The sequence below is a fragment of the Thalia democratica genome, chromosome 4 (genome assembly GCF_965202585.1).
Source record: "Thalia democratica chromosome 4, ktThaDemo2.hap1.1, whole genome shotgun sequence".
NCBI classification, from domain to species: domain Eukaryota; kingdom Metazoa; phylum Chordata; class Thaliacea; order Salpida; family Salpidae; genus Thalia; species Thalia democratica.
The window spans coordinates 59,220,263-59,292,351 of record NC_139168.1 but is presented as its reverse complement, the minus strand read 5'-3'; the positions used below and the strand labels follow the sequence as shown (position 1 = coordinate 59,292,351).

Genomic DNA, 72,089 nt, shown 5'->3' with positions numbered 1-72,089 from the left:
CTGTATATATTAGTTTATTGTTTTAAAGTAATGGTTTACTTATTTAAAAATAATTAATCTTTTATTGAAATTTAGTTTACTTTGTCTAAAACAAAAACTTAATGTTTAGATATTTTTACTTTAAATATTTGGTTAATATACTTTAAATATTAAAAATTTTTGTATCTCAATATTACATGTGTAAAGGTTTACTTTTAAAAATTTACTTTTGTTAAAATTATTCTAGCTACGTAAGTTACAAGAAGATTTAACTTAAATTTAGTTATAACTGCTTATTTTAAGAATCCTACTAAAAATAGTTTAAAATATTGTCAAATGTTATAGAAAATTGTATATAATTAAAGAGTAATGTGTATAAAGTAGATTAAAAAAACAGAAAAAATATTAAATAATGATTAATTAAAATTATGTTAAGTTAACGCTAAATTATATTTAACGTAACACAATAAAATACTTATTAAAAAAAAATATTAAAAATACTTTATTATATTAACAACTTTGCAAAAATAGTTTGTTTTCAAATTAAATCGCGAAATAAAAATTAACATATTTTTACTGATTGGGTTAGAAACGATCGGGTTAAAAATGATCAGGGTAGAAATGATCGAGTTAAACATGATCGGGTTAGAAATGATTAGGTTAGATATGATCGGTTAGATGTGATCGAATTAGAAATGATCGGGTTAGAAGTGATTGGGTTAGAAATGATAGGCTCCCACTTTTATATGCTTTTACAAACTACACTTTCTAATTTATTATCTAACAGGCCTTAAATACTTATGGCGTTAATCGATTAGAACAGGGATCGGAAAACTGCAGGTCAAGTAAGGCCCTCTAAGCAAAACTATGTGACCCTCTAGGTATAGAGTGGCCACTTAACCTAAAATGTGACAATTTAGGCTAAAGAAAACCTGGAAAGTTAGAAAAAACCTGAAATTTTGAACAAAAATCACTAAAAACTTTGAATTTTAAACAATTTTTAATGTTTAGTAGTAAAATTTTGGTTTGACACAAAAAGTGTATCATATGATTTTTTTTTTGTGATCACCAAAACTTTTCTTTAGAACAACACATTAAAAGTAGCTGTACAGTATCTTTTCAATCTTGTTATACTGTTTGACACAGTTTTAAACTTAACTTTTAATTAAAAATAGGCCCAAAAACGTGTACTTTCATAAACCTGGAAGAAGTTTCTCAAAAACCAGTGGCCACCCTGTAGGTACTTTTCAGCTAAAAACTTACTTTTTTAAAACAATAAAAAGAAACTTTTTTATGATAAAAACTTCAAGTTAAGCTCTTAATACAATAATAGATTTTACTAATGCTCTTTTATAGGGCTGGCCAATATTTTTAGTTGGCGAGTAAGATGTGGAGAAACTTATTCTTTGGCGGGCCGAAGAATTTGAATTTTATCTACTACACGAAAAATACTCAATTAACAAGTTTATATCGACAAAATACTGATCCTAAAACATTTATTGAAATATTTTTAAAGTTACTGAGTTTCGCCGCGAACAGATTTTCAAACAGATTTTTATAATACACGAATCACCAACCTGAATTGATTCTTTTGTTGTACCACCTATTTAAAATACAGATTTTATGTGACCTTTTTTCACAACTTATAAGTGTAAGATTAAAATCATCGGTCAATTATATCAAAGACCTTTTTTTTACTGTTTATTACAGACTCCAGAACACTTAGGTTTTGTAAACACTAGTAGGCCTGTCCGCGTGCCATACGTTGCCCTCAACTATTCTTAATGTAGGGAAGCATTTTCATGTTGATTTATCAATTATTTTACGATAAAGTCAGCCTGCAAACAATTTTTTTAAAAATTAGTCCGAAAATTATAAAAGGCTGCGGACCCCTGGGTATATATATATATATATAGTTTATTGAACGACAAAAAAGACGCTCAAAATATTTGGTCTTAAGACCTTTTGCACGAAAAAATCTTTCGGTTATCGAGTCGCACACCACGGGTACCTTTTAACGTCTTGTCTAGAATAGAAACTTTGTATTCACAATAATTGAAAAAAAAAATTATATTTTATTTGTATGTTATGGGATACGCTTAGCTACAACTCGTGCACAGTTCCCATTCAATCAATTTCAACCTGATAAATATCTATATTCTCACGTATATAAAAATATCAATCCCTAATAAAGTACACTGTGAACTAAACTTGTTCACTTAACCAAGAAAAATAATTATCATCTTTAAAAAATGCTAAAAAAATTTAATTAGTTTTTCATTAATGTTTCAAGCTCGTATAAAACATATTTTTTCTTTACACACCTTTACCTAATAACATGAGTTAGTATGAACGGTGTTTAGAAAATAAGCTTTATCTAACTTAACAGAAAATTCACGTTTTCTATACATAAATGTTGCTAATTATAAAAGTAAATTTATTTTAAAGTCTTAAGAAAAATAACTTAGAAGTCAAATCAAAATATAATATACTGCTCATTAATTTCAAGTAATAGTTTTGAAATTAAACCTGTCGAATTTGATGAAAAATATATTAAACTTTAAGTACAGTTATAATTTTCAAATTCAACATTTCTTATCTATATATTACAAAAAATAAATAAACGATAGTTTAAAAATCTAATAGTTTATTGCAACATTTTGTTCAAATTAGTTTCGGACAACCGTCCTTCATCAGTGAACTTTAAAACTCTGGACCGATTTTCGAATTATTTATAAATCTTATATATATATTATTATGTTTTTAAGAAAGTCTGCTAGAAGTTTCTATTAACATTAAATGTAGTAATTTAAAACATTTAAAATTTACTTGTGCTAACTATATTTAAAACCTATGTTGGATAAATAGTAAAAACAAGTTTATAATTTTTTGTCTACGAAATTGAAGCTTTAACAACTTTATAGCTTCGAAAAATATTTATTTAAAAGTTTATACAGTTACTAAGTTTAACTGCAAACGGATTTTCAATAGAAATGACAAACCATGCAAAAATTGCAGTTAAATTAATAAAAAAACATGTATATATAAATTTTATAGAAAATGTCTTGTACGAGTTTTAAACATGGATCACATCACAAGCAGAATCACAGCTCGAAAATTATTTTTCAGTGAAATTCAGCAACTGAATAAAATAATCAAAAATTTTTTTATACATGAATCTTGTTTTGTATTGATTTGTTCAATCTGTTTCACATAGTAAAGTTTTATAGCTTTCAAGTTTTGTATTTTACATAATTTAGCTTTGTGTCAGAAATTATTTTATGTTAGTGCAGAAAATAGTTTTTGCTTTGAAGTTTACTAGTATCAAATAAGAATGACCAAAAAGTTAATAGCTATGTTTTTTTATATACGATCTAATGCATTAGTTTTTTATAGTTCTGTAGCTTTTCGTTGATATAATCTTTGTGCTAACAGTATTAGCGATTTAGTAAGACTACTAAGATTTGATAACTTGATACAAATTTAAGATTTTTTTTTGTTTTTGTTAAGTTGACAAAGAGCTCGTTATACGAAATAGAACACATGTTTCACATTATTTATTTTCATTCACTTTACAAAAGATACTTAGCATCAATATATTGTTGAAGAGAGTTTTAAAGTTTTCTTTTTATAAACGCAGCAAAACTTTTTACAATGTGTTTATGTTCGGAAGTTGAAAGTTTTGAGCAAATGCTGCTGATTCATGGAATCCGCTACTAGGCACCAGTACTTTATTATGACCACGAGCTGCGTCAGACAGTCTGTATTTTCTATCTAGGTTAGGCAAAGACTCGAGATTTTTATCAGCTCCTGTTTGTTTTTCAGTCTTAAATTTAGTAGGCTTGACATTCTGCACGCCAGTAAGTAAACGACTGTGGCGGTGCACAAGGTCTTTTGGAATGCGCTGAAGGTTTCTTGCTAGTTTTTGGTATTTGCAGCATTGGCCTTTGTTCTTCATGTTTCTAGACAACGTTTACATGTAAGTAGAAAATAAAAACCTCTTGCATATGCAGCTTATAATTTTGCAGTCGTTAGACTTTACTTTTCTCAAAGTTAACTTTAAAATGCAGGTTTAAAATTAGTAGATCAAACTCACAAATCACGTGCACATCTATTTATATTGTCATTAAACTTCAAATCAACATCTTTAAAATAGACATTTTTATTGCAAGGTTGGTTATTTTTGTTTGAAGTTGTCTTTTCATCGTTTATGATTCTAGGAAGCTTAAGTTTTTTTAAAATTAAAGTTAGAAATGCTGTTTAGTTTTCAATAAAACAGTTCGAAATTATGAAATTAAGACTATATAGCGTTTAAACTTTAAAATTGACATAAGTACTAACAAAATTATGAGCTTTAAAACTTGTTATAACATACTTAGATTTTGATATACCGTTTTATTAACTGTGATATGTTTGACGTTAGTTTTAGATCAAGACTTAAGAGTCATGGTATTAATTAAATTTATAAATCTAACAAAGAAAATTTTTTAATTATCAATATGGGCGACACATTAAGTAGAGTTTTTAAGACAAGGTATTATTAATTTTTTTAGAAATTAGAGGTTTGGTTATGTAGTTTTAGGAGAAATATTCTAACTCAACCTGAAATTTCAAAGACAACAGTTTAAAATATTATTAAAGTAAACTTACGGAAGAGTTTGAGCCACTTGCTTTGTTGCTGTAATACTCTTTCGGATTGTTTAAGGATGGAAATTCCATTCCAAAATTTAAAGGTTGCCCAGAACTATATCCTTCATGGTGGATTATGACGTTGTAATCAGTATTGTTATCCATCGATATCTCGTCTTGACTGGCGTTGGGGTTTTTATAGGAGGCAATGGTTGCAACGTCTAAAAATAATAAAACTGTGTGTGAATGTTTTATGACATTCGAAAAAAAAACTCGGACAAGTTTCATTAGGAAAAATAAGGTTTGCTAACTATCAAAGTAAAAATAAAATAGCTTGAGGTACCTGAAGTGATACTATTTGAGCGAAGGGTGCTTATTGGCTTGGCCTTGCTGGTAGAACTTCTTACTTTTGTAGCTTTATTTAAAACAGTTCTATGCAAAGACTGTTTTGTTGGTATTGAAAGTGCTTCTGCATCATTTTAAGTTTAAAATTTATTTAGAACTCTTGAATATAAATAAAAACTGTGTATGATAAACAAAAGTCAAAAAAGTCTATACAAACCTCATAACAACAATTTTGTTTGTTTATTGCTATTTTTAAAATTCTTAGTTTGGTTTTTGTAGAGTATTTCTTAAACATAGTAATGGTTTTGATAAAAACTGTTTTTCAAACTACGTGGCCACATATGTATGATAAAAAAATTAGAAATTTTGCTTATTAGTATTAACCAAAGATTATTTACAAAATATAAGAAAAAAAAATTTAATTAGAATTATTACATACACTACACACTTATATAAAAATTTTGTTATTCACAACTTTTCCATTTAACTTTAGACAAGTTACCCAAAGTTTTCTTAATTCACACATTTTAGAAACTATTATCAGTTCTAACATAACAAGCAATATAAAGATTTACAGCAGATTATAAAGTATGCATTTTAAAAACTACTGCTGAATAAACTGTTTCAGTAAAATGCTTCAACCTGTAGCTGAAGCAAATCCAGTAATAAAACAACTCACTTAACACGTGCTGACTGTATTCTTTCATTGCATTCTTTTTGTATCCAGCGCTCACATCGATGGTTGGAGGTTTGCTGTAAATGCATCCAATACTGTTCTTGCGCTTTGGAAGGCCGTACAAGCTTCTTCTACAGAAAAAATACAAGTACTTTAAACAGATTGAAACTATTGTACAAATATACACTTAAAAGTCTGTAATCATTAAATTTTTCTTTAACAAATAATCTTCACTAGTAGCTAGACTAAAATGCTACAAAAATATTTCACAATAAAGTATAAAATTATTTATCTACATCTTTTATTACAAAAAGGTGTAATACACTGTAATATATAAAGTAACTAAAATTTCATCTTTACAAACAAAATACTGACTTGCAATTGGAAAAATTGTAGAGATTATTAGGGGACTATAGACTAAAGTTTAAATCGTTAAAACAATCAAGTATGATACATGACTATTTTTACTCTTTTAGTTACAGAAAGTGATAAAAGAAACATTCAAAAATATGTCTAAGAATTGCATATGTTTATTTTGTAAAACTAACGGTTTAGGAAGACTTTTTTGAGCAAAATCATCTTTGCTTGGCACGTGAGTGTGCCACTTTTTAATTTCATCTAAAAGTTCATTAAACTGTCCGGTTGAACACAGAGATAAATAAATTCTGGGATTGTGAACTGCAAATATTGCTTCTTCAAAATCAATCCGACGTCCTTTTTTCCACTCCTGGCAAATGTGGACCGCATTGTCAAAAGTAAAGGAGCCTTCACTTATCCCGCTTTCCTAAAACGTCAAGTGTTTTAATCTTATCTAACTAAATCTATTTTTTATCAATTTGGCTATTAATTATATAAACAAAACTCACCTTTACATATTTGAACAGCTCATCCGGATTAACTCTTCTTTTTCCAACGTCCAACTTCATCAGAATCGGCCACAATGCCTTGAGCTGGTTAACTCCAACAATTTCTTTGAAGTCTCTGCGACCATCTAATGCAGAAGCCTTACGAAAACAAGAAAAAAGCTTAAGCTTGTTCAAATATATTTCAATAACAACAAAATAAACAAAAGAAAAAAAATAACTAACATAGTGTAAACTTTTGTGTAAGCCTTGTTCATACGGAGTGCTTGCTAAAATGTAAGGAGCCTGAAAGTGTTATTCACAAATTGATTTAAATTTAATCTGTTTTTGTTATCTTAAACATCAAGGTTTTTTTTTTTATGGAAAGGCAGCAGCTAACTTGTTGATACGTACTTAAGTAGTTCAAGCCAGGGGCGTCGCGTGGGGTGTTGCACTGCCGCAACTGCACCACCTTAAAATTTTGTAAGAAAAAATTAAGTATCTATAACGTTTTCGTTATTTTTTAGAACAAAATCGCTCATAAAACTCCAATTTAGAAAACGACCATTTTGCTCACTTCACTGCCGCAAACTCTTAGCTGACTGCCGCAAATGAACTCATAAGTGCAAAATTTCTTCAAGAATTATCGCAAAATCAATATCTTGCGGTAAATATGCCAAGTTGAAAATTCCCTGTAACAGTACAGGCTTAAGTATCATTCCGCAAGCGGTTGTAAACAAAAAATGAAAACAAAGCTAAGCAGAGCACAGACAATTCAAGCAGAGGCATTTCGAGCAAAAGCATTTCAAGTAGAGGCAACTCGAGAAGAAGCAACTCGAAAAGAAGCAACTCGAAAAGAAGCAACTTGAAAAGAGGCAACTCGAAAAGAGGCAACTCGAGAAGAAGCAACTCGAGAAGAAGCAACTCGAAAAGAAGCAACTTGAAAAGAGGCAACTCGAGAAGAAGCAACTCGAAAAGAGGCAACTCGAGAAGAGTCAACTCGAGAAGAAGCAACTCGAGAAGAAGCCACTCGAGAAGAGGCAACTCGAGAAGAGTCAACTCGAGAAGAAGCAACTCGAGAATAGGCAACTCGAGAAGAAGAAACTCGAGAAGAGGCAACTCGAGAAGAAGCAAGTAGAAAAGAAGCAACTCGAGCAGGGGCAAATCGATCACCTTCAACTCAATTTTTTTTTTTCTGCACCACCTAAGAAAAATACCACGCGACGCCACTGGTACAAGCTATGAAAATTTGTGATAAAATATCAGCTTTTTTGATATATATACAAATACACTACAAAACAATATTGAAAAAGAGCATGAGTTACGAATATAAAAGCAGTTTACTAAACATAAACTTTACTAGCTTTATTTATAACTTAAAAAAATAAGCAAATATGGTAATTTTTTTTTTTGTAATGCCTCGTGATAGTTAAAATTTCCTTACTTTAGTAGTACTTTAAAGCTTAAAATAAATTTTAGTCTGTTATAATAATATTCAAAAAACAAATATGTTATATTCTGTTTTGTTAAGGTGTTTAATAACTAAGGAAAACAAAAAAAAATTAAACGCTTTTTTAAATATAAAGAGATAAAAGTTTAAACTAACTTTTATACGTTTTTGTGGCTTATTAAGCAAAATGTTTGCTGTTTTAACAACTTTATCCATTTCCAATTGTTTTTTCTTATCGGCTATTTTCAATCCAAATGTATGTAATGGGTGCATGTTCTTGCCCATTTCAAATGGATTGGGACCCTTTAACAGTTGCATGTGCGTTTAAGTATCTTTTACTACACAAAATTCAAGTTACAGTAAATTAGTCACATTAGTATAAAAAATAAAACAATTGAAGTTAAGATAAAAATAACAATGAACTGTTATTTTTCAAATTAATGCTATCAACATCATACCCGTAAAGACAAATTAGTGTCAGTCTATAATTTACATTATAAGATAAAAAACTAAGCTATGATTATTTTACGTAAAGCAACTAAATAAAAGGCAAACTCTGTTCAATTTTTCAGTTAGATCCTTTAATAAATTTAGACGAAACTCTCTCAGACTTTTTTTGGACGGGCCTGGTAACCTGTGTAGTATTTAAGTATGACATCATTTATTACAACTTTTTATGGCAAGTAAACCGAAATTAAATTTAAGTTACCAAACAAAATAAAAACAAATAACTTCATAGTTGGGCTGTTTTTCAAGTAAGAATACTTTTATTACCCAACACACTCATAAAAATTATTAGACTCAAAAAATAATTAACAACCATACAATGCGCAGTGCAACTAATCTACCTCTTTTAACTTTGGGTAGGTGTCAGAATGACACGATGCGTCACTTCGACACGGAGGGTCACTTTGGCACTATGCGTCACTTCGACACGGAGGGTCACTTTGGCACGGCGACAAAATGACACGGTGCGTCACTCTGGCACGCTGGGTCACTTTGGCACAGCGACAAAATGACACGGTGCGTCACTTTGGCACGGAGGGTCACTTTGGCACGGAGACTAAATGACACGGTGCGTCAGAATGGCACAGCGACAAAATGACAAGGTGCGTCACTTTGGCACAGCGACAAAACGACACGGTGCGTCACTTTGGCACAGCGACAAAATGACATGGTTCGTCACTTAGGCACGGTGCGTCATTTTGACACAGCGACAAAACGACACGGTGCGTCACTTTGGCACAGCGACAAAACGACACAGTGCGTCACTTTGGCACAGAGGGTCACTTTGGCACGGCGACAAAATGACACGGTGCGTCACTTTGGCACAGCGACTAAATGACACGGTGCGTCACTATAGCATAGATTAACAAACTTATAAGCAAAACTAAACTTCTTCAGTAATATAACTTTTAATTGTAAAATTTTGATAGTAATTAGTTAAACAAAAGATTTATTATATTTTTCCAAACTATAGTAGCTTGATACATTTGAAACTATATATGATACATTGCTTTTAAATCTAAGTCATAGTATAAAAACAAAAATATTCTTAAGTTTTATTTTTTACGTTTCACGATTTTTCATATTTATGTAATGAATAAAATTTGGTATTTTTTGTTAAAAGTTTAATTAATTATTACCATGAATTGTTATAAAAATTAACTAAGATTTAATTTAATACAGAGTTATTTCGTAGTAAGAATAAGTCATGCGTGTTTTAACTCTAGTTTTTAAAAATACAGATTTAAGCTGCTTTTGTAGTAACTAGCTATTTATATTAAACATGTATATATATTTATATTCAACAAAAGTTAAAAAGTTAGGATGTTCACTTAAAACGCTGTATTGAAAATATATAATAAACTTGTCTAAAAGCAAATAATTAAAATAAACGGACTTGGAGCCTAAATTTATGAAAAAGTTAAAAATAGTATTATGAACAGTTGAGAGAAAATTAAGAGTCTGATGCAACCATTCATGCGCGTTTATATATTTATCACTTTAAAAAAAAAATCACTAGAAGAGGTTCTACTTACAACATTGCTGCTGCAGCCTTCTAATTAAATCTGCAGCCATTCTATTAAAGTTAATACTTTAAGTCTTTTTTATTTTTACAAAATTTTTTAGTCTAAAATATAAAAAATTAAACTTAGAGTATGACAGATATTATAGTATTTTATTGCATATAAGGATTTAATTGCATTTATATTTAATACAAAATCAGTAAATAAATTTCATAATAATACAGTAAAAGCAGATTTTAATTTGCTTGTAAAACATTTATCTACTTTATATTCTTGAGTTTTATAAAAAAGTTTTAAAAAACTCGGTTTTGTCTTAACTCTGTTATGAAAATAATATTTAATTTTCTGTTTTTAATCTTGCGAATAAAAAAAGGAGTTCTTTGTAAAAATAAATACATTTTCTAGGATTTCTAAAAACTTTTTTCTAAAATTTTAAAACAATATTGTTTATTAATTAGGAGTTAATTTTTTCTGATGAAAAAGTCAAAAAATAAATTTATTGTTATATTTTCGTCAGGGAATGCAGTATTTTAGCTCAAAATTGCAACCTATTAAGTCGCCAAAAGAGCGCAAGTATTAATTTTTTTAAGCATAAAAACGTAATTAAGAACCGCATTAGAATTTAGAATTACAACAGCAGAAAAGTTGCTTTTGATAACATCTGAGTTTTAGTTTATGAAACAAATTTTCCTCTGTATTTACATCTACTAGTTTATTGTTTTGATGTACTGAATGATTGATCTAAAATGAAGATTGTATTTTTTAAATCAGAATGTTGCTGAAGTTTAAAAAATATGTTTATATGAGTTTTTATCTTTTTAGTCGTAATTAGGCAAGTCATTTTCTAATTTTTATTACTCGTTTCAAGTTCTAGTACTAAACTGTGTTTAAGTTTTTCCATTCGAAAGAAATCTAAAATAAATTCCCTTTAAATTTGGCAGTCGTATTTTGTTAAAAAAGTTGCTGCTTTTGCATCTTTGTGAACGTTGCTTGATACAAACAACTAGTTTTTGTTTATTAAGCACATCAAACACCTTGCTACTGCTAAAAAATGAGCATTGTGTTTATAAAAACGACGATGAGAATAGAAGGTATAAACATTACGTGTTTCACTTTATTTTATGAAGTCACGATCAAAAATTTCTGCGGTCTTTGTTTTTAAAGTAAATCAATGTGATTGTTGCTGATTCTACAAAACCGGTTAGAAGACAGGAAACCGAAAAGTTTCCTAGAAAAATAAGATCGTTGTCCATACCAATGAAGATTGAAGTTTCACAACAAATCGTTCCCTCCCTTATAAGACACCGTGTCATTTTGTCGCTGTGCTAAAGACTCTCCGTGTCATTTTGTCGCTGCGCCAAAGTGACCCTCCGTGCCAAAAAGACGCACCGTGTCGTTTTGTCGCTGTGCCAAAGTGACGCACCGTGTCGTTTTTTCGCTGTGCCAAAGTGACGCACCGTGTCATTTTGTCGCCGTGCCAATGTGACCCTCTGTGCCAAAGTGACGCAACGTGTCATTTTGTCGCCGTGCCAAAGTGACCCTCCGTGCCAAAGTGACGCACCGTGTCATTTTGTCGCTGTGCCAAAGTGACGCACCGTGTCTATTTGACGACCGTGTCATTTTGTCGCTGTGTCATTCTGACCCGCTCCCTTTAACTTTAGTGTGTATTTTATTTAAATTTAAATTCTAAACTATTTTTTTTAGTGATAAGACTTAAAAATGAGTTATAATAACAGTGTTTATTTTCAAAAAAAAACAAAGAATTAAACCATGTTATTAAATAGAAAGTTGAAAATGAAAATAAAAAGTTATTAAAGTTTAAAAGCAGTTGTTTCTAGCATGCATGAGTAAACAATATAACTTACAAATATCGCAAGTTTAAAGAGATTATTTAAGTTTAATGATTATATATTTATGTATAGAAATTTAAGTTTTATTACTATAAATATAAAGAGGTTTACTTTTACTTGCTTAAAGTTGTTTTAGAATGTTATAAAATTATGTATGGCTACTATTAGCAAAAAAAAAAACTACTCTAAACAGTCCGGAAAACAACGATGGTCTGGCTTGTTTTTCTTTAACTTTTTTGGTTTTTTACTCTTCTTTAAAGGTCTTATTTCTGATTAGAAAATATAATTAAGTTATAGAGAAAATAGTACATAAAATTAATTAAAATGATTAAAAATTAATAACTCTTAAGCATAAATTCGAACTATAAGAGTTAAAAAAAAAAACTATTATTTGTTTTTATTTCAGAAATCCAAATGCCATAATCAGGGAAAAAGATAAAATTAAAGCTCGTGAAATATGTTTTTGAAATTATAACAAGTGAAATGTTGCTGTCTCAAAATCAGATAGCATTAAGAAACCTAAAACTGGTGTTTGATAAATTGTTTGGTATATAGCTATCTAAATATCTTAATCAGAAAACATCATAAGTTAAAAATTGCCAGAATCAAACTAATTTAAAGAAATAGTTTTTAATACATTTGATAACGAAAACTTTACTTTAATAAATACTTATGCTTGCTTGTTTACTTGTTTAAAAAACAACTGTACAAAGTTGACAAACTATTTCATTTTTTAAAACAATTTTTGAAAATGTATAAATATTTAAAACTTAGTCTTAATCTCAAAGAAAGGAATGTTATAAAAAAAAAATTAATTATGAATGTTAAGTGCAAAAAAATGTTAAAACTAATTGTTCTATAAAATTAGTTTAGAATAAGAAACTAAATAAGGGCATCTAGCTTGTCACATAAAAAGGTCAACATGAACAAAAAAAAAAAACAATCAAACCTCCAGTTTCTGAGTCCACTGGTACTAACTGAAACGAGTAGATAATTTAAAAACAAACATTTAATTTTAAAAAACTTAAAACAAAACTTACAGGTGGGGTTATTACATGTTCCTGAAACAAAACAATTTGTTAAGCACGAAAAAATACATTTAATGTTGAAAAAAGAAGTTAAACTTATTTGAAATAGTATTTTTTCACTTTCTTACCGGCTTGTCCTGTGGTAAAAAAGTTAGATTAAGTGTTGAAAATAATAAGATATTTTAAGTAAAAAATATTTCTTACGTCCAGTAGATCTACGAATTGTTCAAGCTCCTGTTAAAATTAAAAATCAGTTAAACTAGTTTGAACATTTAAATCAATTCAAAAATAATTTATCAGCCAAATGCTTTATTGCAGTTTACGTAAAAATCAATCTTAGTGTTTAAATGATAATCATAATCTGTTTTTGAAAAACATTTAAATAGTTAAAAACTTCTCTTTCAAAAAAAAAAAAAAACTAACTTCTAATGGCATGCTTTCCATCAGAGATCTCAGGTCTTTTTCTAGCTGAAAATAAATACATTATTATTTAATCTAAACCGTCTACATAAAAATATGTTGTTTAAATTCAGCTCACATTTATCAAAATTTCTTTCGTTCCACAATCAAACACTTCCGGATGCATTTCCTACATTAAGATTAAAACATAAGTGAAGCTATTATACCATTACTATATGGATCATAAATCGTCGAATAATATTAAAACTTATACAAAACCTGATACAAATACAATAAAAATTTGTCATAAACATTTAAAGATTATTGAAAAAATTTAAAAAAATAAAACAACATTCGTAGTTCTCTAAACCCATGATGAAGCTTTCAAAAAAGCCACTTAATAACTTAAGTATATTACTCTTAGAAAATTTTATTAGTAAAATATAAAAACTACATTACAAAAACAAAGTCACCAGTAGTTAAATTAATACAAAAAAGCTCATACTTACTTTATACGCTTTTTCTAAATCACTTGCATTCTCATATACTGCAGCTCTTTCTTTTACTCCGTATCCAAGCTGAAAAATTATTTGTCTTTTAGCACTAGCTAAAAACTGACTGTAAAGAAGTAAAGACCTTTATTTAAAATATATCAACTGTATCACTGTCTAAAAACTGCAAAAAAGTAGAAAAAATCCAGTTTAATTTTGATTATGTACACAGGAAATGATAAATAAAAAAGTTTAATTTATGCAAACTAAAAAAGAAAAAAACTTACTGTGGTTAATGCTCTCATGTAAGTTATTTTTGCTTCCTTTACCTGTTTGTATAAAGATTAGTGGCACTTCTTAATTTTTATTATTATTTTTTTTGAATTTATAACTAACTTTTAGATATGCAGCTTTGTATTTCTCTTTTACTGGTGCAACCTTTCATAATTTAATTAATTTATTTAGATATTTTTTGTTTAATAGTTACTAATGAACTTTAGAATAAAACAAAACAGGTTTTGAAGCATCAAAAAAGTTAAAGCATGTAATTGAATTTGAAATAAAAGTATATGTTATAAGTTCCGACTTTGTTTAAAATTATTTTTGTTTCATAAACATTATTAAATAAACTACAGATAATTTTCTACTTTATTTGAACAAGTTGTTTAACCATTTTTAAACTAACAGTCTTTTTAGTAACTCTTTTTTCATCCGGGTCATACAACTAAATTGTTATTTTTGTAAGGTGAAGTTATTTTAAGTTAAGTATCAATGGTAGCTAAAATTACAAAATGAAAAAATCACTTTTCTAAGTAGAAAATGAAGATATAGTATACGCTTAAGTAAACCTAAAGACATTTTTTGTAACACATGTTTCGATTTTACGCTTATAGTAACAAACTAAAAAATATAAATTAGCTTCAAAACAAAAAATAAACTAATACTTGAAATTATAAACCTTTTCCAAAAGTTTTAAAAACGAGTCTCTGATTGGCGTTGCCTGCAAATAAATAAAGAAATGTTTTATGTACTATGCTGATTAATTAACATAAAACTAAAATAAACATACTTCTTCGATAGCACTTTGGTACGTACGTATTGCTTCGAATAGCTGAAATATAATAGAACTTTATGTATATAAAATTATTTAATAGTGTAGTTTTCCTTTTAATCTATTAAAAGAATTTTAAAATTATTTCTGTAGATAGACAAAATTCTATTAGAAATCATATATGTATATATTTATTTAATTATATAATAAACAGTTTACTAAAAAACTAAAGTAAATTAAAGCTTTACTGGGGATTATATGAGATAGAAGTAAAATATAATTACATTTAACAATTAAATAAAAAGTCTCTTATAACTTTTGCAATGTAAAGATTCAATAGCTTTTATTAATTAATGCTATAAATACTACCTTGATTTTTGCATTTATCACATTTTGATTTATGAGTGCTGTCGTTTTGAAAACATAACTTTAACTTTTTCACAGCAAAATGTTTATGATAAAAAAGTAGATAAAAAACATCATAAGTCATTTTGAATTAATAGTCCAAAAATGTTGTTTTTTGAGAATAAAATATGAGCTGCAACTTTATTGAAGAAACGTTTCAAAATAACTTTTTCTAACAGTTTAGATTCTATGACAAAAGCGTGTAGTTATTATTTTGTTTATTCAACTCTATCATACAAAACAAACGAACAGTGGTCACGTTCGGATCTTCCTTCTCCTCCACATGCTCCTTCTTCTTTTTATGCTTCTTGTTCTTGCCTTTGCCCTCGGAGGAAGTACTCCCTTCGCCCAGATCATGAGAGGTTTTTTCATTTGAATTTTCTTCATGTAAATTTTTCTCATGTGAATTTTTCTCATCTGTTTCTAGTTGTAAAGTTTCTTCTTTCGTGTGGTCTTCAGTCTAAAATTTTAGAATAGTTTAATTGTTGAAGTTTTTCTGTTTTTTAAACTCCTCCAGTCTCTTTTGTTATAGTTATGCATGAACATGTATATTGTAGACTGTTTGCTTAAATAATATGTGCATTTTTGCTGATAAATAAATCGTAATTTTTAATTAATAAATCTATAAAAAATATACTTCTTTAAAAATAAACCACCTTATACAACTCTTGAGATTAAAAGCTTTAACAGTTCATTTAAAACCATCATTTGCTAAAATATTTATCTTTTTGAGTTTTAATCGTTAGAAAATTACTTAATTCTAATCAATGCAACTTAGACAAAAAGTAGTAATAAAAAAATTATTAATGATAAAAATATATAGTTAAAAATGAATTTATGATACTAATACTATAAAAATGCAGCTTTATTAACGTAGTAGATGTGTACATCTAAAGCTTATCTAAGAAAACCATCTTGAAAGTTTAAATTAAGTCAATAAGTTTAAATTATCGATTTTATAATTGATATTTTAGACCAAATTGATTAACTTTGCACAAAATTTCAAGATTAGTTCATGAATTTCTTTCAAAATAAATAACAGCATTTAACTTTTCTCAACGTAGCTCATTACTCTAAGTTAGGGGTGAAAAACTTTTTTACTCGCCGAGCTAGATATACTATAAAAAGTCTAAGCGGGCCGCGTATTTTGAAAGTTGTACTATAAAATTGATAAACAACTTATGAAAACCTAAAAATTACAAAAAAAATCATTTATAAGCAAAAGGGTAGGTGTCAGGAAAGCAGAGCGTTACTCTAGCACAGCGTCACTTTAGCACGTAGTGACAATATAGCACGGGAGAAAAATTAGAACTTCTACAATGTACATTTAAAATATGTTCAATTACTTAATTAAACAATTAAGTTAAAAAATAATAAACGCGAAAATATGTTCTGACACTTTTGTAAGTATCGTCTTGAAAATATCTTAAATATAGTTTTTATTAGTAGCACTTTAAGCTTCTGATTAAATAAACTATTTCTTAAAGTTTTAAAACAATAAAAATAATAAAAAATATAAACGTTTAGAATAAATATTTTTTCCCCTTGAAGTAGTCTGTATATAATTTTTAAAACACATAGATAAGTATTAACTAAAAATGTGAAACGCGTGTATGTAGAAATAAGAGGAATTTAATATCTTTATGTATCGTGATATTTAAAGCTATATGTATTGTATTTACTTTATTTTATTGAAAATCTACACTTAAAATTTAATCTAATTAAATTTATTTAAGCTTATAAAAAGATTAAAAAAAGCCTAGAGCTCATGTATAATGCTAGGTTTGAAAAATATTTTTATGTTAAAAATGTAAAAGTATCAAAATATCTTTGTTAAAAAATGTATAGTGAAACAAGTTTAAAGTTTTTGTTAATTTACTTTTATTTTGATTGCATAACATTAACGTGTTTTTCTAAACAAGTAAGTTACAATTGAACCACCAAGTTTTAGTAAAAGCTTAAACTTGCAACACTTTTAAAGTTTTTAAATTTTATTTTACATGTTTCATAGTCAATTTCAAGGTTTAATAAAGTAATAGTGCAAATGTTATACAAGAATAAAAAAAGAATCATGCAAATAAATTCTGTGCTAAAGTGTCACTACGTGCTAAAGCGACACACCTTGCTTAAGTGTCATTCTGTACTTAAGTGTCACACCGTACTTTTCTGACCTTTTTCCAAGCAAAAAGGTGTGCTGAAAATTAAACTAAGAGCACATTTCAAAACAGTTCTTATTGTGTCGTACATGATGTTAAAAGCTAAAACTACGTCGCGGGCTAAATAATTTTGTTGGTGGGCCGGATCCGAATCACGGGCGGTAAGTTGCCCACCGCTATTCTATATCATAAATAGATTTTAGTGGAAACTACTATAGCAAGAATTTAATCAACATACTTTTTTATCATCTTCTTCACTAGAACTGGTATCGACCTATTGATTTCAAGTTTTAAGTATTGAATAACTAAAAGCTTTTGTTTATAGACTTAAACACTTTTTGATCAGAAGAAAATAATTATACTTGTTATAGAATTCATTATAATGCTCGTAATAAAGTTTTATGATTAACTTTTAGCACCTTTATTTTGGTAGTTATTAGAAGAAAACGTTTATACTTTTCGTTTATTAGATGGGAAAACTAGTTGTTTGCAGAACAAAAATCACATTTAAGTTGAGACAAAAACTTTGTTCCTGATTATTGTAGGGCTGTTAGTACATAATTATAAAAAACACAGCAAAACTTATTTATAACTTACCGGGTAATTTTGTCTTCCAATCATAGCTAAGAAGGGGGCCATAAACTGTTTTTAGAAGTATTTGTAAGTAGGATTTATTAAGCTCAAAAAACACAATATAAAACTTACGGGAAAGCATCCTGGCTGTAAAGAAAAATCATGTAAAAAAACAAAATCTAAACAATTTTTTTTTTACGTTTGGAAATATATCAGGTAAACAACTAACTGGAATTGCAAATTTGCAAAAAGGTTGACAATTTTTTTTTGAAAGTCCTACAACAGAAAATTTATTCTGTGATTTTTCATCACTTGTTGAGAAATGCTCGTCTTGATCTGGCTTATCAGGATCTATTGCTTCAACAGTTTTGAGAGCAACTTCGTAAGAAGATCTCAAATTTCCTAGGACTTCGTCTAAGTTTTCTGAGGTTATTTTTACATCGGTAGTTAAAAGGTTGTTGTCAAATCTTGGTTGGCCATCTACTTGGCTGTCATTTTTCTAAAATGGAGGTTAAAGTTATCAGTGCTGACTAAAAATTAAAAATTCAAAGCTTACTTGAGAATGATATTCAGAACTGTCTTCACTTTCAATAGTTTCGAGCTAAAGCAAGTATGAAAAATGAATAATATTTTGTTTGTAAAGTTTAATTTAGTTTTACTTAAGCTGAAAAAAAACGCTTGTGAAAGTAACCAGCTTAAATTTACATAAATTCAAACTTATTATTTTTAGTTCTCTGCGCAATTTACAAATCATAAAAAAAATTGATACGGAAAACTTATTTAATATTTCTATAGTTTAAGAAGACTTATAACTTTAAAAACTTACTTATATAAATTAAAAAAAAAAAACTATTTAACGATGTCGAAAAACATTTTATTATCTTCTTTTATAAACAGTATCTTAAATAACTTCATTGTGCTTTTTTAACGGTTTGCTTAAAAACTGTTGAGTCATAAAATTTTTTTTAACTGTCTTATATAAGATACTTTTACATAACTTAGTTAAAAGTACTTAATATTTATTAAAATTACTTTAAATACATAATAAAAAGCATATTTGATAAAATAAATTCATAAAAAGCCATAAAAAGATTAATCAGGTAACAAACCTTATCATTACTAGTATGTAACGTTTCATTGGTGTTGTTTGATGGAACATTGTTATAATTTTCATTTTTAGACTCTAACAGCTCTTCTTCTGAAAATCTTAAAACTTGAGACTGTGCATTGTGTCCGTAGAAGTACTCTTTGTGGTCTAAATCTGAATATCCAGCGTTTAGCCTTGGCGACTGTAAATCATAAAAAAGGTTTATGCTTTAAGTAGTCTAAGAAAAAATATTTGAATTTTCTTACTAGTCCTTTTTTCTTTGTGTATTAACTAATGCTCTGTAAAAGTAATATTTATGTATAGTACAGCTTACCCAAACTCTACTTTTTAACAATTTAGAGTTAATTTGAGGCAATCTCTCTTGGGACCGAATAGAATTTTTTGAGTTTTCAAATCCTATTTCGCCTGAGTGGACAACTGCACACTGCTGTCCGGGACAGTACTCTTCGTCGAAAGCGTTAGACAACCTTTCAGAGAGTATGTGATCAACTATCGAGTATTCCCTGTCCATTCCGTGTTGTATTGCAAGAAAGTTATCAGCACTGGCTGTCATTGGTGGTAGTTTCGCAGTTGTGTTTTCTACAATAACAAACACTTATTTACGATGGTAAAAAACAGACAGCCCATAATTTTTTAAAAACATATTTATTTTTTTGATGCACTATTAAATTAACTTTATTAGAACGTAATGCTTAAATACATATAGTAAAATTTATTATTTTTTTAGTTAAGTTGTTATAGCTGGAGAACGTACACAACTTTTTAGTTGTGTTAGTAGTGTAAAATTTACACTAATTATTTGTTAAAAAATATACTTGTAATTTTAATTAAAAGGTTTAAATTCAGAGTTTTAAACGACTATAACCAATTTAATTTGTTACTGATTTGTGCATTTTACATGGTTTATTTCATTGTAATACTAATCAATATATTAAATATTGCAATCCTACCTGTTGATAAACTTGTGTCATTGCTTGAAACTTCGTCTTCTCCGTAACCCTCATTCATCGCTTGAAAAATTATTTTTTTAAAGTTATGTAAGGTTTTACACAGAATAAGTCTGATAGCTACTTACACAAACTGACTAAGTTGCAAATTTCTTATTTCATTTTGAGTCAAGATACTTGTAATTATATCATATTTTAATTATTAAAAGGTATTAATAAAAGTTATATACTATTTTCTATCAGGTCTAAGAAAAGTTGTTGATAATCTTAACTTAAGTTATTGAATTAGCTTAAAATATATACTGTTATTAGTTTAATGATATCTTACTTTAACAATTTATAAAAATTCCTCTTTATTTTTAAATTTATTTGTTATAATCACACTTATTAAAGTATTAAATAACTTCTAATGGTGTTTTTAACATAAAATATGTTATTGAAAATTGTTTCTATAACTTTGCTATTTTAGACCATCTTTTTATAGAACACATTATAGTTTAAATAGAAAATGATCGAAATTTTAGACCGATTTATTAATAATTTTTTAAATGTTGTATATTCTTATTTTAATATATAAACATTTATTATGTTTTTTGAATATTCTTTCAAACCAATTTTTCATAAATTCAAATCAAATTTTTAAAGCTATCTATTTTTATAGCTTCTTCATAAACCATTATCAACAAACTTAAACATTATTAAACTTTGTAAGTTTGCTAAAATATTATTTATATAGAAATAATATGAGAGTAAGATTTTATGCAAAACAGTAAATTTGAAACTTAAGCTATTACTACGTAGATTATTAGTTTTTATTAAGCTGGAAAACTCATTCGTTTTATAATAATTTAGGTAAAAGTATATATTAAATTTTCGCATTAAACAATATCTATAACTTACCGAAGTTTTTTGTAGGGTTTATCAGAGTTTTTCTTTATAATTAACCTCCTAGTATTGCTTAAAATTTTTATTAAAATAATGGTAGCTGTAGTCTTAAATGTGGGCTGTTTCTTAAAGGCAGTTTTCTTAGTTTAGGCTGTTTCTTAAAGTTGCTTTCTTGTTTTGCATCGGCTTAAAGTTTAAAGAATGAAGTTTGAGATTTTTTTTAAGAGTTTTAAATGACGTAATAATTAAAGCCTTGCATTACACTGTTTTGCATAACATTCATTGGTTTTAATATTAAAAGTTCGGTTTGTATATAAAAACTAATCTAGAACTTATAAAATACAAAAGCGTCGGCAAACTAAGGTCCGCGGGCCAAACGTTGCCGCCCAAGCAAAAATTTGTGGTCTATTACGTGCATTTTAGCTAACAAGCAACTGATTTAAGCTTTTTTATAACCAAAGTAACAAATACGCTCTACTTTTGTCTGTGAGTAAGCTGTGTTCTTTATTTCATTACACAATTGCTCTTACAAATACATTTTTTTAAATTTTAAACTGAATTTTTTCAAAAATACTACAGCCGACGAATAATTTTTAAAATTAGTTCTTGCCTTTTACTCATGAAAGATGCTGAACCCTATTTTAGAATGATAAACATCTTCATATCAGATTACTCATTTTCAACTTTTGGTGTTATTTAAACTACAGTATTTACTGATTACAACAAAACAAGTCAAGCAATAAAGATTTATTGAGTTGTTAGTTTTAAGATAATTAACTTTTATAATCAAAAAAGTTAACAAAGAAAAGTTTTCAGCTTATTCAATTAAAATTTTACGTTAAAACAAGATAAAAACTTATTAACGTACTTACATTTAATTGTTTACAAATAAATATATTCCTTAACTTATTTTAATTTTCAAATTTTGACCACCTAGACTTAATTTTAGTTTAAAAAAATTACGTTTTATAAAACTTAAAAAATTAAATAAAACCTATTGAAAACTAAATTAACATATTTAATTTCCATCGAAAACATTAGAAAAGACTACTATAACTTTTATACACTGAAAATTACCTAAAAGGTTTCACTTAAATAAAAAACGGTTATACAGAAATAAACACTTTAGAGTACTTATGAGTTTGATTTAGCTACTGTTTTAAATTAATAAATTATAATTTTGAAGATTATAATTTTAAAAAATCTCAAACAAAAACACTTTTTAAAATGAAACTTTAATACGTTTACTTGTTGATATAAATTTTTAAATAATCGATGCCGTAAACACGGCTAGAAAAAAAAAAACGCTTTTCAAAATGACTTGAGAACAGGATTTCCGACACTCATTGACAAAATCGCTGTCTTTGTCTCCTTGATTGAGTATACGTTTCCTGAATACTATAGTTGAAACTTTTTCTTTTACAGTTATCTTATTATAAATTTTAGTAGTAATGTTACATAAAATAAATAGCCTTAATGCTTTGTAGCACAATAAAAAACTAACAGAAAATATTTTAAAAGATATTAAGAGACACAAAAAAAAAGAGTTTAGTAAAGTTTAGAGAACAAAACAAATCTACTTTTTTAAAATATTCAGTTACTTTCTTTGCATAGGAAATTATCTTTTATGTACACTAGTGATAATATACTAGGCTGCTGATAAAAACAGAGAGAATGACTGGCAATCTAACAGCAAAAATATATTTCTAGGGTTAGATCACTTTGAAACATTTTAAACTAACAAAGAACATTAAAAGAAGAGCTGTAAGTTTAACCATGATTACTATGTTTTGACAATATTTCTCATATAAATTTAAGTTCCAATTAGTATTTAGCATAGAAAACCTACTTTTAAGTATCAAAAACTATTTACTTTGTAATATTGTTAAACACATTGTGCTTGAAGAATTAATAATGGAGAACATGCTTTTATTATTTTACTCTTTCTTATAAAGCTTACTCTTTCTTTGATTGAACTTCACTCTAAATAAAAGTAAATAGCGAGATTGCATTTTGATAACATAAGTTTAGAGGAAAATCCTACCATTTTAAATCACCTCCTCTTAGCCCATTTACTGTTGATTTCACATTAGCCTGTTAAATCGACGATAGATGTAAACCCTGCTTTAGAAACACATGTTTATATAAAGGTTTTTTCACACAAATATATGTTTTGAATGTTCAATGTCGAATATAGGTATATGATGATCGAAAAAAACTGTAGTTTATTATCAAACATAGTTATTAAAAGTCTTTAGAATATCATTTAGAATTTCATCACAAAAATACTAAATAAATCAAAAACTTTAAATTAACTATTTTTGAACGCATTTTAGATGTCAAAACTAAAAAAAAGTCGTAAAACAATACCTACAAGAAAGTATTTATTTGTGTATTATGTGGTAGGTCAAAATATGTTTTATTAATGATAATATAACATGTTCTCGTTCAGACATATTGAGCAAGTTTTTTAAAGAATGTTTAATACTAAAAAGTATGTAATTATAGTTATAATTTTAATAAAAGAAATATAAATATATTTTTATATGTATGTCACTTGATTAAACACAAGTTTTACAAATTGAACTTTTATTTACGACGTATGCTTATAGCAAACCCAACTGTTTAAATATATAATAAAAGTTATTTATAAATTATTACTATAGAAAAATTATACACGAAAAACAAAACTGCACTCAACAATATTATCCACAGCTATATATAATTCAACAAATGTTTGATATCATAAAACTATATTGTAATACTATACTTAAGTTTTAAAATCTTACTTAACAGTTCTAATATTTTAAATAAATTCTTACATAAATAATGACCAAGCAAATAGAATATAAATCTGTTTTTACGAAGTTTTCAACTACTTTAAATAAGATTTTTTTTATTGTTGTCTTAAAGTAAAAACGCCTTGAAAAAATCAAATGAGCATAGCTTAACGATTTAGTATAAACTTGAAAAACGTTTATTTGCAAAAAAGCTTAAGTAGTTAACAAAGTTAACAATAGTAAAAAAGCGAAAGCAGTTAACACGAGCACCACAAATTCATAGTTTACTTTCATAACAAGTATAAAAATTTAACTATAAAAGAGTATAGAAAAAGTTTTCTTCTATTTTCATATTGAAGAAAGACACGAAAGTTTTCGTTTTTTGCAATCAGATCTTCGATTTTGAAACCAAACCTACAATTTAAAACTTCATAGTACATACTTCATTTGTTTAATTTTTAACTTAAAAAGTTTGATTTAAATCTAAAATACGTTCTAAGAAAAATATAAACAAAGTACTATACCACAGATATCTAATATTTATAAGATTATTTAAATCACCTTAATTCTCTCTGCATCAAGCTCCGTTATGACACACAGTCTTTTTAGTTCACACTGATCTGGATTTGTACTAATTGCATTGAAATGATTGATTAATGTTTTTATTTGCCATGAGCTAAAGTTTACCCGAACCCTGAAATAAAGTTTTGATGCTAGAAACGTATCAATAAAAAAAAAGAACTCTATCGAAACTATGATTTACTTTCTAGGTTTTCCAGACTTATTCCGTTTGAAAATCTTGCATGCTTTTTTCTCGTTTTTAACTTTAGCTTTAACTTCTTTCATTGAACGATAGAGAGTATGATTAATTTGAGAAGAGTTTCGTTGAGGTGAATAATTTTGTTGAAAGTTTACTGTAAAAAAATTATACCATTAACACTAACCATCTTTAAACAACTTTTATAGTTATAATTATTTTTTCTTAGAAAAATGTTAATATTACCTCTATTTAGACAATAAGTTTGATTGAAGTTTTCGGTTTGATAATGTGTGTCTGTGTTAATTTGATCTTCATACAGTTTCCTTCGTATAACGTTTCCATTAATACGGTCCGTTCTTCTTCTATTTTGAAACCAGTTCTGGCAAATTTTTGTTGATATTTAACTTATAGGGTTAAAAAAATATATAATATCTAAACATTGTTATTATAAAGCATTTTTAACTTATTAAAACTTCGGAAAAATGTGCAATACTTTTTAGTATTTTTTAAGTCTTAATCTTAATCAATTTATCAAAACCTTTTTTTTTGTAAGCTTTGACAATAAAAATACTACTAGAAATGAAAAGTTGTATGTAAAATATCTTTTTTTAGACAATTATTTGAGAACAAAGTACTTACATATAGCTCTTTCCTTTTAAGACCAGTAATTTGCTTTAAAGTACTCTCAGTGTCTCTCATAAGGTACTTTGAAGATTCATAAAACTGATTCAAAATGTCTTTTTGCTGGTTACTTATTGTTACTCTGACCCTAAAAGAATTTGCTTTTGATTGTATTTTTGTTAAGTTTATAACTTGGACAAATTAAAATTTACTTTTTTTTGTACTTAAGATGAATTAGTATACATTCATAATCTTGATATCAATTTTTTATTTCAAAGTTGTGAACAATAACATTAGTGCTGTTTTTATCTAAATTTTGTAAACTTTAATTAAAGCTTAATATTAAAAGACTACTTACTTTCTTTTTGTTTCAACATTTTGATTTGATATGTCTTCATTAACATCTTCCTGCTATAGAATTTACCCAGTTTATTAAAGAGTTTAACTTTTCTTTAGCATATAGATTTGAAAATTGAACTTTTTCTTAAAACCATTGAATTTATAAACACATAAAATGTAACTAACGCTAACTTTAGGATTGTTAGTGGTTGGTTCTTCATATTGCAAACACATTTGATATTTTTTACTGTCTGTACAAAAAATGTATAAAAAATACTATTTATTTTAAATCGATTGATATTAATTTCTACTTCAGAAGTAGGGTTAAACAGTTTACCATAAATAAACAAAACGTAACCAACATAATTTACCTATAAGTTGATCTTGCGGTGTTATAACTTTGCTATTCTGAAAAAAAAATGTTTTTTAAGATAAACTTTATAATCTGTAAAATTAATTTATGCATAGTAGTTTACCTCGTATTCAGCTAGATCATTGATAAGATACAGTCCGTGTTGATCTGTTTGAAGAGGAAAATTAGTCTCTTTGGTAATAAAGCAGTTTGTATAAAAGATTATAACTTACGATTCAAATGGTTATTCTCCTTGTAAGTGTTATTTGCATACTGGTAATTATAGTGATGGTTTGAATAATCTAGATCATTTTGGTACTGGAAGAGTTGCTGATAGTTTTCATTGCAAGGTGGCTGGTATACTTGATGGTTTAAACGTTCAGAACAAAATGGCTGCTTATCAAAGCAGTTGTTGTTGATTGTTTGAAAATTTTGGACGAAATTGAACTTATAATCAGGTTGCTGCATGTTTAATCTACTGTAAGCTGGTTCAAGATTAAGGATAACTGGTTTATCATCAGATAAGTCGTTTACCTAGCAGAAAAGAAGTATAACTAAAATTATGTTTTCTTTCAAAACTTATTATGAATAATATAATTTACCTGTTGATTGTTCAATGTACAAAGTGGTTGATGATATCTAATATCATCTGTTTGTTCTGTTTTCACAGTTACACAATTGTCGTTAAATTTTACTGATTGTGAGTATAAGTTATATGGTTTCAATTCCATGATGTTTTCAACAGAGGGGTTGTTCAACATTGACAGAAATGACTTTGACGCAGTTTTACAATGAAGCAACTGATTTGAATTAATAACATTTTCTTTATTCGCCATGGTTTTTTATTTGTATATCAAAAAGACTATTAACAACTTCTGTGATAATCTAAACTTTTTAGGAACAAAAATATGTATGTAGTGCATATTTTAAAAAAGCTTCTACAAACTTTTGTACGTTTAAACAGTGAACTTTTAACAGTTAAGCATGTTGAGTCAAAAAACATTTATAAACAAAAATGTAGAACTACTTAAAGTTTTTAAATTTATTTAAATAAGCATTTTTGTTAAAAAAATACTTTTTAATAGAACACAATTGATATTTATTATCTATAGTATAAGTATGTTTACTCACCTTAAGCTTTGTATAAAATTATTATAAAGTAATAACTTTTTCTTTTTTAACTACCCTTAAATTAAATCAAAATTTAAAATTCTACAACGTATTAAGGTTTTGTTTGTTTTATAAGTAAAAGTATTAATCTAAATAGTTTTAAATACAAAAAAAAAATCTTACATAAGACTTAAAGGTATACAACTAAAATGCTGTATTTAAATAAGTGACAAAAAGTTTATGCTAGTTACTAACCTTTAAGTACTACTTTAAGTGAAACTCTAAACTTTTTGATAAACAAAAATATATTGAATCAAGTCTATCTGCAGGTTTACTTAGATTCGTAAATGATTTGTTTCACGACTGTAGCGCTTATAAACACAGCTTCCCTATTTTTGTTTGAGCGACTTTAGTTTTAACGCAGTGTTAAGCGAAAATCACTCTCTTTAGCGTCATGAGTCTATGTTATTCCTTTCCACTGTAATACACATTCTCCGAATAACTTTTCGGTATAAGTTAAAATATGCTCGTGCGCTTTTATAAAGAGTTTTAAAGTGTGACAGCAATTAATAGTTATTAAATACTTAATTTATTAAAACAAAAAAAAAGTCTGTTTTCGCTTTGATAATTCAAATATACATAACTACGATAAGCCTATTTATTTGAACGATAGTTAGGTTTAAGTTGTGTGATAATTCGCTTTAACTTAAAAAATGGTTGTGTTTTAAAATATTAACTTTTATGCTCATTATTCTTAAAATTAAATTTCCAACAGAAGGCTTGTTTAACATTGACAAAAACGATTTTGACGTATTTTTACAATTAAACAACTGGTTTGAATTTATAATGTTTTCATTATTTGCCATAATTTTTAATCAAAACAACAACAATTATAAAAAAAAAAATTTGACTGTTAAAACTTCTATAAAACTAAAACTGTATTTGTGTTGCATAAATTAAATGAAATTCTATAAAATATTTATACTTTTTTAGTGAACTTTTAATACTAAAGCAAGATAAAAAAAAAAAAAGAACTGCACCAACTTTAATTTATTAGCTAAAATAAGTTAGATGCTAGTACTTTTGTTGTGTTTAAAATCTGTCAAAACTGTAAAATATATTTTTCTGACTTCAACAAAACTGTTTAAAAAAAAATTATGTAAACCTAAACTAGCAGTCTAATCTTATCATTTTAATTAAACGTAAATTTATTTTAACTTATTCATTTAAAAAATAAAATTTTAAAATTAATTGAAACTATTATCTTAGACTTTACAGATTTTCTAAGATTCGTAAATGTTGTTTATTTCTCGATTGCAGCGCTTATAAACTAGGCTTTCCTTTTTTTTTTGTTATGGTATATTTTAACCATTCACAGTGTTAAGCGAGTATCACTCTCTTAAGCGTCATGACCATGAGTCTATTTTATTACTTTCCACTGCAATACTCACTCGCTGAACAACTTTTCGATATGAGTTAAAATATTTAGTGCGTTTTTATATAGAGTGCGAGAGGGTGACTGCAATTACTACTAATTTCAAACTTAATTTGTTCAAACAGAAAAAAAAATTTTTTTTTTGTTTTCATAAATCAAATTATCACAATTACGACTAGTCATTACAATTGGATGTTAAGTAGACTTAAAATGAGTGATAATTAGTATTTCTTTTGAAATTAGTCGTATATAGATAATTCAGTTTTGAAAAATAACTGTCACGTCCATTACATTCGAATTAAAATTAGTTAAAAATTAATTTGATGGAGTTAATTTGTTTTCTCAACTTATGTAATTAATTTCAGTTGTAAACTGTCATGAACACTTTAACTTATATTTAAGCTTTGGAGAAAAAGTATTTTAGTTTAAAAACATTGTATATTTAATTAGTTTTGTTTTTTAAGCTTTTTGATATCATTCAAGTTTTTAGTAAAAAAGTACTTAATCGCCAATAAATCTTTTGCTTAAATCCTTTAAAGCAATTTAAAAAAAAAATCTATTTTGAATCGAATACTAAATAAATATATACTAAGACAAAAAATAAATGTATATAGATGTAAAAATTATAAACAACTCAATAAAACTGGATGCTATAATGTATATAGACTTTTAGAATGTTAGACTAGGGGTTACATGACAATTTAAACTAGGAAAATTCAAATTCTTAAAAAAATATTAAAGTGACCATATCTCAAAAAGTAATATAGATTTGAATTAAAAAGAAACAGTAAGAATATTATAGTTTTAAGTGTCTTTTAAGTTTTTTTTTGTTAAAAAACAAAAAAAAAAAATTTAATTAAAAAGAAACATATGTAGGTATTTTAGAAATTTTAGATATTTTTTGAGATGTTTTAAGAATATTTAAAATTACTGTATTTTAAAATTTATTTTAGATATATCTCAAAAAATTAACAAAAATAAAAAATTGCTTTTATTAATAAGACCTACCTACGTATTTTCGATTTTTTACAAATAGGTTTACATTTTGAGTTTTGACCGTTTAAACATTTTTTTAAGAGTTTTAATTGTTTGAATTAGAAAAGTCATGCACCCAAAATCAGTAGGCTTCAATTCTTACTTGCTGATTAGCTTTTAATTATGATACAAAATATCTTCGTCGGGCTTTTTATATAGACTGCGAGGTGGTGTCAGCATATCGTTTTTAACCACACTACTAAAAATAAAGTAATTGTTTTGATGTCATAAATCTAATTATCCTACTAGCGTTAAACCCCTATAATGAATAGGTAAAACAGTTTAAAATATAGTTAAAGTTTGCTTAAATTTTTAAGACCAGTTTATATCAGCATTTAGCAGTAGTTGTATTGATACAAGAAACTTTCCTGTCACGTTTACTGTTTATAAAATTGTAACGGGTTAAAATTAAATGAGTTTAACTGCTAATTAAAAAAAAATCAACTTTTAAAGTCTTAATCAAAAAATACCTAGTTTCGTAAAACACGATTTACTAAAAAATACAAATAAGTAACAGAACTAAGGTTGTCAAAAAAATGTTCTTTTCATTATTTTCAATTAATAAGTGAATTTTTTTAAATAGATCGGACCGGTTTTTATTAACTTAACATAGTTTAAATTTATAAACTAATTATATTTATTTAAAAAGAATCTAGTTGTTAATAAACTTAATTTTTAAGTAACTAAATAAAAAAAATAAATGATTTTAACAACAGTTTTTATTCTGTTTTATATAATGTTGTAAAAATATTTCAAGAGTGTTTAGTGTTGCTTAATATAAACTGATTAGTTCAGAGCCATTTTTACTTTTTATACGTGTTTTATAACTTGAAACTAAAATTTTTGTTATTTTAAATTTCAAAAATGAAAAAAAAAACATTTTAAGAAATTTAAATGTTTAGAAATCCTCTATTACTACTATAACTTAAAAGTTTTAAGTTAATATATATAAACAAAAAGTTCTATGGTGTGTGTTGTTTAGTTTGTAAAACATTATTAATTGTAATTAGGTTTTTGTTAGAAGTGTTTAAATTAACAGTGTATGAAAGAACTAATACTAATAGATTAGACAAAGTCAAAAAATCAAAGTAAATTTTTTTTTTTTAGTTTTATTTAAAAATGGCTAACTACAGATTAAGAAACAACAAAAAACCGAGTTTAATAAGCTTACTAATAAAAATTATGTGTTTAAAATTTATACACTAAGTACATTTAAAAATGCTTGAATCTATACTTATAATAATTTTAAATACGAAAACTTCTTGATTTTGAAATAAATGTTATCCACATTATAATAAACTAACAACTTAAATAAGTCAAAAACTTTTTATTAAATAAAAGAAATATAAAGTAACTTTCAAGTTTTAACTTTAAAAACCTTAGCCATAACATAATCAAATTATTTTGTATTATTAAAAACAATGATTTAAAAAATTATTTTATGCTCAAAATCAATAACCGAATTAAACTTTTATTCTTTTACACAATTTGGGAACAATTAAATGTTTTGCTTTTTTATAAAAATGAAGTTCGATTGTAGAATCTGTTATATAATCTTTTCCTTAACAAAAAACAAAACATTACTTAAATAATTTAAATGAGCTAATAAAAATTACGTTACTGCTTATACTTTTATGTTTACACAACTGTTTTAAATTTGTCCAACTGTATTTTATTTGTTTTTTAGTTAAACAAACTTAATGAACAAATTTCACTCAGTTTAAACAGAATTTATTTGAAATAATTAAAAAGACTTATGTTAAGCTAGTTTTATTTTCCTAATACACTGTAGTTGCTAAAGTTTATAATTTTACCTTTGAAAATGTATCTAATAGTTTTTTTTATCTTTCACGTAAAACCTTATAAAGTTTCACTTGCATAAATGTTTCTAAATAAACAAAGTCTCTACTTTTTAGTTGAAATTATTTATAAAAGTTTGAAGAATAAATAAACCAATTATATTAAATTTTACCATATTTAATTTAAAGAAGAATTAGCATAAAAGTTAATATTTTGAAACAAAACTTATCTATTAACAACCATATTTAAAAATTATAGCTAATTATCACACAATTTAAACCTAATTATCGTTCAAATAAATAGGCTTATCGTAATTATCTAAATTAGATTCATGAAAGCGAAAACAGACTTTTTTTTTTGTTTTAATAAACTTAGTCTGTAATAAGTACTAATTGTTGTCACCCTTTAAAACTCTATATAAAAGCGCACGAGAATATTTTAACTCATACCGAAAAGTTATTCAGCGAATGAGTATTACAGTGGAAAGAAATAACATAGACTCATGACGCTTATGAGAGTGATTTTCGCTTAACACTGCGTTAAAACTAAATTCGCTCAAACAAAAAAAGGGGAGCTGTGTTTATAAGCGCTACAGTCGAGAAACAAATCATTTATAAATCGAAGTAAACCTGCAGATAGACTTGATTCAATATATTTTTGTATATCAAAAAAGTGTAGAGTTTAAGTTAAAGTAGTAGTTAAAGATTAATTGTTAGCATAAACTTTTTGTGACTTATTAAAATATAGAATTTTAGTTTTATACCTTTAAATCTTAAATATAATAGATTTTTTTTGTATTTAAAGCTACTTAGCTTTATTTTTTTACTTATAAAATAACAATACTTTTATACTTTGTAAAATTTGCTCTAAATTTTTATTTAGTTTAACGGCATTTTACAAAGAAAGAGTGATTACTTTATAATAAATTTATACAAAGCTTATTATAAATAAAAATATTTACAGTACAGATAATAAATATCAGTATTGTTCTGTTAAAAAGTATTTTTTTCAGTAATCATGCTTGATAAAATTAATTTGAAAACTTTAAGTAGTTCTACATTTTTGTTTATAAATGTTTTTTGACTCAACATGCTTAACTGTTAAAAGTTCACTGTTTAAACGTACAAAAGTTTGTAGAAGCTTATTTAAAACATGCACTACATATCTCTTTTTATTCCTAAAAAGTTTAAATTATCACAGAAGTTTTTAATAGTCTTTTTGAAATATAAATAAAAAAACCATGGCGAATAATGAAAACATTATCAATTCAAATCAGTTGCTTCATTGTAAAACTGCGTCAAAGTCATTTATGTCAATGTTGAACAACCCCTCTGTTGAAAACATCATGGAATTGAAACCATATAACTTATACTCACAATCTGTAAAATTTAACGACAATTGTGTAACTGTGAAAACAGAACAAACAGATGATATTAGATATCATCAACCACTTTGTACATTAAACAATCAACAGGTAGTTTTTATTGTTTATGATAAGTTTTGAAATAAGTTAAAACTTTAGTTCTACTTATTTTTTGCTAGGTAAACAACTTATCAGATGATAAACCAGTTATCCTTAATCTTGAACCACCTCACAATAGATTAAACATGCAGCAACTTGATTATAAGTTCAATTTCGTCCAAAACTTTCAAACAATTGACAACAACTGCTTTGATAAGCAGCCATTTTGTTTTCAACACTCAAACCATCAAGTATACCAGCCACCTTGCAATGAAAACTATCAGCAACTCGTCCAGTACCAAAATGATCTAGCTTATTCAAACTATCACCATAATTACCAGTATGCAAATAACACTTACAAGGAGAATAACCATCTGAATCGTAAGTAAATACTCTTTTGTACTAACTGCTTTTTTATCAAAAAGACTAACTTTCCTCTTCAAACAGATCAACAAGGGTTCAATCTCATTAACGACCTAAATGGTTATGAGGTAAGTTACTATACAATAGTTAGTTTGGTATATAATAAAATATGCTTATAATTTTATTTTTTCAGGATAACAAAATTACAACTCCGCAACTAAAGTTTACAGGTAAATCTTGTTTTTTAATTTTATATGTTTTAAACATTTATGATTTTAAGACTAGTTAACTTTATTTCAAAAGTGTATTACATAAAATGCATCCTTATCAAATTTTAATTTAACAAAGAAACAATCAGTACTTTTGATATCAAACTTTAAATACAGACAGTGCAGAACATCAAGTGAATTTGCAACATGATGAATCAACTACCAACAATGTTAACTTAAGTGTTAGTATCATTTTACATGTTTTTAAATTTAGTAGTTGGTTGTAGAGTAAGAGTTATAATGTAATAATCGCTTAATATAAATGGATCAACTCTTTAATCATTTTAATAAATTTACAGCACGAAGAGGTTAATGAAGACATATCGAATGAAAATGTTGAAACAAAAAGAAAGTAAGTTTCGTTTATAGATTAAGGTTTGAAGTTAAGTTTATAACATTTAAGGTGTTTTTTTATATTAATTTTTCTATGTAAATATTTCCAATAGTAGTTATTACTAAAACATGCTGATTTTTTGTAGGTAAAAAAGTATTTAAAAGAGTATATATCCAGCTATTAAACACTTTCAAATTTTTTAGGGTCAGAGTAATGATAACTTGTCAGCAAAAAGACATTTTGAATCAGTTTTATGAATCTTCAAAATACCTTATGAGAGACACTGAGAGTATTTTAAAACAGATAACTGGTCTTAAAAGGAAAGAATTATATGTAAGTATTTTATTTTAATTTATGTACTAGTTCAAAGATACTTCCTTAGATACAGCTATGTTTTATTATCAAAGTCAACAAAAAGTTATTTTGATACGTTGATTAACACTTAATGAATACTTTAAAGTATTACATGTTTTGCATTAACTAAAGTAATTATGAAAATATTTTTGTGCATATTTTTGAATAAATTTATAAAAATTAAGTTAAATATTAACAAAAACTTGCCAGAATTGGTTTCAAAATAGAAGAAGGAAGGACCGTATTAATGGAAACGTTATACAAAGGAAACTGTATGAAGATCAAATTGACACAGACACACATTATCAAACCGAAAATTTCAATCAGACTTATTATCCATATAGGGGTAAGTTTTTTTTTTCTTATTAAGAAATAAGAACTTATTTAGTATAACTTTAAAAGTTGTTTAAAGATGGTAAGTGTTAAATAACAACCTTTTACAGTAAACTTTCAACAAAACTTTTCACCTCATCGAGACCTTTCCCAGCTTAATTATATTCATTATCGCTCAGTTAAAGAAGTTAAAACTAAAGTTAAAAAAGAGAAAAAAACACGCAAGATTTTCAAGCGGAACAAATCAGGAAAACCTAGAAAGTAAATCATAGTTTCAATAGAATTTAGTTTTTAGTAAAGCATTTTTAGCAATAAAACTTTATTTCAGAGTTCGGGTAAACTTTAGCTCATGGCAAATAAAAACATTAATCAACCATTTCAATGCAATTAGTACAAATCCAGACCAGTGTGAACTAAAAAGACTGTGTGTCATAACGGAGCTTGATGCAGAGAGAATTAAGGTGATTTAAATAATATTTTTTTTATGATGTGTCTATAATTTATAAGAAAACTTTAGATCTAAATCTATTTTTTTTAGTTTTAATATGATAAAAGAGGTTCTTACCAATTTTTATTTGAATAATATGAAAATAAACAAATACTTTAAATAAAATTTAGGTTTGGTTTCAAAATAGAAGACGTGATTGCAAAAAACGAAAACTTTTAAGACTCCTTTCTTCATACTGAAACTATTAAGAAAAAATTTAATAGAACCTTAACGAATTAAAATTCAATAGTCGTTTTTTTATGAATAACAATTTTAACCTGTGTTTTCCATGTAGACTTTTATCATTTTATGATAATTTGCAATTAATATTCTTTCAAAGTCATACCAAATCATTAAGCTATAGTCCGTTAATTAAAAAAGTTTTTGATTTATAAGAATAATTTTAAGAAATTATCTGAAAGAACTTATCTGTAATTAATACCTTTTTTCATTTGCATGCTTCTAGCTAAAATTGTTACGAAAAGTATAAGCTGTTATTTGGATTATTTATCACCAAGGCAGTTTAAAAAAAATAGTGTTAACTTTTAAATCACAGACAATATATATATATATGACGAGTACAAAATGATAGTATAAAATGTCGACTTGTAACTACTTTTTATACCTACACCAGTTAAATTTCAGTTGGTTATAACTTTTAAGTTTATAGAATAAGAATAGTAACTATAGACTATATAACTTTGTTGTTCGTGTTTAATTTTTGCTAGTAATAAATTTGTTATCAAAATTGCCTACGTGTATTACTTAGGCTAGTTTTATGCATATGTCGTAAATTTAATTTAAATCTTTACGAATTATGATTATACAACTGCTTTAGTATTATAATGTAAACCTGTAACTAACAATAAAACCTTTCTTGTACGTTTTAGATATGAAACCTGTTAACAAATTTGTATAAGTTTTACAAACCGGAAAAAATTGTTTTTAAAACTAAACTTTCTACCTCTAGTAGTAAATTGTCTTTTGATTTTTACTAATTAAAACTTAGTTTGTTTTAACGGAAAAAAATATTTTTTGTTCATAAATAAAACTTACTCACTTACGACTAGCTTATAATTATATAATTGAATAATAAGTAGATTTAAATTGATTGATAATTAGTATTAATTTTAAGATTAGTCGTATATAGATAACTTTTGTTTGACAAAGTAACTGACACGTTTTATTACACTTCAAATTAAAACTGGTAAAAAATAAACTTTGTTGAGTAACTTTAATGTCCGACCTTTTGTAATTTTTTTCCATTATAAGCCGTTATAAATTAGCAGTTTTGTTTTCTAGCAAAGAAAAGCTTTTTATTTAAAAGTATTGTTTATTTAATTTAGTTATGTTTCTTGATCTAAAATTTTTCTTTTATTCATATATAAACATTTTGATAATGTACAAGTTTATTTTAAAAAACTACTTATTTGCCAATAAACCATTTTCATAAAGTTTTTCAATCGACTTAACCTAAGTAATTTCAAAGTTCACTATTTAATAAACAAAACTAAACAAAAAAGAAATGAACAATAATGAAGTCTTGTTCAGAAACGGGTTTTACTACGTTTATACCATTTAAAGTTAAAAAGCATTGTTATGTTTCCTAAGCTAAAGCTTTTCTTTTATTCATATGTAAACTTTTTGATACTATAAAAATTTTAAGTAAAAAAGTATTTATTCGCCAATAAATCCTCGCGTAAACTTTTTAAAGCCACTTAATCTAAATTATCTGTTTTTATTCAAACATTAAGTAAATGTAAAATAAAATAAAAATTAAATAAACTTAGATATGAAGATAGTAAACACTTTATTGAAACTAGGTGCTACCATGTCTGTAGACTTGTAGAATGTTATACTCAATAGGCTTCAGTTCTTGCTCGCTAAATAAATTTTCATTACGATACAAATATCTTCATGCGACTTTTTATATAAAAAGCAACATGGTGCCAGCATATTACTTTTATTAAACTAAAATTATTAAATATACAGTAAATTTTTGATGTCATAGATCCAATTATCCTAATTAAATTGAATCCATGTGTTCGAATAGGTTAAGCAGTTTAAAATTTTGCGAAAATTCGATAAATCTTTAAAAGCAGTTAATACAAGCAGTAAGTAGTAGATATAATGATAGAAGAAACTTTTTTTTCACGTTTACCGCTTTTCAAATCTTAACGGGTTAATATTTAATAAATTTAACTGACTATTTAAAACTTTATAAAAACTTTACAGTCTTTTTCAAAAAACTATCAGTCTCTTAGAACATGATTAAATTAAAAGTATAAATAAGTATTAGAACTAAAGCTATCGGAAAGTATTCTGTATATCCTTTACAAATAAAAACTGTATTTTAATAGATCGAGACCTTTTTTTTTAAAAACTAACATAGTTTTAATTTTAAGTTTGGTTGAATTCATATAATAACAAGTTTGTTATAACTTAAAAACTTTAATTTAACTTAAATTCTAAATAACCTATTCAAAAAAAATGGTGATTGTAACAACACTTTTTATTTATCTTATATAATGTTATATAAACATTTCAGAAGTAGTTAAGTTAGTGTTGTTTATAGAAATTGATTAGTTCTGAGCCATTTTTCTTTTTTATACTTATTTTATTATTTGAAATTACAATTTATATTTTTTTTATCTTAAGAAATTGAAAAAAAATCCTTTTAAGGAATTTAAACGTTTTAATACTATACTACAACTTTTTGAGTTAATAAATTAGAAAGTAAACTTCTATAAAGTTTGCTCTTTCGTTTGTGAAAATTTATTCAAACGTTATTTTATTTTAAATAAAAGTGTACAAATCAATGTTGTTTTGAAATTCTAAAATGTTTGATTACAAAAGGTTAAAAAATCAAAGTAAAATTTTTCAATTACCTTATTTATAAATGGAAAACTAAAGATCAAGAGACAAAAAAAGATCAATTTAAATAAGCTTGTTAACAAAAATAGTATGTAATTTCTACACTTTGAACATTTAAAAATTGTTTGAGGCTATATTTATGTAAACTTTTTTATACCAAAAATACTTAATTTTGAATTTAATCTTAATCTACATCAACTTAAACTAACTACTTAAATAGATCAAAAACATTGCTTTAAATAAAATAAGTTAAAAGTAATTTCTAAACTAGAACTTAAAAAAATTAGCCGTTACCAACCAAATTAATTTTGTTTTATTGAAAATAATGATAAGAATAAAACTTTATGCTTATAACAAACAACCGATTTAAACTTCTGTTTACAATATACGAAGTTGTATACAAGTAAACATTTTACTTCCATATAACAATAAAGATCGGTTGTAATATGAGTTATAGAATTTTTTTCTTAAACAGAAACTAAATTGTACTTTATTGAAACTAAATGCATTAAATTTATGATTACACAATTATGTATTGTGTTAAGCAGTTTAGCCGTAGTGTTTTTTAATCCATTAACAAGAGGATAAAAAGTACTTATGTGCACCTTCAGTGCCATTGCACTGCAAGCAATATGGGCAATCCCAATCCAAGTTTGAGGTATTCCAACTTGTAGCGTCAAGGAAAATACAGAGTCTGTTATAAAATACGTGTACTTCTCTTTTATTTGAACAACATTTTCTTTATTTTGCAACATCCAAATAAAAACGTTGAGTTTTAGGTTTTGGTGATGGTCTTTACCATATAGTGACTGTGAAATAGCCTTGATGAGACAGTCCCCAGCTCCAGAGTTTTTAATTGGAATCAACTCTGTAAGAAATCAAAGTTACAATTTTAAGGCTGTTTCATCAACTTCATGAGTTTCATCAAAGTGTACACTTTGTCTGAACTCACTAAGTGGCCTCAAATTTAACCTGGGAAATTCACTAAAAAAAGTATTATAAAATTATTTTCTTGCAAATGCTTACCATTTACTAATTAATGAAAAAAATTCTTGTGTCATAGCTTTTAAAAAAGAAACCTGTTAAAAAAAATATACATCAAATAAAATAAATAAATGAACTTATTTTGTAGGGTTTGACCTAAGGTATAAGATGCTTTTTACTTTTACAAAACTCAAATTAGTTTTTGATATATAACTATTAATAAAGATATAGTTATATATCAAGGTATAAACCGAAAATTATGGTAAAATTAAGAAACTCAAACCATTAAGCAACTAAATACACCTTGCAAGAACAAAAAACCACATAACTAAACTGTGTAATAACTGTTACCAAAATCAATTTAGTAATTCATAAAAAACATTTAATTAGCATTATAACAAACATTTTAACCTAAAAGACCAACTTAATAACTGTTTTATTTTATATATGTTTATTTTCTAGAATTTACAAAAAATAAGTTAAGACAAATTCTGTTATCTAGTCTCCTATTTTGCTGCTGACACTTTTACTTCTTTTTAACGTTTTATCTTGTAAAAAAAGTACAAAATATTACATACAATACAGAAAGTATAAGTTGTAAAAATTACATTTATATATATAAATAAAGTATTAAATAAAATACTATTTAAATTTTAAAAGCTAGAGATAGTAATTGGCAATATTAAAAACAAAAATAGAAAAAGTATTAATCAATTTTTATGACGAAATTAAACTTATAAAAAAGTGACACACTAAATTTTCAAGTGATCTGGCTGTTGTAAAAAAACAAGCATTCATAAACTTAACTATAAGCAAATTTTTATCACTTAAAATTAACTAATGTAATATTTTCAATGTTTTCTTTTAGCCAGTGTTGTTTACATTGCATAAACATAAACTTGAGTACAACATTTTCGAGGCCTAGCCACTTTTTGTTGTTTGTTTAAAAACTAAAAGTACAAGAATTTCATTTAATTCCAGCAACTTAATTGCAGCAATACCTAAATGACGTCACATCAAATTATGGGCAGATTTGGTTGCAGCAATTCTACTCATAAAATAGTACCAATAAAATAGTACCCATAAAAAGACCGACCCGTTTGATAACATTGTTTCTGTAGTGAGAACTAGTATATTAAATTAAGCCGGCGTACTATCTGAACGTTTGTAATACTTAAAATAACCGTTATTAATAATCTTTTTTAAGAGCAGCTTAACCTACCAAAACTCAACCAATTTATATAAAAATTGATGACAGTTACACTTTTTATAGGTACAATTGCTTTAGTTTACTTCTATATTTAAAAAATGTAACAATAAAAACATTATACAACTTATCGTTGCATAATTCATACAACTTTTTTTTCTGATACAGCTTTAGTATCTTTTTAAACCTTTTTTTTTTTTGTAAATGCTGTTAATCGTCTAACCTTTTCATCAAAACAAAATTTCGACCTTTTTTGTTAGTTCTTGCCAACTAAAAAAGAATAACAGTTGCTAAATGATTTGCTGATGTATAAGCTACATATGTATCGAAAATAAAACTATACTAATTAACAGCTTAATTAAGTCAACATAGGTTTTTTTTATCATTAATATAAAACTACAATTTTTAAAATTACTTTGAATGATTTTTAATTTAAATTCAGCTTTCTTTACTTGATGCTATCTACAGAGCTTGTTATTCAGTTTAGCTTTCTTTTTTAAGTCAACTTATTTGTATAAAAGTATTAAGTAAACAATTTACGCAGAGTATTATTGCTAGCAATAAAATTTCATGATAACTGCACAAGAAAGTAGTTTTTAATTCGATCAAGATTTAGTTGTGGCCTGTCACCGTATTTTAGTGCTATACTATCTATACCTGTATTTTTTTTTCAAAATCAGTTTTTATAAATCAATTTACTGTTAGTTAGTTAGTAGATTGTAACTAAGTATTTACTGACGAGAGATTTACTTAATTTTTCGGGTTACAAGACAATTCAAATTCGGACAACTCAAATTCGGACAACTCAAATTCTAAAATAATATATAAAAGAATATATCTTAAGAATTAATATAAATATACAAAAAAAAATCATATGTAGATTTTATAAATATCTACAAGCCACTTTTTTTTTTGCAAATTCTTAAATATTTTCAATATACTTTAAAATTACTAAAAATAACTATGTTTTTTACTTTATTTAAGCCATATCTCCAAAAGAATTTGATGTTTTGCAAAAAGAAAAAAAATGCCTCGTAGATATTAGTAGGACATATATATATATATATATATTTAACGCCTTTTAACGTTACATCTTATAGGACCTATATATGCATTTTTTATATTTGAAAAATATACATTACTTTTTTGCTTGTGGCCCTTTCAACTTTTTTTTAAGAAATTGAATTGCCGGAGTTTGAATTGACCGAATTTGAATAGTCGTGCACCTTAATTTTCAAGACTTACACTAGATATTATTGAATTTAAGAGTAAAAACAAAAATCTCAGGAATAACTTACGGGAGATTTAAAACATACACTAAAATTTCTAGAATTTTTTAATTTACACTAGATATTTCCGAGTTTGGAAACTCAAAACTTACCGTAATTATTCTTGGGTCTGTTATGAATAGTTAAAAAAACCCGTTAATATTAATAAAAACTGCAACCAGCCAAGATTTTTTTTATTTGACCCGCGACCACCAAATATTTTCCGACCTCTGTTTTAGTAATAAGCTGCTTAAATAATAATTAAATTACAAGAATTGAAAAACATAAATTGATTTTAAAATAATATAAGTTTAGTTTAACTAAGCTTTCAAAACTAACTAGAATATATCGTCTTTTTATCAAAAATAACTAGATAATAGCTACTACAAGGATAATCCTTGTCATAAAACTGCAGGCTACGCACTTTTGCCTGGGTTCAAAGTGCGAATCTTATCCAATTCCCTATTGTGAATTTGAAAAAACTTTAAAACTACTACTGGGTGCTTATTAAGAAATGATCAAAAAGAACAAGTAAAGCATTATTGAAAACTTATTATTACTCAATGCATTTTAAAACATTTTTTATCTTAATATACACTATTTACAACTTTTTCGTGAATTTTTTATTACTTGCATTCAAAACAGAGGACTTCTTTTTTTTTTCTATTTCTGTGCTGTATGACTCGATAAGCGAAAGGTTCTTTCGTACACCAGGTCCTTAGACTAAACATTTTGATTGCATTTTTATTGTCGATCATTAAACAATAACCTCGCTTTATTGTCAACCATGTTTTTCTTTTTGCAGATTAATAATTTGCGATTTTCAGTGTTTGACTTTTAATAACTTTTATCTTGGTCAAGTTATATAAAACTAGAGTTCAATAGAAAACTTAAGACATTTAACTATTTTTTTTTTTTAGACATTAAACTATTAAAAACCTAGTACTTTCTGAAGAAAATACTTACTTAATACAAGATGCTTAAACTTAAAAATTAACTTAAAGTAAACTTATTTTTACAATGAAACGCAACTTTTTACTTAGAGAATGTTTTTGTTCATCAACCTGTACTTGTAGCTTGTTTTAACTACAACAATTGTTCTCAAGGAAAAACCCAAGAATTTTTTTCAGTCCAACTACCTTATAAAAGCTTTAAGATTACGGACTTTAAACATTCTGATGACGTCTTTATTGAAAATGGTTGCAACTAAAATATGAAAAAAGTACAATAAATCAAACCAGCATATTAGGAAGCTTACACGCAAAATGATCGTGATCAAAGTGTAATAAATATCAAACGTGTATTAAAGAAAAAGAAAGTAACAATTATTTTAAGGTTGTAAACCCTTTTATTTTTTCTTGATAGATAACAATTAAAACTCTACGTCTGAAGTTAAAATTCAAGTATTTTCTATTAAAACATACATTTGAAATAAATTAAATGGCACAAAAAAAAAATAGGTAAAAGAAAACTATTTTGTATTTTTTGAAACCACCAAGCTTTATCATTATTAACTTTTCTATTGCACTACTATTATTATAACCATACTTGTAAAATAAACTCACAATTTTTAGTAGTCACCAACACTAAATTTCAGAAAAAAACACAGAAGGTTTAACTTATAGAAGCATTGTACTAATGAAATTCAATTGAAAATAGTTAATAAAAAAGTGACAAGTATATTTTAAGAAAAACATAACGATTACAAGATAAATAAAAAACAATCATTTTATAAAAACATAACAACTTTTAAGATCTGTCATCAAAGCCTGAAAGTAGCTACTTATTAGAAAATTTTTAGCCGTCAAAAGCAGCAAGTTTGTCGTTGCTATGTAAGGGGAATGTTGGATTGTTGCGTCACAACTGTTTTTCCAGCAGGCTGCAGAATAATGTGGAAAGCTGAGAGTTGTTGCTGCGAACCGTCAGTCTGTATCTCTGTTGCACGAAAAAAAATATTTTTCACATATTTTTTCAATAATATATGTTTTATATACACAAATGTTTTTTAAAGGCATTTAAAGTGCTCTTGAGTAAAGTAATATGATTTTTAAATGCAAAAATTGTTAACAAATTATCAAACATTTTTAATAGAGTTATAATTACTTTTATATTGACTTCTATTAAACTTAAAGCAAATAATAAACATTTAAATACTGAAACACAATATAATATGGTTTTTTAATTAAAATATGTTAACATAAAAAATATTAAGTACATTGGTTTCCATATGTAAGAATATGCACAACTTTTTAAAGTACAACAATTACTAATAAAAGTATAATGTAAAATGTTTGTATACATATTAGATATTTAAGTTTTATTATCAATGACATTTTATTTCACAATAATCGAGCTTTAAATTTTCCGATTAAATTCTAACGTTAATAAACCTTAAGAATAAACTAAAATAAGAACTCATAAAAAAATACGTTAAGTAAAAAGTTTAGAAGTTTTAAACTCAGCAAAACTCACATTTGATTTCTTATCCGGCTCAAGTCTCAACAGACATCCTATTTGTTGAGACTTCATTTTCACGATACCGGCTCCTACTGAATTATCTGGGTTCGGATCGACCCCCGTTAAATTCGATAGTCCAAATCCTGGAATCAAATTACATAAATCCATTTTCTTACACTTTAAGTACTTATATTTTATTCGTTCAATTTAAAAATACTGAGAATATTTTTTAACTTTTCTTACTTTATACAAATGATAATGCAAATAAAAATACTAAACATCTAACACACTTAAAACTTTCAATTACTTAAAGTTAAAACTTTATAACCTCAAAAAATTTATATTTGAACTTTTGTTAATTATTTTAAACAACAGACTAAAACTAGTTATTTTTTAGGTTATTTAAATACTTGGAAGCAAATAAATTACCTTGATTAAGCTTGTGTATATAAAAAGTATGTTCACATAACTTATTTTACGAGAGAAAGTAAACAATCATTTTAGTTTAAACAAAATGTAATAAAATTTACTACTGAACAAGTAAATAAAGATATAAAAATATAAAAAATACCTGTAATTTTACTGGCACTATTTTCAATACTAATCTGAGATTTACAGTCGAATATTTTCTGGCATTCTTGAGTAGGTCTGCGAAACAAAGTGAACAAATAAAACAGCTTTAATTATCAACTTAACTTTGATTTAAATGCTGTTTATAGTTATCGAAGAAGGTTTTGTAAAACTAGTTATTGTGTAAACTGTTATTTCAATATTAGGAAAAATTAACAATGTATTTTTTTTAGATAATTGAATTTTGATAAAGTTTTTTTAGTGGAATTAAATAACCTCAAATATACTTTATAACATAAAACATGTATCAACTTCAACTAATTCTAAAATAAAGCAAATGAGGATAAAGTTTAGAGTAACAATTTGTTTACCTTGTTTTAATTTTATACATAATTTTTTAAATACGTTACTTTATTATAGAAATGTATTAAACAATCATTCAAAAAACTTTAGCAAAAAATTAAGTAATAAGTAAAGTTGTTTTTATATTACACACTGATTTTTGTAATTGAAGATTAAACAATAGTCCAACAATCAACTAACGCTCCGAGTTGCTTCCATCTTGTGAAGAAGTCGTTAGAGCTCATTTCAACAGGTTGCAGAAACTTGTTTATCAGTATTGGAAGCTTCACTTTTATCGACTGAGGGACTCCACCTTGTTTGAAACTATAAATAAAAACATTAATGTTAATTAAACTTTGAAACTAGTATGTTTTAAAACCACCTAGTTTTGCGCGGGAAACCCACTAACTTAAAAACAAAGCAGGCTTTCAAACAAAATTTTGTAAGCTTTGTAAAAACAACCCAGCACTTGTAAAAAGCTTTAAGTTGTACGTTAGTATTAAAAGTATTTCTTAATTAAATTCAAAACAAAATTACCTCACATGAAGCTCCGGATAGTCTTCAAACATTTGCTGGCACTCGAGATTAATAAAGTACTTTACTTGTTCATTGCCAAACACGCGATTCGGTGCTTCTTGGAAAACAGTCCATGTCAACTGTCGATTAAAATTAAACAGTTTGAAATGCAACAGGTTAAAATTTATAAAGTTAAAGCACTTTTTACTTTGAAAACATTTTAGGTAAATTCACGTAAGATCCATGCATAAAAGCACGTTAGTAATAAAATAAGTTTCTTTATTATATAAGCTCGTCTTGATGGATCACTATAGCTTTTAGCTCTTGCTTATGTCAAATGCTGCTTTTAAATTATGTGTTTGTTTACAAAAAATAAAAGCAAGTACTACAGTTTATTAAACTGTACTTATTCATAAATTCTACATTCGATTATAAAAAAATGATAAATATTTTCACAATACTAGATAGCTGTTATTTTCACCATATTTATGTTCAGACAGAATACTTTGGAGTTAAAAAGCAAAAAAATACTTAACATTATTTGCATTTTCATAGCTTCATATTGACCAGTATAAGTTATAGCAGGTTAAATTTGTGAAACAAAACTCTAAAAATTGTTTCAGAAATAACTGTAGCATGTTTAAATTATAAATTTTAAATTAGTAATTATTTAAAAAATAAAACAATTTACAAAAACTATGATAATAATGTTTAGTACTAAGCATTATTTTTTTGATGATATATTTATTTATTTTATATACACCTAGATACTACTAAACTTTTTATTATACTTAAGCTTTTGAAACATTAATTAAATTAAACCAAATAAGATTTATAAATGAAAACTTCAATTTGTTTTAAATAACTAAAAAACTTAAACATATAGGATTTAAGTATTAAAAAACATAAAATAAGTTATACTGTTTTATAAACTAATAAAAATGAATTAAGTTATAAAAAATCATTTTACAATAAAAATACTTTTCAATTTCTACAGACAGAAAAGATGTTTGAAGCAATCGAAACTTTTTGTATTGATCTTATTGATTTCAGTGGCGGCTTAACGAAAAACTTTAGTTGAAATTTCAATGGCTTTTGCAAAACACAAATGTTTAAATCAACAAATTCACTCGCTTAAACAAAGTTTTCAAATTTTTATAAATAAAATAAATACTAACTATTAAAATTTATCTAAAATGTAACGTTTGTTAAATAATACTAAATAATACTAGATTATGTTTCAAAATAATTAGTATTAACTGAAACTTGAATAAGATTCGAAAATGTCTTATATTTTCCAATACTTTTAGTTTTAAGTTAGCAATAGACATTTTCTTAAAATAATTTAATTATATTTTTCAATACCTTGTCTACCAAGGTAGGCCCAAGAACAATTTTCGTGGAAAACTCTGTCAATTCTGCTGTTGTGTTGTTTCCGAAAAATATTCCGACCCTACCTATGAATGAAGACCATGGTTTACAGAAGTAATGTTGAATTTTTATTTAATTTAGTTTAAAATATATTAAATACTTTCTTTAAATAAATATTGTACAACTTGTAATAATATTATTATTATGTTATATCTTAAAATTATTTTGTATCAAGAAAACATGTTTAGTTTTTAAAAAGCACTAAGGGCATAGGGGGTCCACTTTGATTTTTACAAGTGGATCTTAAATTATATAGTTTTATCTGAGCTATCAGACATTTTTAACCACTTAAAAAAATTTAAAGTATTTTTTAAGATATGAGCAATCAAAGTCGGTGACCTCAATAGGTTCCTTATGGAAATCGCAAACTAAAAATTAAAAAAAAAACATTTCACTAAAAATCTATCTCCTCCTTCATTTTTTAAGAAATCTTCTTCAAACTTTTACAGAAAGTGTGTTACTAAATTTTAAAGAGATTGAATGCAGGAATTTTTTTAATTTTGAAAAATAAAATTTTTATGAAAAAAAAACCACCTATTTTTTTTTGTTTTTTTTATGTAAAATTTTTAATTTTTAATATTTTAAAAATTCCAACATTCAAAGTCTTCTAAATTACAAAAGGAACGTTTCCTGAAAGTTTGAGGTCTCTAGCCCATAAAATGAAGGAGGAGATAGGTTTTTAGTGATTTTTTAAATTTCCGAGAAAATTGACCCCGAAAAATTTGCGGTCCATACGTTTGTATCGGAAACTTTTTATAAAAATTACAATATCTCAGAAATTAAATGAGATTTTTTAATTCTATAAAAACTGGCTTGTAGTTTTTACTTTAAGCTTTCATTTAAGATACAATTTTATTTTTGTCGGACCCCCCCCCCCCCTATGCCCTTAATTCATAAAAAAACCGTTGTACATTAAAACTTAAAGTCGGTTATAAATAAATCATGCTATAAACCAACCGAAGTGTTCTTTATACTCGCACTTAAGTCCGATTTGTAAGCTCGAATTTTCATACAAAACTCCACTATTTTTGAACAAGAATCTGTTTGAAAAATTAAAAAAATAAATTTTCAAGAAGTTAAAGTCTAAATATGAAAGTGTTGTTAAGAATATTAAAAATATAATTTTAAACCGGACTTATTTACTTAGCAGCTGTTGAGCATTTTTTGCAGTTAACTTTATTAATAACTATATTTCTATTGTAAATTTATACAGCTGTTAAGTAAATGTAGCGCAAACTTTATGTCTGACAAAAACAGAATAATGCATATTTTTTTAAATCATTAAAAACATTAAAAAACAAAAAAGCTTCACTGCAATCGTATTTATTTTATAAAAACTTATTTTAAGTTATTTTCAAAAATTATTATAACAATGTAAAATTGTATGAATTGAATACTAATAAAAAAAAAACTGCAGAAGTTTAATTTAATATAGAAACTGAACAGTTTAATTTATATGCATTTAAATCAAAACTTTGTTTTTTATCGATTTTATAACAACTCGCTTCTTAAAAAGTTCTTCATTAGCTAATTCAAGATTAATACTGGAAGTATTGATCTAGGCTACAACACTGTGATTAAAAGACAATACAAAGTACAGTAACCTCACGTATCTTTAAGCACTCGTGAAGTTACGCACTCTCGTTTAGTTACGCATTTTAGAATTCTAAAAAAATCAAAAAATTTTTTTTTAATATTGCACAAATTAGGTTTATTGTATATTTTTAATTTAAAATATGTTTTTTAATGCTAACTAACCTCTCTATATCTTTAGACTTTGTAAACTTATGTTCCTAGCTAATTGATAAACATTAATTATACCTCATTAATTCTAATTTTGGTAACGATAAGAGACTATATTAAAATTCTGAAAGAAGTATGACTAAGTTAAATAATGAAAGTATAATGAAATAATGAGAGTTTAAAATACAAATAAATAATAAACCACTTTTGCCCTATATATAAATAACACCATTGTAAAAAGTCATTTGCTTAATTATAAATTGAATTTGCTAAGTAGAATAGAATATAAATGTTAAGTATCAAATAAGTCACATATAAATTAAGATAAAATCTATTGATACATATGTTGGTAGAATAAAGGTAGATTACTGTATAATTTTTTTTTTTTTTAATTATTTTATATAAATTTATATCCTGTTTTTCTAATAAATGTATAGTTTTATCTTTTGTTTCCATATTTATAAATAAAGTAAACGAATTATTAAAAGTGGGAAAGTGCCCAGTCTGCTTTTAACTAGAAGCAATTTAAAAAAAACAGCCATTATAGTAAGTATATTTGGTACCTCTCGTATCTTTACGATCTCTTGTATCTTTACGCATTTTTTCTGTGGACACAATGTGCGTAAATAAGCGAGAGGTTACTGTAAAACAAAAACAACGGAATGTTTTAAGCAGGGACTTGGTTTTAGTTTTATATACGTACTGCACACTTGTTAAAACTAAGTATAGATAATGAAAATATAATTTTAAAGTTAGTTATAAGTATTTTTCAACTACTTTAATATTAAAAATCAGATAATTTTTTTGAAATACATAACCAATACACCTTCGTTGGGATAACTACTAACTTATATAACATATTGTTTTTTCAACTTTTTAGTTATTAGACTACGATGGTAAATCAACATATCGGTGGTTATCGTGTTTAAAAATAACAGATTGTAAAACATAATAAAACAAATTTTTCATTATTATTAACTCAACAGTTTAGAGTTTTTTAGGATGAAAATCGTTAGCTGCTATTTCAAAACTTTATAAAAGAACTGAATATTATTTTGTACATTATAAATGTTTTTTTTTTTTAATTGAAGCAGCAAATTAAAAAATAATTACATTTGAGTGAATTTTTAGAATTGTACTATCTTCTACCCTGATACTTACGTAAACAAGCTTACTTATATTAACTTTCTAATAATTCATTTTAGTGCTCATTTTATTGGTAAAATCTTACCAACTCTTTCACAAGATTAATTTTGTTAGTAAAAATGTACACTACCAGTATTCCGAAAGAGGCAAAAACGCCCCTTTTTTTGGGCGATTTCAGTAAGTCGGGGCAATAACTTGTAAGGCGGCTAACTAACACTAGATATTCTGGGTTTTAAAATGAAGAGTAAAAAAATCTCGGTACATTTCACGGGAAATTCGAAACTTCTGGGGCTTGTAATAAAGAGTTTTAAAATGGGGCGATAACTAAAAGGTAGCAACAAATAACTTACAGTAGATATTCTTGGATATGTATTGAATGAAACCTTAGGTATAGATTACAGGAAATTTAAAACTTATACTAATATTCTGAGGTTTGTAATTAGTGGTTGCAATATTTTTTTACTGAAGAAGGGGCCAATTATAAAAGAAGTTTGGAAAACCCTGTAATACACCTTTGAGAGCTCAAAGGACAATTTTTAAGCTGAATCATTTACATTCATATCTCAAAAGTTAGGATCTTGCTGGATCTGATCTTTTAATTAGAACTCCTTTTTTAATATTATTAAATTGCAAATACTAAACTAATAAATAAATTTATAATAAATTTAAATTTACCGATATTAAGCAAATATTACAATTAGCCACCTTAAATTAGACATCAACAAATCAATTAACTACGCCAATATTACATGATCAGAGTAATATAGTTCTACCACCAACTGTACCCATACAAATTACAACGACAAACAACTACATTTAACATGTAGTTTCATGCTACAGTATCTCACTTCTCAGTAGCATCATCGTTATTTTCTTCAGCGGTGGTCTCCACCAAATCCTCAGGTTCTTTGCTATTCAGTTATCAGTTAAATTTTTATAAGACATTTTACTAGTGACCTTTATTTTCTACTAATTATTTTTAATAAGACTAATTACAATATCTGAAAAGGTGTTTTTTTAATTATTACGACTGATTTCCGTCGTATGGACACAACTTAATACACAATGCCACAATAAGTAGGGTAACATTTTAAACTTATTTACTTTCCTAAACAAGTGGCAACTAACTTTATTTTAAATAATGTATGAGCTGTGTGAATTTGAGATACTCTTTTAAATTTTCATCAACTTTAAACTCAAATGGTTTTTATGTACTACACTTTAATGTTTAATCTATAATTGAGTTTTAAAAAGTATTAGTATTGGTATAATTAAAGTATTTTACATTAAAAATTATTTTCAACTTAAATTAAAATAGTAGGTATTGACAATTTTTACTCTTAAGAAAGGAAACTTGAATAGTTCGTAGTCAAGAATTTTAAATTCTACAAGGATATTCTCGTTTTAATCATATCCTTTTAAATAAAAAGTTGAATAAAAGACAGAGTAATAAGCATTGATTGCATTGTAACCATTAAATAATTTTAACAAACGCAAAACTGACGTGCTCATGTTAAATTCAGCGACTTGAGGGGTTGAATCGCCGAGCATATCGAACAGAAGATCATTTTTGGGAGCTTCAGGTTCCTGGGGAACTCCTAATCCCAACAGATCCACGGATGCTGGTTCCTTTTCGGGCTGATATTGTTTGTTTTGTTGTTAATTTCAAATAAACATCTGATTTAATAAAATTGTTATAGTTGTATGGTAAAGTTAAATGTACAAACAATTTCATTTGGCTTCTAAGTAAAGCTTGCTTTACTTAATATAAGGCTATCGGGGGTTTTACAGGCTGTAATTAAATTGTACAGTCTCACCTTTGCTATCAAACACATTTTTTTCCGCTTAACAAAATTAAAAATGTAACTTTGAGTGTGTTCCTTGTGAAAGGCATTAATTAACTAAAATTGCAAAAAAAATAATTCTCTAAAAATATTTTTCTTCTTTAATTTTTTACCAAATCTATTTAATTATACACATTAAGTTTATTGAAAGTGTCTTTTAAATTTAAAAAAAAAACGTTTTATCCAAAAAACTTCTTTTTTATTAAAGTTACTAACTTTAAAACATTTCTAAAACTGTAACACTAAAATATTTTAAATGTTTTTAATAATTCTTGAAAATTTAAATTTTTTTATCAAAAAACAAATAGAAACATATTTAGCAAAATTATAAACTTTCTTAAAATTTGACAACGAAAAATATTTTGTTGAAGGGTTTGTATCGGAAACTTTTTACAAAAGATATATATCTCATAAAAGTGTTTTTTTTAATTTTTCTATTTTATCAAAAAAACTACCCGTACTTAAAGCTTTAATACAAGATCCTTTTTTTTTCATGCCCTTAATACACCTACTCTCTTAACACGTTTAAACTCTTGTGAGTGAATAAAAGATACTTAAACACTACTATTGTTCAAGTATATTTTTAAAAGAAATTAAAAAGAGTATAAAAATATTATATGTATATGTTTCGAAATGATTGACACTCAATAATATTTCTTTTGGAGTACTTTGTATATATTTTTAAACACTTTAGTGTTTAAAGTACATAATTAATTATCGAAAAATTTTTGAACCTAGTTTATCTATTTTACAGAACAAAATTATTTAACACTAAACTTAATGATTAAAGCTTGTTAAACTTATTTGTACGTTTTATGATTTTAAAATATAGTACTAAAAGAACATGGTGTGAACAATCCAACCTGTGCAACCTCAGCAAGCGTGGGTTTCTCGCCATTTGATTTGCTTATCGACGGTGATTGGGGTTTCTCTGAGTCAGCTTTTTCCAAGTTCTGTTAGTTTATTATTTTCAAAATTTGAAAAAAGCTTTTTTATTTTACAAAGACAAATCGGAATTGTTTGCCATTTCTAATATAATTTATTTAAAAAAAAAATATTAATAATTATTTTTTCTAAATACAGTTAATTTGATAGTGTTTTAAGATAAAATTAAACCCAAAATGATACTTTACTATTGAAAGTCTATTCGATTTTAAACAAAACAAACTTAGTAAGTTTTTGGAGTAAAAATCTATACTGAAAAATAATTAGAACAAGTTTTTGTTATATAAAAAGTTATTTTTGAATTTTAGTTTGAAGTTATAATTAAAACAGTGCAATCAAAGCAGAGAAAGGCACAGAAAAACTCTATTGTTTCCTGTTGTTATTAAAAAATTATTGTTTAAAAAGTCAGAACAGCAGTAACTACTGTGCAACAATTGTTGAAGCTCTGTTAAGGCTATCCAATTACAATAAAATCGTATACCAAACTAGAAAAAAAACTTATACAGATAAGATTAAAACTAATACTTTTATCAAGAACTTTATTAAATATTTCTGCTGAATTGTAGCAATTAATTGTGGAGACTTTAAGACATTAAAAAATGTTGAAAATTAAACAAAAGTAGTAAGAAACATGCTCAAACTGAAGTGTTCAATACTTGAGTATTTTATAGTAAATCATATTTAAAACATTATTAAAACTCAATAAAAATAAATTGTTAAGTGTTAAAAATTCTAACCCACATTATTTTATCAGAAAGTTAAAACGTCTAAGGTATTATAGAACTATTAGACAAAATTTATATATAAAACTAAACTTTCTATATAAAAAATACTATAAATATTCAAAATTAGAGTTAAGAATTTTTTTTTTTTTTTTATTAAATTGTTACACCACTTTATTTTTCGTTTCAGTCTTCAAAAAAAAACTTAAATGCTTCTTGACTATTTAACAAAATAAAGAATATTACACCAACAAAAACTAAGGTTATTAAACAAAACTGAGTACAAATAAACATATTTTTATTAATACATTTTCATAAACTTATGTATTCAAACAGAAGCTTTTTTTTGGTTTATCATAAAGGCAACTAGTTTGATAGTGTAAATTAGAAAATCTTAATTATGTTTACAATAACAATAATATGTGAAAACTTAAGTTCATCAGAAAAAACAAAGCATTCAGATTTCAAAATAAGTATCGTTATATTATAGATTAGTTGTGTATAAAAAAAATAAAACAAATAATTTCAAAAAAATAAGCAGTAGTTATGTTTATTTAAGAAACTATTGAGTTAAACACTTTTATAAATCTAACTACTGTTCAAATAATTCTCTTCTTTCTGTATTAAAAAAGTAGCACAGATTAGATGAAAAATTAAGTAAAAGTTAAAAAAAGTTTTTTTACATGTAAACTTCCAAACCTTATACTGCTTTTAATGCAAAGTTAGATGTTAGTAACAGGTTGATAAATTTTTAATGTGGTTTGTTGCTTGAATTAACAACAGAGTGATACACTTTTATACTATTTATTTTTTCATTTCAAATAATGTTAACAAAGTAAAAAAATGCATATATCAGTATGTTAATATTTCAAATCCATTACTTAATCAAGCTATTACTTAATATTTGCATTACTTTTCATGCAAATATAAAATATTTACCTCTGCATGTTTCCTTACGCCTTGGAATAGCTGTAAAGTCATGATACTTTCGTTTCATAGTAACGTATGTGAGTTTGAATATCATTGTTTTTAAAAACTTGGATACAAATCAAACTTAAAATTACGTTTAAACTAATGAGCATCTTTGATATTTTACTTCTACAAATTCAAACTAGCAACAATAACAATATTTAATTACAGATAAATTCTTCACATATACATAAGTTCAAACTTAAGTAAAACAAGCTATCAAATTTAAATACAATTGTACAAATTTCAAAAACTCAGTAAATTCTAAAAACCAGTCATCGATTCATTGGAGTTTCTTACAAATTTATGTAAATCAACGAAAACCGCATTACCGTGCTGGGCTTCTTCTTCTTAAGTTTGGCCAGTATGGAGCTTTCCCTCTCGGTGAACGGAGGCATCTCTTCGAGAACGGTGGCAAGCACATCCGGGGACGTTATGGTGGAAAGCTGGGAATACTCAAGCGCTCGTTGCTGCAACTCGACGTCGGCGTTCTTCAGCTGATTGTCGTTTTTCAGCACATTCTGATGTTATTATTCGGTTGGTGTGATCAGCTTTTAACATAAAATTTAACACCCACTTTTACATGCGTTATTTAAAAACTCGATAGTACTTTTCTTAATAATAAATATATAGCTTCAAAATAACATTATACAACAAATTAATTAAAAACAAATGATCTTGCAATACCCATACTATAAGCATTTATAAAAAATGATGCGAAACACAGCATCTTAAATTTTAAGCAACAAGTCGAACCTGCACAGTTGGTTTGATTTCAGGGAAGAGGTTGATGAACTTTATGTAAGTTGAGAGGAGAAGAGCTCGAGTGGAGGCGGAACACAAGTGGAATTTCGAATGCAGAAGTTTGAACTGAATGAGCGGCGACGATCGCTGATCACCGGCTATCAAGTTGCCAAACTCGCCTGTGAAATATCAAATGTTGAAATTTATGTATACACACCATAGTGAATAGCAAAAAGTTATCAACTAAAATGAACCCTCTGACACCTCCATGCTATTAAGTTAAATAGCATTTAAAGTGCAAAATCAATCTAATCAGTAACATTAATAAACTATTTAATATTTTAAGGAGCAGTATAGTCACTTAACAGAAATGAGTATACACTTGTTTTTTATAAGTAATTTAAAATAGATTTAGCAACTAACGTTTGGAATCGTGACGTAGGTAGCACGTAAACAAAATGCAATTTAGCTTTTTCGAAAAATTCAGCGTAAAAGTACATTATAATGTTTTATGTGTTTTATTTTACTTGTTTGTTTTAGTAAGAGTTACTAATTCTTCTTAAATAAACTTATTGATTTTTACAAAAAGTTGTTGCCTTTTTTTTACTTAAGTATGTTTTATGTCACAATTACAATATCCTTAATGCAAAAACTTCTATATTTATAAACTTTTAAATCGAAACACGTCTATATTTAATATAAACAAAATTATATAGCATCATAATACTATTAATCATATGTAGAAAAACCACAAACCTAAAATATATCCTCCAACTTTCACCATGTTTTCGTGGCATGCAGGCGCTTGCAAATTCTTCATAAAAACATTACAAGTTATTGAGTTTTATAAAAAATTTAAACTACTAACAGCTCTTACTCAATTGTCTGTAGCAAATTTTAAACTCATTATTTCTTAAAATATAAAATCAGCTGCACTAAAATAACAAACAAAAAGTCTTCAAGCTTTGCTTCTTTCAAGAAAAAAAAAGATTTTCTAATTCAATTTAGAATTTCAAACATTATCATAAGTATTAAAAAAATCTGCTTACTTCAAATACAGTCTTGGCAGCGTACCCCTGCGCATCATCCCTGTTGATGACAATTTGTATGACTCGGTGCCACACTTCTTCACTCACGTAATCACCAGCCACTCTTATCAACTGCAGTATGGTATCCACGTACCACGTGTAATCACAAGCGTACTTCTCCGACAATATCGCCACTTTCAACACCTGTTTTTTATTTTGAATTTTGAACAAACTTTTGTAATAAAATATATTTCTTTAACAAAAGGAAACAAACAAAAATGTAGATTTATATGTTTAAACTTTTAGTTCAACATTTTTTTTCAGTATTCTTAAAAAATATATTTACTTAAAGTAAGTATTTAGTAACTTATAATTTACTCACTGAAACAAGTCGTTGTTGTTAAACTGTAATGATATACTTTAGTTTAACAAAAATTGTTATGCAACGAACCATTTCCTCACGGATTGCGTAGTCAGCAGTTTTGAGATATTTCAGCATCTCAGCAACGATTTCCTCCGCATTTGTTTTGTCGCACATGGCATACAATAAATCAACCGCACGTTGGCGCACTGACACGTCTCTCTCCGTCTACAACATTAAAAAAAAAAATAAAACTGCATCACAGTCATCTTATATTTAAAAAAAATACTAATATTCTTTTTAAAACATATACTGCTTTAACTTATAGCAATTGTTTTATAGTAGGGGTGGGCAACGTACGGCCCGCGGGCCGGATCCGGCCCGCAGAGTGGAATTGACCGGCCCCCAACCGTTTTTTAAATTTGAATAAGATCCGGCCCGAAAATGAAAATGACCGGCCCGCGAGCGAAGTGACAGGCCCGCAAAGGGTCAATATTATAAAACTTTGTATCATATTTTTTGAAAACAAAACTGTAAGAATTTGACTTAAAAAAAAATTCTAAAAAATGACTTTATAATTTAATGTGTACCAATAGATACACCATTTTGTCCTAATATTTTGTGTTGTTCTAACTTAGTTTGAATATATTTTTGTCACATTACCTCAAGCAAAGTATTTTTTAAGTACGATATTTTATATACGTAGTACGTACTCTTGACAATTACAATGTCTATTATATTTATAGTTATTATTTGAACATGTGACATGTCTCAATCTACATCTTAAGCTGTTAGACTTGAAAAAGTTTTGTGAATTTAAAGAATCAAAAAAGTGATCAACTGCATCTATAAAATTAGATTCTTGCCGGATCCAAAACTTTTATTTAAACTAGAATCTGACCGGATCCGGATCTCGATTTAAAATTAGTATCTAGTCGGGTTCGGATCTAAAAAGTCATCATTCGGTTAGATCCGGATACCGGATCCGGTAAATAGCTAATTCGAGATGCTCCGGCCCGCAAATGACAAATTTTTTTGGATCCGGCCCGTTGTGTAAAAAACGTTGCCCAACCCTATTTTATAGTAACCAAAATGTTATCAAAATATTTTCACGACATCAAGTTAATAGTTTTAAATTTATCTACACGTGTGTTTAACTTCAAAACAAAAAAGCAATTTGGGCCGATGGTTAAACAAACCTTTAAGGCGTTTATGACAGTTTCACGGTGCTTTTTCACAGCGTCTGATGAAAACTCGCTGTTGGCAAGCAAGCACATGGACTCGAGTGCCAAGTACCTCAAGTTTGTTTCTCGGTGCGAGAGAAATTGACCGAGCTGATTGCAAGCTCTTATCAGAAGGTTCGGTTCACTGTTTGAAATAAGATAGTGTTTTGTAAAGTTAAATCTTTAACTTCACTGTTAAGTGTATTTAGATATTGAGTTAAACTATAAAAAGACATTAAAATTATTAAGGGCATTGGGGGGTCACAATTCGATCTTATTTTATATAGTTTTTACTAAGCTACAAGATGCTTTGTACGGATTTTAAAAATTCAAAATAGTTTTCGAGATATAGCTGGTCAAAGTCGGAGGCAACAATAGGTTCCTTATGGGAGGCGAAAACTAAAAAAGCGAATAACTAGAAATCACTAAAAATATATCTTCTAAAAAATGTTTTTTTTTTGTTTTTTTATATAATTTTTTTCTTTTTTATATTTTTTTAATTTTTTTTTCTGATAAAATTTTCTGAATATATCAAGGAACACTTTCTAAAAATCTGAGGTAGTTATCTCAAAAAACGTAGGAGAAGATAGATTTTTAGTGAAATAGTCTATTTTTGCCGTATTAGTTTGAGCCTCCCATAAGAAACCTATTGTAGCCTCCAACTTTGACCGGCTATATCTCAAAAGTTATTTTGAATTTTTTTAATCTGTAAAAAGCATCTTGTAGCTTAGTTAAAACTATATAAAATAAGATCAAATTGTGAAAAAAAGTGTTTAGTAACAATCTATTAATAAACATATCTTTACTTTAGTTTTACCTCTAAATCTCTAAATTTTGTATTTATTTTAATTTATTCATACGTCATAATTTAAAGTTATTTTTTAAGTTCACTTAACGAAAAATTTTTCAAATTTCATTTATAATTTATCACTTGACAATGAAACTCGTATAGTTTTGAAAAGCTTTGTGTAATAAAATATAAAACAAAATGAGTAATCTATTGATATTAAGTTGCAAATGGTATATAAATACGTTCAAAAACCTTCCTATAATAGTACTTAAAAGACTTTATTTTTACTTTAAAAAAAATTACTTTATTTTTTAATGTTTGAAGAAAATAATCAAATTAATATACATTTCAGATATAAACAGACCTTAAAATGTATTTAGAAACCATTTTACTGCAAGACACAAGACTTTTTCCATAATAAATTTTACAATTTAAGCGTTTTTAAACAATTTAAGCAAATTAATAAATAATTCAAACAATTTAAGCGTTTTCGGAACTCACAAAGTCCCTCATCAAAAATACTAAAAAATCACAAATTAACTAAAAACAATAAAAATAAAGTGAAACTAAACACTTAATAAAAAACACAATCAATTAAAACGAAAAGTAATAAACAAAAATTTATTTCTTAAACAAAAAACCAATTAAAACAAAATGGATTATTTAAACATATTAATAGTAACTCTTGAGTCTTGATCCTTTACAGGACCAAGCTAATTATTCAAATTTGGTTGAAGTTTTTTTAATTAGTAAAGCTTTTGTAGATAATAGATCATTATAAGAACTGGACGTTTTAATGATTTCAAAAAAACTATAAATGTTGTTATAATTTGTACAATATGCACAGTTCTCAATATGTTTAAATACTGCACTATAAGTTGGAGTCACATTCTTTTTGATTCTTACGAAAAATTAATATAATTATAATATAGTTATAATGGAAAAAGTCTTGCAATAAAATTGTGTTTAAATACTATGCATTTAAAATAACACTTTATTTAATATTTTTAAATTCTAACCTGTCAATATGAATAATGAGATTGATGGCTTCGAACAGCACAGCATTTTTCGCGTTTGAATGCTGAACTTTCTTGGACTTTGGAGGTTCCTGACATTTGTTGAGAATCGTTTCAAGACACTCGATTAACCGAGCTCTAACTGCTGGCTCCTCTGTATTTTATATAGAAAATATTAGTTAGCTATCAATTTTAATAAAAAACAGGATTATACGTTTAACTGCATATATTCTGTAATTCTCAAAAGCTGTATAAAACATTATAAGTTATCAATTAAGAAATGCAAGTGTGTACAAGATTTAGGACTAAAAACTACTTGAGTTGATGAAACGTCTAATGATTCAAGATATAGAAAACTAACTCATTTATAAGTATAGATATATTTGAAATTTGGAAGCAAATAAAAGAAGTAAGCATAAAAGTGAAAACTTTTATTATTACTATAAAAGTTACTATAGAATAAACAAGTACAAAATGATTTAACTTTAATCAGTCTCTAACATGACTTATACAGTAATTAAAAAATTTTACTTCAATTAACAATAAAAAACTAGTGAGACCAAATTTTTCAAATGCTTAAGCTTTTTTTGAGTGAACTACCTTAAAAATATATAATCAACTAATTTAACTAATGTTTTTCAGAGTTGAAATTAGTATTTTATCATTGTTTCAAAGTAATTTAAAACTATGGTCAACCTTATCCTTTTCGAAGCAATTAGGTAACCAATTACAGTATATGATATTTTAATACTGATAAAACAAAGTAAAATTCAATTTGATACAACTATATGTTTTGACTTATTGTATAATCTATTTAAATATGCTCTTTACCCAGGAAACTAAGTAATTTTTCATTGTAACTACAAATAATTTCATATTTTTATTAATAAAAAATAAAAAACTTTGAGTTTATTTAACTGGCTCATTTAGAGACTTGAGACATTTTAAAAAAAGTGCTTTTTCATATCAATTTATACTTCTTTAATCTGAAGTGCACAAAGTTAACTTTCCAGTAATTTATTATGCTCAGTTTATAAAAGGGCCTAAGACCACAAGTTTATACAATAAATAAAAATAGATTACAGAAGATCGAACAAAAAACTTAAATAAGCAGGTTCAAATAAAATAAAAGCTGTAACATAAATAGACCAACAAGTAAAGCAACTAGTTTGTTTACTACAGTTAACTTTAATGTTTTTTCAATAAAATAACATAAACATAATTTTTATACGTCAGCTATGATTATAACATTGTTTAAGACTTAAGTAAAATAAAAAGTTCAAACTTATATTTTGACTCTAAAACTTATTACATTCAAAAAAATTCATTTGTACAGAATTATTAATGAATTAAATTTTCAAAAAATATATTGTATATATTAGAGAATATCCACTTTTAAAGTAATATTTTTATAAAAAATCAAAACGAAAATAAATCAACTATTTGTATGTATTTAGAATGAATAGTTTGAACGCAGTCTGCCTTTTTTATATAAGAAGTTGGACAGCTTTGAATAATTTGAACATACAGTGAAATTACCTTTGTAAAAAAAACCATAGAAAAAAGCTGTTGTGTTTGTTTTTAAAGAGTTGAGACAGTTTTTTTCGATGTTTTTTAAACCAACATCATTGTATACTTATATGCATTTGTAGATATGAAGCAGCAAAAATCTTTAAAAAGCTTATAATAATTAAATAAATACTGGGTAGAGCAGAGAAACAATCAAGCGAATTAGTAATTAAGCAAACATACCCGGCACTGGGTAACATTGAAGTAGCTTGAGTAACTTCACGCTCAGCCAAGGTGCGGGAACAAAATAGTAGCTGTAATCCTGTTTGTTGTTGTTTGTGAAAATTAATTTTTACAAATATTAACATAAAAAAATTCAATGCTCATCATTACATTTAAAGTGACAACTTTTAACTATATGATATTGAAAAAGAGATAAGTCATTAGATAATATTTTTCAATAATGTTGAAAATAATTTACAGCTATACAGCTTGAATAACTAAAGCAACATATAATTATTAGAATTTGATTTATATATTAGCAAATGATAATTGAAAAGTGAATAAATATTCGAATCGTATTTTTCTTAGGTTTTTAAAATAAAGTTTTACATACTTACAGCATAATATAAAAAAGGTATATTTAAATCTTAAGTATTAGTTTTATGACTTTTCTAAAATTAAACGTTAACAAGAATTTTAAATTTGTAGTAAATATTTATTTAATATCTTCCGTAATGAAACCAAACAGACTAGTTTACAACAATTTGTCTCAACAAAATAACTTTTCAAAAAAAAATTTTACCACTTTACTTTAATAACTACATCTTGATAAATATTTTTAAACAATAATAAAACCGTGAAACTATTTAAACTTTTTGCTATTACCGGTTTTAATTTGCCATTGAGAACAAATTGATAATAAATTATAGCTTTTTCAGATATTAATCATACTTTAAAGCTAAGGCGATACTTTTATTGATACAACCAAAAGAATAATTATGTATCTTAAACTGGTGCAAGATTAAACCGAGTTTTATAGTTTTTATAACTAAAGTTAGCTTAAGTTCTTAAGCTTATTGATAAGCTAAAATTTTAATTATAAACTTTATTATTATTATACTGTTTATTGTGCAATGTTGGACTCAGGCATCAAAACCTGAGCCACTTAAACAGGACACACAAAAAAAAAAAAAATTATTATTATGATCACAAAGTTTTTCTAAACATATGTGCTATAGTAAAAACTAAAACTGCAAATCAGTGAACTAACAGTTATAAATATTACAATAACGAAATAAGTTTTAATTTGATATAGTTGAAAAGTTATACTACAAATTTGTGTAAAAAAACTTTTAAATGTATAAATTAAAAAATTAGCACTACAAGCTATAATCAAGCTATATTTCAAAAATACAATTAATAAAGCATTTTTGTAGAAAAATTAAACCTTTTATAATACTAAATACACAAATATAAATTTAAAAGTTATGAGTAAGAAATGCAGCAATTTTGCTTATTTAAATAACCTTCATTTTATTAAAAAGTTAAATATGGTAGAAAATAATTATACACTTGGCAGCAAAAAAAATTACTGAACATACAAACAATTTACAAGCTTTAATAAAAGCTTATTGTTAGAAAAAAGGTTCCAAAAGAATATTTTTCACCTCAAACTTCCCATAAAAATATAAGTAATCAAATAAAATCTATAACTTAGGTGGCCAACTTCAGGTTACCTGCAAATCGGTGTAGGCCGAAGTGACAATTCTTGACAATCTGCTGACGGCAAGAGCGACGCATCCCTTGTATTCTGCAGGAGAATGTTGCGCCAGTGCTCTTATCAAGCTGGCTGCCGATGTTACTACTCCCTGTGTGTTTAATTTCATAACTATTGTAATTGAATTATTATTTAAATGAAAAGTTTTTGCTCAACTGTTTAAATGCATAAATCAGGACGCAAAAACTTTTACTTTGATGATAATTAATAGTTTTTTCCGGTGCATAATTTATTTAAAAAACATAACAGAATACATTTCATTTTCTTTAAATTTATTTTAGTACTTTCATTTCTATTTTAAACTTCAGTATGATTTTATTTCAATTTATATTCATTCCAATTTAGTAAGAAACTATTTCTGATGAGCCTTACTACGAAAGTACTAAAATAAATTTAAAGAAAATGAAATGTATTCTGTTATATTTTTTAAATATGATATTTAATAAAAAAGTACAGCTCGTAATTTTAATCACAATTTATAGTAGTGGAAATCAATCTTTCTAAACTAATAAAAAATTCAGGATAGTTCGCAAATAAAAGTTAAAAATAGTCTTTCAAATCATTTTTAAAAATATAACAATTTTTCATAAATCGAATTATACGTCGAAACTGTTATAGAGTAGATTAAAGTAAAGTAAAAATTTAAGACTGTACCAATTAGTAGTTTTTTTTTTTAAACTATTTAATGTCAGCACTTTTTGTATTTAATTTTACTAAAAATTACAATATTCTTTAGTTTGAAAAAACGAGTTCGTAAATAAAACAGGTCTAAAATTTTTAATTTGCTTGAAACTGACCATGTGATGATCGTTGAGCAGATGTATGACCCTGGATGCCCAATCGGCGTAAGTCATCGATTCCTTGCTTGTTCTGAACAGCCTCAGCAAGCACAATGCTGCCGACTGCTTCACTGACTCGTTTGCTTGCCTGTGCATTTATAAGACGTTTGTCAAACATTATCAACTTTAATCTTTTTTTTTTTCATATTGTAATTTTTATTTATTCTTAGTTACGTTCTCCTTTTAAAAAATCTTTTTGTATAGCTTATGTAAGTGTACACAATTATAACTTTAAACCTAGTATACTACTTACTCTTACTATATACCCAAACGCAAACATTGAAATCCTTCTCTAAAGTAATCCTTAAAAATATGTGTTTAATAAAGGAATAGTGAAAATTTTAATTATATTTTTAAAAATAAGAAACTTGTAGAAATTTTAAACACAGAGTATATGTTTTACAGTTTATTTGTAGTTTTCAAATAGTTTGAACTACTATATTATTTCATTTACTTTTATCACAAATAAACTTCCTAAACCAAGTTTCTATTTCAAAAAAGTTCAATTTTGATTAACTATGCTTTTCCAGTTTAGTTTTAATGAAATGTTTAGAATTAAAGTAAAATAGCATAATGTTCTTTTAATATAAAAAAACTTACACGTTTATAAAAGTCATAAAACTTTTGTACTGAACAAAAAATAATGTCTTGTGGTTAACACCAACTTGTATATAAACAAAATTACTATGAACAAAGTATTTCATACCTCATTGATGGTATCAAATATGTATAACTGAAGTTTCTTTTATACGAGCGTAAAACTAACGGTGAAACTATGAGCTTGGGAACTTCGGGAGCAAAAGCTTCTGCCATGTCGAGAGAGCCGATGTTGGCAATGCAGTGGAGTGCCAAGTTGACGTGAACCGGCTTGGAAGATGAGAGGTCGTTCTTCATGTTCTGCACTATCAGCTTCATCAAGTCGCTTCGTGCGTTCACCATCACCGATATGAACAAGTAGCCCTGAAATTATTTTGTACTCGAATTGTTGCAAATTGATTTATATATAGATCATATTGAAAAAAATAATTGGTAAAAAGTTTAATTTTATGTATTAGTATAGTTTTGAAACATTTAAATTATTATAATTTAATAACGTGATTGAACTTTATCAGCCATAATTAGAGGTCATTTTTTAGACTTGTTAAATTTATCTAAAATAAATATTGTTTTACACTCACGGAGCCTTATTTTATTTTAGTACAGCTTAATTAGAAACATCAATAGAGAATTTCTAAATCGTTACCACTCTTTAAGACAAAAATTGCCTGAACGACCAAAAACTCAAATTTAAAGTTTATTTGTTAAAGTTTAATTGTTAAGCCCAAATTTATTAAACCTCAAATTATTTTTTGTTTTTTTGGGGCAACAATTTTAAGATTAGTGTGCACAGTAGTGTGGATATAATTTAATTTATACCTTTGACGTAATTAACATGTTTAAATATATGCATAACCAGTATATTTCAATCGAAACAGTTTTATTATATTTAAGTTTAGGTGGCCGCAAGGCAAAAAACTCTAACAATTTAAAATAAACTCTGTAGAACTAACAAAGTGTAAGAGTATAAAATAAACTAACTAAAAAAGATCTAAATATCTAAATTAAATAAATTTAAACTCATTTGAAATTTAACAAAAACTAGCATGAGTATATGAAAAAAAAACTATCCTGAGTAAGCCCAATTTTGTATATATATCTCAATAAAATTCAAACTAGTCTGATAGTGTGGCAACCCTATGTAACTTATTAATATTTATCTATTTATTACTATTATCAGCAACATTTTCAAGTTGGCTTGTTAAAAGAAAAAAAAATCACTCTTAAAGTACTTTAAACAAAAAACGGTTTATAAGACAAATATGGAACTATTAGTTTGTACAAAGGTTTAAAATATCTAAATTATTTGTTATATCAACGACTATAATTAAACAAAAAATTTAAACTTAAATTACTTATTGCAATTAAATACAAACTAAAAAATCATGTAAAAGACTTAGAGCTAACAATTTGCTTCTCAGTGTATCTGTTGGAGCTTAAAAGGTTTACAGCTTCAATGTGACCAAAGTCAATATCGTGACCGAGCAAGAAAATAAACAGAAGCTTGCAAACATACTTCTTCTTGCTGTATCCGTCTAACGTTTTGTCTCCTGTAAATTTTTAGTTTTACTTTAACAATATACGCACTATTACTACAGATATTAAATATTTACAAATTTAATAACCATTAAATTTAAATTTTATAAAATTGTTTAAACTAGCAATGCTTTTTAACAATGTTAGATTCTCATTAATTTCTAAGTTTAGTTAGTTTTGTATTTACCTGATTCAGCTGAAATTTATAAACAAATATCTAAAAAATTTGTGTGCCTTTGGGGCAATAATGTTAAAACTAGTTCGCATTATGTACATTAGTGTGCATATAATGTATTTAAGTAAAAACTAAAAAATATTTGACGTAAAATAATTAAACATAATCAGTGCTGTTAAATCATCTATTGTCTAGTGTATACTTCTTGTTCTTATCCTAATTAATTTAATGAGTACTACGAACTACAATTATATATTTATCTAATTAATTTTTTGTAGAAATAATGTTATTTACTATAAATTTACTATAAGTTTAAGTAAGTAGCAACATGGTTGTGACGAAAAAACTTTTAAAAAACTACAACAATATTTTTGTACATAAAAAAGAAGTTTTTCAATAACTATGCTGCCTAATAATGCTCAAATATTCTATTTATCTAAGATTTTAGTACGTTTAAAAAGTATGTAAACATCCTTTTGACTTACTTTAAACATTTGTAAATCTACAAACATGATTTATTTTACATTTTTTTTTTAATATGATGTTTAACTAAACTAGTTTGTTATAAAAAACTTTGAACATCATTTATTTATATGGATATAAAATATTAATTTAATTTCAAATTTATACTATACTTGTTAAATTGTTTCAAATAGAGCCAATAAGAATATTTTTAAACTAAAGTAAGTTTACTTGTATAGATGAAAAAAAAAATAACTATTCATAATTTAAATTTATTAAAAAAATTATATGGTCATAATTCTACTTAATTTATCTAATAGTAAATCAACTAACAAGCAGAATATTATTAAAAACTTTTCTTAAAATGTTTTTGGAAAACATAAGTGTAGCTTGTATGTCAACTTCTCATACTTTAAAGAATTGTTTTAAAATGTAATAAACATATAATACTGGCTAATTCATTTGATAAAGGGAAACTCTTAAGTTAGTACTTCGCTTTGCTAAATAAGAATAAGAAGAAAAACATAAACCAATCCTATAATGTAGTTTTTAAAGTAAATGTTAAAAAAAATGTTTGTATACTTTTTAAAAAAGCGGCAAAATGATTTAAAAAATATATATATAAAACTTATTTTTTTACTAGTCTAAAATATTGTTCAGGGTTACCAAATTTTTTTGAGAAACTTCTTCCAGATTTTTAAAAGTACACGCTTTTGGGTCTATTTTTAGTTTAAAGCTAAGTTTAAGGTTAAAAACTGTGTTAAGTAGCATAAGAACAATGTAAAAATACTGTGAAGCTACTTTGAATGTGTTTTTTAATAATAAAAAAATTTAATGAAGACAAAAAATTTGTATCTATATTATTATTTTTATTATTATTACATTGTTTATTGTACAATGTTGGACTCAGGCATCAATACCTGAGCCACTTAAACAGAACACAGATTAAGCAGAATAAAAATAAAATACATTTATATTCAATTAAAAACAAACATAAACAAAGCATTAAACAAAGTTAAATTATAAAAATCTCATTAATAAGTTTAAACTTATTTGCTTGGTATAAAAGGCGATAACTTAGTACATACAATGACATTTGTACAAAACTATCAAATATTAATTAATATGGTAGATTTTTCGTGTCAACTAAAATTTTACTATTTAACATGTAAAAAATGTTTAAAGTTCCAGGTTTTTTAGTGATTTTTGTTCAAAACTAAGTTTTTTTTTTTCAAAATTTATCAAATTCCAGGTTTTTCCAGATTTTTTTTAGCCTAAATTGTCAAACTTCAGGTTTTTCCAGGATTCCAGGTTTTTTGGCAACCCTGATTGTTACATTTTCTATACAAAACTTTATTTAATAAAAGTTTAGCAAAAAATATATCATTACAAAAACATACATACTAAGATATGCAGTGCATTAAACATAAAACTAGCGAATAGAAATAAAACTTAAATTCATTCTATTATAAATAATATTTTTAACCATTTTAAAGAAGTTTATAAATTTCAAACAGTTTGGTAAACGGTAATTTAGATTCAAAAAATCCTTAAAATTTTTGTGTATTTTATCAAATAAATAATGTTAAAACTACTTTATTTTATTTGATATAACTATTAGTTTGCATGGCTCTATAACTTTTTAAAAATATTCATTTTTTAATACTTCTTACAATTGTAAACTATTTTAAAATACAAATATTACAGAATTTGTCTTATTTACAAAAATAGGGCTGCCACTCTTTAAAACGGTCCTTAATATATGTTAAATCAAATTAGTCTAAACTATTGTGAGTTTGTGTGCAAATTGAAAAAAAAATAGTAAGAGCCAAAAACATAAACTCAGGCCAGAAAAAAGTTACTATCAATCAAGCTTGAATCATGAAAAATGATTTAAATTAAAAAAGACCTAATACTTAAAATGAAACTGTAGTTTTTAAGAAAAAAAATTAAGTCATAAAATCTAGCTTAAGATTTCTGAAAATCCAAACTAGCCTGAAATTTAAAAAAAAAAAGCAAATATATAAAGTTTTTGAAATATAACCTGAAAAAATTTCTAACTAACCAAAGTTGGCCTGATTTTTTTTAACTTTAAACTGAATTAATGGCAACTTTGTAAAAGATTTTTATTTTATTTGTTATTAAATTTGAGATTACAAGATATGTCTGCTTAAAAGAATTACATACAGTAAAAAATTAAAAATCATTAGAACTCCAACAACACATTTATATTTTTCAAATCTATATTTTTCATCAAATACAGAAGTTGATAGAGACTAATTTTTGAATACAAAACAAAATTTTAAGAAGAAACTAAAGTATACTATTTTATTAAGAATTACAAAAAAACAATACTTATTTTATAAATAGCTAAGAATTAAAAAATTACTTTTAAATTATTAGTTAGTATAAAATATTGTACCTAACTTTAAAGTTATTTATAACCCAAAACAAAAAATATTCAAGTTTTCTAAACATACCCTTAAATTTTGATCTTATGTTAGCAAGTTCTTTGTTTATTCTTCTACTTTCTGCTTCTTTACTTTTACCTGTTTATTAAAATCACGTGAGTAATCTCTAACTATATTAAAAATTACTGATCTTAATATGTATAAATAAAATTTTAGGTAATTAAATAAAGACTACTGAAAAAACTTAGAAACAAAGTATCTGTTTGTTGTAACTTGGCGTTCAAAATATAATTATAACTAAACATTCACTGGTAAGACAAACTTTGTTTGATACATTTAGCTAGAGGTGGGAAACTTTTATAGTCAGCAGGTCAAATTTACCAGAAGAAATCTTTTACCGGTAGGACTTACCAGGTAGCCTTAACAAGTCACTTATTTTTGTAAAATAGTACAATAAAAACTAGAATATCTCTTTAAGTAAAATTACAATGAAACAATCATTTATTAAAGACAAAAAATCAAATTAAGTGAGAACTTTAAAACTTTTTCATTTAAAATTTAAATGTTATTTGATTTGCAAAAGATGTTTTCAAGCTAAAAAATACATTGTAAATGATTTCTTTTGGCAGTTCAAATCTGGTCAGCAGGATGTTATCCTACTCTAAGCAGAAATGTCAACATTTTTTTCTCTTAGTAATTTATTAAAAATGACACTTTTATTTCAGTAACGTATAAATGTAGCTGTACAAATGCACAAACTAGTATATATTTATTTTTTAGTTGTTTTTTAACTCTAAAGATATCATTATACACTCAATTAAAACTAGATTAAAAAATAAAGGAAGTGTTCTTATCAATTTTAAAAGTTTTAGTTATCTTAGGGTAAAAAATATGTTTATTACAATATTGATAAACAAAAAAATAAAATGATTAATTCTAAAATTAAAGAGCTTAACTAGAACTTAGAGACTTCTTTTAAACAACAAAATTTATATTTTTAAATAATATTATATCTTACAAATTGTTTAGTGTACAGCAATGATTAAAGCTTAAAGTTTACTTATTTGATCATTGCCTTGTGTAAAACATAATGTAAAAAAATAAACGCTAATATAACTTTTTATATATTATATAGATAAAATTAATTTTGAAGTAATATTAAAACACGTTATAACTAAACTGTTTTCAAAATCTTTAAAAAAAAATTTTATTTAATATTTCTCAAAAACTTACAGTTTCTTATGTCAGATATAAAAACAGCCAGACCCCTCATGGCATCATTTCTTGAAGTTACATTTGGCATTTTTATTTAATTTTATAGTCCTAAAAGAATAAAAGCTAACTTAGACAATTTTTAGTGATAACTTATTGACCTCAGCTAAACATTAACTTTAAATTAAACTGAAGAAACTAAATTTATTTAAAAATGTTTTTTAATATATGTTTCAATATAGATTGCAAAAATTTTAGAAACTGCAAAAGAATAAGTAGTTAGATATCAAAATTTATAATAAATTATTGTTGTGTAATGAAAGATTCTTTGCAATTATTATTGGCACAAAAACTATAAACAAGGTTTCCTAAAAGGCAGTTTAGAACTGTATACAATTTACAAAGTATTTTCATCTACTAAATTGTGACATTCTCTAATAACATTGTCTTTTGTAAAACTACTTATACTATACAAAATTAACAAGCACACTATACAATCTATAAACTGTTTTTACTATAAAAAATAAAAACTGTTCTCAACAATACAGTATGAATTGAAGTGATTATCAAACTTTATATTTAAAGTGATAAATTTTAAATTTGACACTTATAAATCCTTCAAAAATATTTATTTTGATAATAAACAACTTTATCTTCTATTTCCCCTTAATCTGTTTATAATTGCAAAAAATATCAACATGTGTTATTAATTTAAGTCTATATAAACATTAAGGGCATAGGGGGGGGGGGAGGGGGTAAACACCTTTTTTTGTTTTTTGATCTTATTTTATATAGTTTTTACCAAGCTACAAGATGGTTTTTACAGATTTAAAAAATTCAAAGTAGTTTTTGAGATATAGCCGGTGAAAGTCGGAGCCAACAATAGGTTCTTTATGGGAGGCGTAAATTAAAACAGCAAAAATAGACTATTTCACTAAAAATCTATTTTTTCCTTTGTTTTTTGAGATAACTACCTAACACTTTCAGGAAATGTTCCTTGATATATTTAGAAAATTCTGTCGGAAGGAATTTTTTTAAAAATAAAAAATAAAAATTTTATATAAAAAATAAACAAAAAAACAGTTTTTTTTTTGTTTTTTTGTTATTAAATTTTTATTTTTAATTTTTTTAAAATTCTGTTTTGACAGAATTTTCTAAATACTGCAAAGAACATTTCCTGAAAATTTGAGGTAGTTATCTCAAAAAACGTAGGAGGAGATAGATTTTTAGTGATTTCTAGTTATTTGTTGTTTTAGTTTGCGCCTCCTATAAAGATCCTATTGTTGCCTCCGATTTTGACTGGCTATGTCTCAAAAATTATTTTGAATTTTTTAAATCTGTAAAAAGCATCTTGTAGCTCATTAAAAATTATATAAAATAAGATCAAAAACCAAAAAAGGGTATTTACCTCCCCCTATGCCCTTAAATACTAGATAATCATATTTAAAAAGTTTTAGAAGAATAATTGATATATAAAACATTTTCTGAAAACACCCAAAAGTAAATTCAATGCTATTTATAAACACCTCTTATTTAACAAATAATATAATTTTGAGATGTAGTTAAAATGTAAAGTTTCCAATGCTAATGTATGGACCTAAGTATTTTTACATTTTTTTTTTTAATTTATAGCACAATATTTTTTTTTGATTTTTGAGCTAGAGACATTAAACTTTTAGATTATATTAATAAACTAAAATATTGAAAAACTTTTTTGTAGGGTAGAAATGAGTTTTTTTTTATTATTTAGTTTTTAATAATATACAGCTGTTAAAACTTAAAGATGATTGGGTAAAATTTTATAATAGATTGTTTTACTGTTTTTATTTGAGAATTTTATAAGGAACCTACTAAAAAACTCTAGGACTTTGATGCCTTATACCTCAAAAATTACTTTTTATTTAGTTTAGTTGTAAAAACTGCCTGATAGCTAAGATAAAACTCTCAAAAATTGAAAAAATAAGGTTACCCCACATATAGCAATAAATATTATAAAAATCATATTGATACTCTTTCGTTACTTTATTGGTCTTGATAACTAGATGGAACTGTATTAACTTTTGAAAAAGAAAAACAAATGTCTATTCAATAAAATAAAAGTACTGTGTAATTTTTGTTTCAATATATAATTAAAATTCATCTTTCAGACTAATATAAAATACTTTTATAAAGTTAAGGACATAGGGGGGTCCGACATTCTTTTTTACTCAAAATAAAATTGGATCTTATATGAAAGCTTGAAGTACAAACTACTAGTCAGTTTTTAAAGAATTTAAAAATCTATTTTACTTTTGAGATATTATAACTTTTATAAAAAATTTCCAATACAAACGTATAGACCATAAATTTTTCTTGATCAATTTTTTAGGAAATTTAAGAAATTACTAAAAACCTATCTTCTCCTTCATTTTTTGAGCTAGAGACCTCAAACTTTTAGGAAATGTTTCTTTTATAGTTTAAAAGATATTGAATGTTGGAATTTTTTAAATATTAAAAAATAAAAATTTTAGATAAAAAAACAAAAAAAAAAGATGTTATTTCATTTTATTTTTAAAAATTAAAAAAATTCCTGCATTCAATCTTTTTAAAATTTAATAATACACTTTCTGTGAAAATTTGAAGGAGATTGCTTAAAAAATGAAGGAGATAGATTTTTAGTGAAATGGTATTTTTTTTGCGTTTTTAGTTTGCACCTTTCATTAGAAACCTA

At 25.8% G+C, this 72,089-nt stretch overlaps 1 protein-coding gene across 3 annotated transcripts; it reads right to left on the bottom strand.

Moving 5' to 3' along the window:
* Window positions 1-42,199: 42,199 nt before the first annotated feature.
* LOC145833744 (AP-2 complex subunit alpha-2-like) lies at window positions 42,200-69,492 on the bottom strand. Of its 3 annotated transcripts, XM_082940911.1 has the most exons (25): window positions 69,401-69,492; window positions 68,237-68,305; window positions 64,991-65,133; window positions 63,753-63,946; window positions 62,945-63,074; window positions 62,107-62,238; window positions 60,611-60,689; window positions 58,862-59,012; window positions 57,029-57,197; window positions 55,920-56,057; window positions 55,490-55,672; window positions 55,197-55,254; window positions 54,453-54,619; window positions 54,029-54,217; window positions 53,667-53,696; window positions 51,924-52,013; window positions 50,721-50,854; window positions 50,065-50,127; window positions 47,285-47,367; window positions 46,262-46,353; window positions 44,918-45,036; window positions 44,582-44,704; window positions 44,040-44,116; window positions 43,484-43,611; window positions 42,200-42,946 (listed from the first exon to the last, which is right to left on the bottom strand). In XM_082940911.1, the coding sequence occupies exons 1-25, from the start codon at window positions 69,468-69,470 to the stop codon at window positions 42,869-42,871; spliced, it is 2,889 nt and encodes a 962-aa protein (XP_082797037.1). In that variant the 5' UTR covers window positions 69,471-69,492; the 3' UTR covers window positions 42,200-42,868. The 3 variants fall into 3 exon arrangements, with proteins under 3 accessions (XP_082797037.1, XP_082797039.1, XP_082797038.1); XM_082940913.1 differs by lacking the exon at window positions 50,065-50,127; XM_082940912.1 differs by lacking the exon at window positions 53,667-53,696.
* Between the last annotated feature and the right edge of the window lie 2,597 nt (window positions 69,493-72,089).

Excerpts from the sequence above, each read along its gene's own strand:
- LOC145833744 (XM_082940911.1), bottom strand. The coding sequence starts at position 69,470 with ATGCCAAATGTAACTTCAAGAAATGATGCCATGAGGGGTCTGGCTGTT. Across the intron at positions 44,705-44,917 it reads TATCCGGAGCTTCATGTGAG|TTTCAAACAAGGTGGAGTCC; the intron begins GTAATTTTGTTT and ends TTTTATTTATAG. Across the intron at positions 42,947-43,483 it reads AGCCGGATAAGAAATCAAAT|AGATACAGACTGACGGTTCG; the intron begins GTGAGTTTTGCT and ends TTCGTGCAACAG.